The sequence below is a fragment of the Echiichthys vipera genome (genome assembly GCF_963691815.1).
Source record: "Echiichthys vipera genome assembly, chromosome: 13".
NCBI classification, from domain to species: Eukaryota; Metazoa; Chordata; class Actinopteri; order Perciformes; family Trachinidae; genus Echiichthys; species Echiichthys vipera.
The window spans coordinates 22,382,733-22,454,821 of record NC_139838.1 but is presented as its reverse complement, the minus strand read 5'-3'; the positions used below and the strand labels follow the sequence as shown (position 1 = coordinate 22,454,821).

At 41.5% G+C, this 72,089-nt stretch overlaps 3 protein-coding genes across 3 annotated transcripts in view; all 3 read left to right on the top strand.

Annotated features, from left to right (window-relative positions):
• Window positions 1-2,098, top strand: part of LOC310955722 (putative thiopurine S-methyltransferase) — a 2,823-nt gene extending 725 nt beyond the window's left edge. The window contains exons 2-9 of the mRNA XM_083925714.1: window positions 100-225; window positions 499-591; window positions 741-873; window positions 981-1,033; window positions 1,135-1,209; window positions 1,472-1,557; window positions 1,718-1,762; window positions 1,905-2,098. Of these exons, the coding sequence (XP_083781840.1) occupies window positions 128-225; window positions 499-591; window positions 741-873; window positions 981-1,033; window positions 1,135-1,209; window positions 1,472-1,557; window positions 1,718-1,762; window positions 1,905-2,023 (702 nt within the window). The 5' untranslated portion in view covers window positions 100-127 and the 3' untranslated portion in view covers window positions 2,024-2,098. The remainder of the gene's footprint in view (window positions 1-99; window positions 226-498; window positions 592-740; window positions 874-980; window positions 1,034-1,134; window positions 1,210-1,471; window positions 1,558-1,717; window positions 1,763-1,904) is intronic.
• Window positions 2,099-3,491: 1,393 nt separating this feature from the next.
• Window positions 3,492-11,297, top strand: ppp1r36 (protein phosphatase 1 regulatory subunit 36; the record flags this gene model as incomplete). Its single annotated transcript, XM_083925204.1, is given in 12 exon segments — window positions 3,492-3,583; window positions 3,820-3,884; window positions 4,447-4,530; window positions 5,091-5,226; window positions 5,229-5,231; window positions 5,585-5,652; window positions 5,756-5,854; window positions 6,086-6,226; window positions 7,078-7,120; window positions 8,184-8,413; window positions 10,009-10,209; window positions 11,135-11,297. Coding segments are annotated over 12 exon segments (1,263 nt in total). The 5' UTR covers window positions 3,492-3,553.
• Window positions 11,298-15,680: 4,383 nt separating this feature from the next.
• sdc2 (syndecan 2) lies at window positions 15,681-60,454 on the top strand. Its single transcript, XM_083925141.1, has 5 exons — window positions 15,681-16,356; window positions 51,066-51,180; window positions 51,905-52,077; window positions 54,238-54,367; window positions 57,958-60,454. The coding sequence occupies exons 1-5, from the start codon at window positions 16,297-16,299 to the stop codon at window positions 58,119-58,121; spliced, it is 642 nt and encodes a 213-aa protein (XP_083781267.1). The 5' UTR covers window positions 15,681-16,296; the 3' UTR covers window positions 58,122-60,454.
• The last annotated feature ends 11,635 nt before the right edge of the window (window positions 60,455-72,089 follow it).

The following is a 72,089-nucleotide window of genomic DNA, read 5'->3' as shown; positions in this document are numbered from 1 at the left end:
TATCATGTGCACTCACCCCCGTCTCCAGCCACATATGAACGCTGTCCTCTCCATTCTTTGCTTTCTCCCATGTCTCCTCTGCTCCGTGTCATCCCCCAGAAGTTGGGGCCAGGCAAACATAACCAGCATGCTGGCACCACAGGCGGATCGGGTCATGGCACTCGGAGAATGGGAAGAACGCTGGCAGGAGGACAGAATTGGTTTCCATCAGCCTCATGTACACAGGTAAAGGCTCCACTTGTATCTGTCTATCTGGCAGGATGAGGGGGAACAAAAGTCTTCTAAATGTTGATTTAACAAGATTACAATAACTGTAAATGCTCATTACCACGTTGGTGATCCCGTAGAGATGTCTATAGGTGTATGATTGTGCTGAGTGCCCTTCATAGAGTTACATTATGACTCTCTTCTTAACTCTTAAGTATTAAAACTACCTATGCAGGAATGACTGGTGTTCTGCTGTTAATGGTTGTTTTGGTGGGGTTTTTATTCCAACAGAATGCTGGAGAACAATATTGATAAAGTTCTTGCCGGACGGACAGGAGTTCGCTTCTTCTTCCCTCTCTGTGGAAAAGCTATAGATATGAAGTGGTATGAAAAAGCACACTTCATCCAACAAGGAAGATCACATTTGGTGTCGACATTTTCAGTTGTCATTTCTGCTAAAAGAAATGTACACACCCTATGATTAAACCTTTGATAAGCACGCTCCTATATTCCTTCTCTTGTGTGAATCCTAGGCTAGCAGACATGGGCCATTCAGTGGTTGGAGTGGAGATCTCTGAAAAGGCTATAAAACAGTTCTTTGAGGAGAGCAACATGACCTACAGCGAGGAGCCCGTCCCTGCCATACCTGGAGCAAAGGTCTTCAAGGTAGGAGCTCGATTAAATACATCAAATTGGAAGAGTAGCTGGAAAAACATGCTGTATTTACATGAATGTGGACAAAAGTGTTAATCCACATGGTCTTTGCTCCACAGAGCTCAGGGAAAAATATCTCCCTATATCAATGTGACCTGTACAACTTCTCCAGGTAAGTCACACGTGTATGTTTTGACCGCTTTTATTTCAAAAATGTCACATTAGTTGCGCAGGTACATTTTTAACGCAAACTCTGTTTTTTCCATTTCACAGTTCCATTGAGGGTCAGTTTGGGGCCATTTGGGACAGGGGGTCTTTAGTGGCCATCAACCCAAGAGACAGAGAGAAGTAAGATGAGGCTGAATCCTCCAATAAGATCTGATATTCTTTTTTTAATGTTCAACATACTATAGCACGCAAGTTTTATTTGAAAACGTTATGTTCAGCATTTGAAAAATAGGACACCTGGCCTTCCTCAACCTCTTGAATCTAAACTTAAAGCGTAATTTGTATAATTGTACGACATTTACATCAGGCAATGTATTAACCTTCTTTAATAAAACATAGTCTCCATGTTTTCTTATTACATTTTCTCTCACAAATACGACAGGTACGCTGCTCTCATCATTTCTCTGATGGCCAAAGACTGCAGATACCTTTTGGACACTTTCTTGTACAATCCTGAATTACATAAAGGTAACAGTCCGTTTTGTGTCTGAAGCATCACCATATAGAGACATACACATCCCTGTTTGTTTCCACTTATTTTGATTTATTAAATGTCTGCATGGGGTCACTTAGTTTGTATGGGTTTGTTGAAAAATAAAATATATTTGTGACTGCATTTGTCCATCAGGTCCTCCTTTTTTTGTGCCAGTGGAGCAAGTCAACAGCCTGTTCGGTGAGTGCTGTCACATCTGAGTGTGTTTCTGTACTATCGTAAAACTATAAATTAACCACAAAATATTGATACTGATACATGTTAGGACCATGGAGGCTAAGGTTAATTTGTGTTTTTTTAATACTGCATTTATTTTCCTTAGGAAACAGCTGTGATCTGGAACTGCTGCAGTCGCTGGATGCAATGACAGATAGACAGAAAGTATGGGGGTTGGACTACTTTACTGAAAATGTACACCTCATAACTCCAAAGAGCACTTAAAAACTGGCTCGCAAGTTTAGAGAATGTAGAAAAGCTGATAATGGGCATTTTTTTTTATTTCTTAGACACCATTTTAGTGGGAAATTAAGGTGCATGGAGATAAAATCTCAACAATTTTAAAGGTTTGTTTAAGTTTTGAATGACTGACAAAATAAAACTTATTTTGTAACAAGATGTACCTGGCCTTATTGAAAACAGTTCGGTAGCTGCTGCTGTACACTACTGATATGATTAACAATTGAAAGTAAGCATACAAGTAGGTACAAGTACAATAAAGACGCACAGGGTGTAAGCTGTACAATACAGACATCAAAGCAAGGGTAGGAAATGATGCTATGATTCTCATGGGTTGTACTCCAGTCTCAGCCTGGTTGGATGATACATGAACTGATGAAGCCTCTTGGATGAGAGGTGAAACATCTTCCTAGACAAATAACCAAGTTCAATTGCTTTTGACTGAAATTGCGTTGAGGATCACCATGACCTGGATGAATGAGAACATTCACAGGCCTACTCATAAATTGCTTTTTCCACATAGGCCTACTTATACAGTTTTTAGTGTCAGGGTTTTACTAAATGTGACAATTAAATCCACAAAAGTCTTCTGTGTTTTGGAGAGATGTAGAGAAGTTTAGCGATGCCACTTGTGCCAAAGGATATGGACTCTGGATTTGGATGTAGAAACAAATCTTTAAGTCACATGACAAATGTTATACTTGCATTTGGTCAATTTCATATTCACAAAGCAAAAGTCTCTAAATCCTTCACAAACATTGTTCTTATAGTTCAGGGGTCTGCAACCCGCGGCTCTTGGGCTGCATGCGGCTCTTCAGCCCCTTTTCTTTTGTCTTTTGTAAAGATGTAGAGAAGTTTGTTCAGAACTGGAGTGGTACCGATATGCCAATTGTGCCAAAGGATATGGACTCTGGATTTGGATGTCGAAACAAATCTTTAAGTCACATGGCAAATGTTATACTTGCATTTAGAAAATTTCCTATTCACAAAGCAAAATTCTCTAAATCCCTCCCAAACATTGGTGTTCATTCATTCATTCATCTTCAACCGCTTGTCCCTGTCGGGGTCGCGGGGGGCTGGAGCCGATCCCAGCTGACATCTGGCGTGAGGCGGGGTACACCCTGGACAGGACGCCAGTCTATCACAGGGCACATAGAGACGAACAGAGACAGACAACCATTCACACCTACGGGTGATTTTAGACTACATTGGTGTTCTCATAGGTGAATTGAACGTGTACATGGATTCATTGGCCTTTGTAAATGGACATTTTTAATTCATAGTTTTGTTTGACCTACTGTGACTATAGCTGTGGTTTTTGTATGTTTTATTATTTCCACAATGGTCTTTTTTGTATGAATATCTGCAGTATTTTTGCTGTTTGTCTGTTTGTTCTGTTTGAAATAAAGATTTCTAAATTGAAAAAAAAAAGCTGCCCGTTGCCTGGATACAGTGTTAGCAAACTGTAAGGAGGGAGGAGCGCGAGCTATCCTGTAGAAAGTTTTGTCCACAAAAATGCCGAAATATCCCGAGGAGCAGAGAAACGTGAGTTGCCACACTGAAACGGACAAACTTCAAACGTTTTGCAAACCTGCGACAAAAACGAAACGCTAAAAACGTTAGCTAACTTTTAACCTAGCTAACCGGTGTTTGTGCTGTACAACTTCAATGACGTTAGCAGTTAAAAGTGCACAACCCGTTTCTTATCAGTAGTAATGGTTGATATTTACAATTCGGTAAACATTTAAAGGTGTGGCTGACATTAAAGTACTACCTTTCAGGCGAGTGTACCGCCTCCAGGCCGCTGGGTGTGGAGTGATGAAACCCGGACAGTGGAGTTTGACAGGTGAGGGCAGCTCGGCCAAATTAGCGGACGTGCAACGTGCTAGCAGTCACGAGCAGTCGTCAGGGTTGCTGGTCATTTTTTGTAATGCATAAGCAAAGATTCTTAGGTTCTCAACCCTTATTTCCTTTTTTAAGTGGCATTTATGTCACTTCCCACATTTAAGCCAGGCAGCAGATGTATGTACTGTTTAAAGAATGTATTTGATTCCTTCTTGAAGTCATATTGGTTAATTTACTTTACCCATGCATTCTTACCCCTGATGTGGTGTGATTTACTGTTTATCCTAGTATGTGTGTCTTGTGTATATTTACTTTGTGATTTAATCTGTTCTCTGAAATTGTATTGTTTAACTATGATTGTAATTTTTAAAGAACTTAAGAAAAACATGCTGATAAAATATGAAAATGGCTGCAAGATTGTCTTCACTCACTTGCCCAAAAACAATGGTAATCCAGGCTGGTAGATATTGGGACCCACTAGCAACAGTTGCAGGTGGACAAAAAAAAGTGAATTGCCAACCCTGCGTTTAACTATTATAGTAAATATCGTCCCTCTCTTTTAGTTCTAGTCACACAGAGGAGGATGTTGCGAGGAAAATGAGGCAAACCAATGCCAATTTCAACGATCTTCAGCAGCGATCAGAGTGGTAGGTCTGGCTCAATAAAATGCTTTTCAGAATCTTTAAGTAACATGTATCGTGACTATCAAAACCCAAATTAGTCACTGAGAAGGGAACACACACTTTATCCAAAGAGGAAACCAGGAGCCCTCACTGCAGTTTGTGGGTGTTTTATTTATCCTTTCAATTAAAAGTACGTTTTTAGTTTAAGTGGTCAACAGAAATATAAGCACCCTGCCTCTCCACTCTCTGCATCAAGCCAACAATTTCCCAGTGAGACACAGGTGGCATTCATCAGGCAATCAGTCCGCTCCAGTGACACACACACACACACACACACACACACACACACACACACACACACACACACACACACACACACACACACACACACACACACACACACACACACACACACACACACACACACACACACACACACACACACACACACACACACACACACCCTTGACTCTGCCCCCACATAGACACACATCTAGACATACATATTACCTCCTGGTGACAAGTAACACATCCTCAAATTCACAGACTAACCTGCAAATGTTCATCACTGCTTTATTCCTTAGGTTGGCTGAGATCTGCATGTTAAACCATAGAGGGCGCCAAAACATTAGGAAGAGCCTGAGCCCGGCTCATCTGAATGCTTACAGGTCCTCAGTGATGAAAAGGAGAGGGGACCACGTCACCATTCATGATGTTAAACGCAAGTGAACTCATATATACAATACGTAATCAGCTACTCCTCTCTGCCTCCTGTAAGAGCATTGGCAATCGCTTATCAGATGCAGATTTGCATTTGCGATTACTTGCTCCATTACCTCAGCACTTGCGCTGGTATCCCTAGAGTATCTCTGGAAAAGATTGAGGTTTTTCTAGATTTATTATCTTGACTTATCCATCTATACAATATGTACACACTTTTATAGTGACTGTTATGCCCAAATTACATTTGATCCATGAATTATCAACCTTTATGTATTCAAAATAAAACTAAACTTTTCTCTCCGGTAATGGTTACAGCATTTAGCTGACCTTTGACCCCGTTCTCTGTGTTGTAGAGGTGGCTGTCAGTTTACTACAGGATAATTACTCGCTTCCCATTCCATTCAGCTTCTTGGCTGTATTGAAGTAAGGAATATAAAGATGTCATTTTATACCTACAATTTCCAATGTTATGCATTGTGTGATAATATAAGTCATACACTGACACAAAAAGCTTGTCTGTGTCCAGGAGCAAAGAGCTTGATGGGGTTCTGACTGCCCTGCTCCTTTACCTGTCTTGTTTCTTTGAACACAAGTCTCTGGAGAATACACCAAAGTCTTTAATGGCGTAAGTATATCAAGAATAGAAAAGCGCTGTCTATTTTTGTATATATTTTCATCATAATGTTGTAGTATTTTCTTTTTTATCAAAGTTACTATCTGTGTTTCCTCCCCTTTCTTCGTCCGATGTCTTTGACCTCTACTTTTTTTAAAAATATTTTTCTTCTTCCAACCTCCTGAATTCTCTTCTCTGTGCTGTATTTCTACATCCCTACTCCCTTTCTAACTAACCTGACAGTGTAGACATCATCACAGAGCACAAGATGATGGCAAAGGCTTTGGCCAAAAGGGATATAGCACAAAAGAAGCTGGCTGTTTACTACTTCAGCCTTATCATGGGCCTGGAAATAGAACAGCATCAACACACAGCACATCACAAGTGAGTATTTGTTCAGCATCAGAACAGGTGGCAAACAAAGTACTTTTCCTTCTGCAATTCTTTCACTCAGGAAATTTTTTAGGATGGAAATCAAAAACATGGCAGGGTTTACATTAACTAGATTAGGTACTTAGATTATGATCTGAAGTGTTTTGACCATCTGAATGGGATAAGGAACAAAAGCCACAGCTTTCATTCTAGCCCTAAGTAAGATCTGCGAGGAACCATTGCATTTTACCTACCAGGAAAAGGTATATTTACTAATTGAACAAATATGCATAGTGCATCATTGCTTTCTATTTTGTAGAGGTCTGTGGACTTTCATAATAACAACAAAAGGTTAAACATATGATATTCAACATAATAGTTTCTTTTTAGAACCAAAATTTGGCTTCTGTGCTCCTCCAGAGAGTGTTTCTTGTTTTAATACAGTTGGACAATAAGAAAAAGAGAGACCTTAACCTTAAGACTCCGACACCTTTAGATACCCATATATAATCATTATCTGTGACTGGATTCAGGTACTACACACATAGCTGATTTCATTAGAATTCGACCTTTATTATCAAATGTTTTTTTACGACTCAATTCATTCTGTTATTTATTTTGTGTCTAGATTTTCTGACTCATATTTGTGGCCATGGTTTCTCGTACACTGGTTGTTCTCAGGTCTCTCTTGAAAAGGTTTTGCTCTCACTAAACTTATGTACTGCTAAAAATCTAGTCGTGCAGCAAACAGATTATTTACTAAAATGTTAGACCCAGTGCTAAAATGATCTTCTCATACAGGAATAGAAGTCAACTTATCACAGCTTGCCACAACATGCCAAACTCTTACGTGTTCTTTCCAGGGGCCGGATGTCGTCAAACAACACAGAATGGCGGCTGCATGCGGTAGGTGCGATAACAATCCCACATTGTGCTACAAATCACCTCAAACTTGCTATTTTCTTGACTCGTAATTGCCCTAAAATGTCTTCCCTTGCAAAACCAGCATGTTGAAACATCTGAAACTGTATTGCCTCATCTGCACAGAAAAAATGAAGCCTTCAGCTGGTCAGAGTGAAGGCTGGTTTAGCATCTGTGAATGCAGACTGCAGTAAGCGGAACAGAGCGACATTGAGTGCTGGTTATGCCTGGTGGCCTTAATGAATTAGTTAGTGGGAGGAGATGTTGACTCAACACAGGTGCTTTGCTTTGACAGGCTCTCCCCAGTATTTAGCCAGGTGGGTGCACAGGGAGAGAAATCTCACGCTAACTGCAGCAGCCATTTGCTTTCCCTGTGTGTGACCTTTTTTGGATTGAAATAGCAGCGACCTTTTCAAAAAACTGAAGAATAAGTGGCCGAAAGAAATAAAGGATGTTGAATATTCACTCAATGAATCCTTGAACAAAATGGACGACTATGGTTTTAGAGAAACAGTTTAAGTTTTTTTTAAATTAAATTTGGCAGACAAGTACACAAGAAAAAGCATTACAGCCGTACAATATGTCGCCTTTAAAGGGAAAAAGAACAGAGACAAAATAAAAACAACATGAATCCCGCCATCCCTCCAACTACCCATGTCAGACACGGTCACAATAACCAACCAAGCAACCACACAACATATAACATAAGTAGATAGGTAAAGTTAAAAAAATAAAATAAAACTAATAGCAAAAATAAATAAAGTAATTCAAGAATGAAGAAAACAAGAAAAAAGGGAAAGGCGGGGGGGTCTCTTTCCTTCCAAGCACTAGGAAGTGTCCTCGGCATCATCAGGAGTAACAGTAAGACTGATACTAATAAGAGCCAGCAGTGGGTCCCAGGTTTGGTGGAATGCTGTCAAAGATCCCCTCTGTGAAAACCTTCACTTCTCTAACCTTAAACATTGTAGTTTATTTAAGTTTAAAGAACCCCAGATGATGCTCTTTTCTCTTTTCTCCCCCTTTTTTCTCCCTCACCCTCTGTTTCTAGTGCTTGTACAGCTTCTTCTGTTATGTTGCCTGGGTGACGTTTGAAAGGAAGGACCTGAGGGACATCCAAGAAGAGGTGGGGCGTCTTTTGTACTCTGACACTTTTAACACGGCAGTTAGGAACATGACTGATGGAGACTCGGGCATTACCCTCACTCCTCTTAATGGTTCAGTGAAGACGGGAGAAGTTGACCCCAAGGAGGCGGAATGTAAAAGCACATTCAAGCACAGGTACGTTAAAGTGAAGTAACTGACACTTCACGTGTATTTTTAGACGAGAAGAAGTCACAGTTTTTTTACTCCTCTGTTTCGACTTATTTCACTACAATTTAGGTTCATATGTCTGTGGATTTATCCTATATGTTTTTTTATGCCCATAAGGATTTTTTCCCCTACAGGGCCAGTGGGCCAAACTACAATATACTGTATAATAGCCCTCTGGAATTGGTAAAGTTTCAGAATTGGAAACAGTCACGTTTTCCCTCTTGTTTACTGTCATGAACAACTAAACTCAGTGACAAAATTCAAGAATCTATTTCTGGCCTCTTGCAATTTTGCCTTGAGCTCCTGCATAGTCAGAGGTCGTGTTTGTTGGAATCTCGTGTTTGAAAAAGTGTTTAGCCAATACAAACACTGCTTTCTGATACACTGTGCCTTTCCATACTTTGTCATACCTGGTATATGCTTTGCTAGCAGTGTTTTAGCCTCTAAATGCTACATTGGTTTCATCAGCTAGCGGCTAACTTTGATCTTTGGTTCCAGACGGGCTGCATACATTGGGGTTTAGAGGATGTTTTGCTGAAAAAAAGCTGCCCGCTGCTGTCAATAACGTTGCTGACGAGAGCAGTAAAGTTGCAGGCCTGAAGACCAAGACAATAAACTAAACAAAGCTAATAAGTTTCGTAGAATTGAGGATAACTGCGCAGTCAGGTAATAATTCTCTGTGGGCTCATCACTACGAGTTATGACTTTCCTACAGAAGAAGTCATGTGATCATTGTTAATGTAAAGATATTGATATTAAAGGTTTTAACAAATATTATTTAATATCTAACCATCAATAAGTTTGACCTTGATTCAACATTTTTAAGTAAATAACTCAATAGCTGCGGCAGTGAAGTAGTCCTTGTTTGATGGATGTCATGCCAGACGCTAACTGGAGTATGATGATTGATGTAGACGGATTCATGGCTGTGTGCAATAGGAGGGACTGTCTGACAGCCTGTTTTATGTTTCTGTGCTGTGTTTTTTGACACAAGATTGGCAGTTGTGTAAGCTGTCAGGGGCCCAGTGCTCTTCCCTGCTGTCAGGTTGAGACCAAACAATCAAAATTTGGGCTTGAAGCTCGCTCTCCTCCTGAGGGTGGATGTACACTACACAACAGGATTTGGAGAAGCGCTATCACTGCTGAGTTTGTTCTGGAAAAGATCTTGAATGTTGAGAATGTGGCTGCTATAACAGCTTTCCTGATTAACTAGTTCTGGATAATTGTTCACCATGAGTACACTTCAGTAGGTATGTATGACACACTAGAATATGCGGGGAATGTTTCGATTTCATAATGCTTATATAGCTCTTGTCTGTGCGTGAATGAGCTACAATAGAGCCAGACCTTCAGTATTATAATAGTATTTGGTTTATGTACAGTAAGAGTTCCCAAGTTTGTTCTCTTCTCTTATACTACCAGTCAAGTAAGTAAAATGTGTTGGAGATTATGCATGAATACATTTCCTTCAATAGATCTGTTTTACATATCCATGTTTCCCTAGGGTGTTTAAGTATTATGAATGTTTTTAGCCCTGCTCTGTCATCTGAATTTCCCCCCAGAACGTCCCAGAGGCATCCAGCCCTCAGCAGTATAGTTAATCAGCGGTCCCCACTGATGGTATCTCTGCTGCCCTCGCCTAAAGAACAGTCACCCCATCTGTTCCTCAACATTCGGGCCAGGAGGCAGGGCCCACTTCAGGCCGAGCACTGTGACACCAAGGCCCTGACAGAGGAGCTCAACCAACAGCTGGCCAGTGTCAGGTAGTGTGTTGTTAAACATCACAGAAAATGTTACATACAGTATAAAACCCTAGAGAGAATATGATTTATTTTTTTATCAAGGGTATGTTGCATCTGTAACACACCACTGATGAAATATTAGCTTGTCAAGTGCTGTACTTCTGGCTATTTTGTTTGCAAATAGTTATCCACAGACACGAGTCATGTGATGATCTGATTGGTATTGTGTTTACGCATTTTTGTTCTAGTTTGGTCCAGCAACTACTAAAGAAAATCAGGGTTTTTACCTTAATAGATGCCTGTGCTTGAGATTTGATCTAGATGCTTGTCTTTCTTCACAAGCCCCTTGGTCTTAACTTGATTGCTGGAAAGGGCTGCCAACGGTTTTATTATATATGTAGGGAGTTGATAAGAGCCATAAGAATTTGCCACACATTCTACCATGTATTTGTGGCTGAAACACCAAAACCATACACTAAAAACTCCACAAAACGGCAGGCTTTAAACCAGTCACAATTGTTCTTGGGCAGTACTAAGTCGGATAGCCAAGATAGTACAAGAGAAGGGGAAATCCTGGCATCTGGAACTCTATGTGAGCATTCTGGTTCAGATGCTGGGATTTTGTCATCATGTTTCTATATATAAATACCACATATAAAATGGTAACTATGAAAAACCAAAACAGTCTCTAGTCTCCATGATTCTGTTATCAGTGTCTGTCACGGTTCATATTGTGTTCTAAAATGCTCCGTCTGCTTTGAACCAAATAATCTCAGATTTCATGTAATGGATAGGATGGAATGGACATTTAACCAGATCTTTAATCAACTGAAGAATGATTCAGAGACTAATACTTAGTAGAAATATTTTGTTTTCATTTCATGTGTGTTTTTGTGGAAAGTTTGCATAGAAACATGAGTCGTCTTGTCTTTCTTTCTTAAACCAGCTTTGGGATTCTTCGCAAGCCATTTAGCCAGTTCAGTCGCAATACCCTGATGCCCTATGGAGAGCAGAAAAACAACAGAGATGAGGATGACGACCATATACAAGAGAGTGGTGTTAATAACAACGGAGAAGATCATCCTTGCATCAATCCTTCATGGGACTGAGGTCTACAGGCCTGGCCAGATATGGCAGGAGCACCCGCATGAACACTAGAAACTCTGCAGCTACCGTGGAGGCAGTGACATTGAATGATGTGTATGTGTGAAAGTGGCATAATGTTTTGAGTGTGAGTGTGCATTTTGTTTGGCATGACACAGACAATGCATGTGCATACTGTAGTCTTCCAAATGCATTCCTCAGCACAGTCCGCAGGGTCGAAAACAGAGAGAGACTCCGGTAAGAGATGAGTTTTTTATATGTTTTGCTCGTGTGTGTCTCATTTTCAGAAGCACCTCCCTGGACTGCCATCTCTCTCTCTCACACACACACACACACACACACACACACACACACACACACACACACACACACACACACACACACACACACACACACACACACACACACACACACACACACACACACACCATATTTGTCAGGATTTGCTTCTGAATTTAAATCAGTGTCTTATTTGCCAGCTGGTGGTGCTGTTGAATAAAATATAGTGAACTCCATAACAACTTTGAAGGTCTGCACTTCTATAGTCTGTAGAATACTCAATTCACATATGAAAATGATGGAAGTCCAGCACATTGCATGCATAATTCATGTTGGATAATATGGTTTTGGCGAATCAAATTATACAGTCTAAACACAGAGTGTATTTGTCTTCCCGATCAGCGTTCACCTTTTTTCATTTAGACCATTGGAGGCTTCCCCTTTGACCACAGACTCGTTCTGTGTCCTTGTGCTGCTTCACAACCGGCTGACCGTTACAGGACACACAAACATACACACTCACACACCACTCTGGCTAGGCTTGGTAGCAGAAGGGGCTTTGCCTTCACCATAATTGGCTGAGTAATCTGGGACACCAGGAGAGAAGTTAAGTCCTCTGAGGAGGAGGAGGAGGAGGAGGAGGCCTGGGACTCTTGTGCATTAGGGTGAGGGATGGGTCATGAAAAATATATTCCAAATTAGTTTCAAATATTTGAAGTGCTCTTTAACACTGTTCCACACCCAAAATGGTTACGTCAAGCATATCCCTGTTCCTTCCAGGTCTTTCTGCTATCGCTTGGTTTTTCTGTTGTTTGTTTCCATGAAGAATGAACACTTTGGTGAGGACAAAGAGAATTCTCCAGGTCAAAGGGGACTAGTGACTTTCTCTCCTCTTCTTCGCCTGTCTTGTCTTAATCCCCTGATGGCTGCTTTCACATTCTCTTAAATGTTACTTAACAGGTCATTTTCACTGGCATGGCTGATCAATCATGACTGTGGAGCAGAGACTTCACTTGCAATCAATATAAATTACAACAAAAGGCTGGACATAATCTCAGCCACCGCCTTCAAGAAATAGTTCAATGTTTTTTCTCTTGCACAGAATGAGCAGTCTAGAATATAACTCATTCGCAAGAGAGCGAATAAGCATCTTTTCAAGAATGTTGAACCATCCCTTTAACCATAGATTTACCTATTGGATGCCTCTGTGTTTAAAATTGTGTGACCTTCTAGTTGAATCATCTCCAATTATCAGTGGTCTAAAGAGTTATCTCTCACAAACAAAATGCACTACTCTTCATCTGTAAATACATCAGGGTTTAATTCTAGTGACCTCCCAATAGTCCAGTCTTTTACCAGATGGTACCAACTGATTTTGTCCCTGAAACGCAAGTGCTGGATTTCAAAGCATTACAGGAAAGGAAGACGACCAGTGAATGTCATTATCCATTAATTGCATTCCCTCTTTGATGGGAAAATGACAATTCAACAAAGTACAATTCAAACGGAAGTTTTTGAACATGCCATTTAAATAGCGGGAATTATTTTGGTTCTACTTATTTAGTAGTTTTACCAATGGTGAATACCAGTGAGATCTCCACATAACTGCTGCAAAACGCTGATTCATTGCATGTTTAATGTACTTTTAATCAGTCAGAATCATTTAAATTGGCTTTCAAAATTACTGAAAGTTTTTATTCTTTCAAAATTAGAGATCCAGCAGGGGCATTACTCAGTAAAGCTTTCTAATGTGGCTGTGATTTTCATCTCATCCCATCATAGTGTTAAAGGTTATTGAGTTAAACCTTGTCAAGGGTGAGATATCATGTGATTAACCTCAGCAGTTCAGTCGAGCAGACGGCCTGTGTCACATACTGTACATCTACAGGTCTCTGGCCACTGTGTTAAAGGAAGTCACCTAGTCACATATATGTGGCTAAGATGCTGCCCAAGGAATTTAGTTTGGCAGTACTTGTGACCAGGGGAGCTCTGGGGTTTACTGTGCACAAAGGGCAGACTGTTACCGGGTGGGATTAGTGGTTTTCAAAAGGTTCTGGAAAAATGCTGTTTTCCACTGTTGTGAATGGATTTTAGTGATCTGGAAATGTAACTGTGAGGTGGAAGATTGTGTTGGCAAGTGTGCCGTCAGTAGACCATTGAAGGCTGCTGTAAGAAAATTCACACTTTTTCCCCCAAAAAATTGAATAATTCCAAAATTGCCTCTTAAACCGTGCATTAGTTGCACGTTTTAAATCTACTCCAAACAGTGACGCACAAAGGGGAATGGGTATGCCCGCTTCCTGGCCTTTTATAGATTTTGTACACAGAGCTTAATAAAAAGAGAGAGAGAAGGTGGGGCACTACACTTCTGACTAATTGGTTTCTTTAGAGCTGCTACAACAAGTAACATTAACAGCTAGCTGTGACGTAGGCGTGAGTAGTGAAAGTACAATAAAATTAACGATTTTTTACTTAGAAGCACTTCAACAATGAGCCTGTGATTCTGTATAAATGAATTAATAATAATCAAAAATAATTGATTAAAGATAGGCATGGAGAAACATCTAACTGAAGGCACATATTTGCAAAGCAGGGTAAAACTGAACTTGCATCTATAGTTTGCGGTTACAAATTTCAACTACGATTACAAATACTCAACTCTATTTCCAAGACTCACCCTTCCCGATAATGTAGGCCACTGTTCTGTAGATTACATGTGTGAGTTAAGTTACCTTATACCTTATTCAGTGGTGGAATGTAATCAAGTACATTTACTGAGGCACTTTTGCTTTACTTGAGTATTTCCTACTACTCCATCTCATTTCAGAGGTAAATGTTGTACTTTTGATTGTGCTGCGTTTGTCTGACAGCTTTAGTTACTTTTCAGATTACAGTAGTTCATCCTGTCCTGTCATGTCCAGTGTAAACCATATATCTCCAGATGTGTTGATTTTTTTAATGTTGTGTATGAACTGCACGATGAAGTCTTCTTTTACACGTTGAGAAAATTCTCCTACTTCTTGAGTTAAAAAAGTATCTCGGATCAGCTGGAAAATGCATCGTCACAAAGCTGAAAACCATTTTTCTGACACCATGAAATCCTTAATTTTATAGGATACATGGTTCTCACAGTACATATGTAGATTAAACTACACTACAACAGTGTACAAAGGGGTCAAAATTAGCCCAGCCTTAAACATATAGAGCAATAAAAGGCAACATGCACTTCACTGCAGCAGTAATATTAATCCATATACACAATATGTAAAACTGACAGGGAACATTTCACACAAGTACTTTTGCTTTGTACTTTCAGTGCATATTGCTAGTTTTAATATGCTGTAGCTCAGTCCATAGGTGACTTGGCTGGGTACCGGGGGGTCGCTGGTTCGAGTCCCTGTGTGGACCATGATGGAGCATGGACTGGTGGCCGGAGAGGTGCCAGGTCATCTCCTGGGCACTGGTCACTGGCAGCCCCCTCGCTCTAACATCTCTCCATTAATTGCATGCATACATACATACATTACATGTACATGTCTGAATGTGTGTGTATTTCGGGCCTGTGTGTGTGTGTGTAACATGAATAACAATAATAAAGGAATTCTTCTTCTTCTAGGATTTGTAGTGGAGCATTTTCCACAGTGTGGTATTAGTATTTCTACACAGCCTAAGTACAGGCTCTGAATAGCCTACTTCTTCCACTGTTTACTTTAGCTTTGTGCTTTAAGTGCATTGTGTTGGTTTTAATATACTGTAGGATTTTTACTTGTAGTGGAGTATTTTCCACAGTGTGGTATTGGTATTTCTACACAGCCCAAGTACAGGATCTTCTTCCACTGTTTACTCATCCCAGCAGGGGGAGACTTTGCCCGCAAATGACTGAAGACAGTGGGACCGGGGGGGCTTTCTGGTCCTAGTCCTAAAACTGATGTAACTCTTTTTAGAGTTTAACTCCATCTTTATTGTGTTTAGTAGAAGTCTAACTGCATGTTGCGTGCCTTTTGTTGATTCAAACACTGATTGCACTGATTTCACGACAAGCCGAGCCGGCGGCGGCAACGAACCACTAATCCGGTGTGTTCATAATTCCGCAGTTGCGTAACAAACACGAGACTCGATTGTAATTTAGTGCAGCGGCTGAGTAAAGTTGCGAAATCCTCCCGTAGCGTAATTGGTTTGCCGTGATTGCAGTGTGACGAGGTTCGCTTGTTTGCTTTTTCCGGTGACTTTGTCGCAAGTTCTCCCTCCGTCTCGCGGTGACATGGCCGAAAGAGCGCACGCACTCCCAACCCCAGCGTCAGCCGTGCTCGTGCTCTACAGCTTTGTCCTCGTTAGTTTCAAGTGAGCGCTGAGGGAGAGAGGAGAGCGAGCTAGGTGTCTCGTGCGGGATTTGTTTCACTGACGCAAGGCGCGCGGAGGACTTTGCGATTAAACCGCGCTCATTTTTTGCGTATGTATCTTTTTTTTTTTTCCCCCAGCTTTTTAAACTGAAAAAAAAAAAGAAGTGCCCGGAGAGAGGGGGGGAGGAATAACCAAAACGCAACACGTATCCGGTGGGATCCCACTCCTGAGAACAGCGGCAGGAGTTGGAGCGAAGGGTGCGAGGAAAGCGAGAGGGAGAAAGAAGAAGAAGAAGAAGAGAGAAGAAGAGAGAAGAAGAAGAAGAAGAAGAAGAGGGGACATTTTCGCTCGTAACACCGCGTTTTGAATTAACAAAGAGGAATAATGAGGAACGTGTGGATAATTTTGACCCTCGGACTGACCGTCTTCCTCCCCGGGGAAAGGGTAAGTTTTTTGGGACGCAAACTTAAAATGGGGTAGCCTCGTAGCTGTGTGTGTGTGTGTGTGTGTGTGTGTGTGTGTGTGTGTGTGTGTGTGTGTGTGTGTGTGTGTGTGTGTGTGTGTGTGTGTGTGTGTGTGTGTGTGTGTGTGTGTGTGTGTGTGTGTGTGTGTGTGTGTGTGTGAGAGAGAGAAAGGCAACTCGGTTCTACGCGCGGATATTGTTGTTTTGGAGAGCACCCTTTCTGATTCCCATGTGTGTTCCTCTCCGTGTTGTGCACAAACACCGCGATAATGTGATGGGATACGCTGCGAGGCACGGTTCATTTGTTCGCCTTTGACTCATTTAGTCCCACAACTAAGCAGAAGGGCCATTTGCTGCCACTTTGCACAAATGTTACACTTTAAAAAATGTCCCTTTGAATATCATTAGATACTGAAATATGCACGACGAGCTCATGCGGAGCCTGTGGAGGTCAGTGTGCTTCACCCGCTGCCTGCCTGTAGGTGTTAAAAATACGTTTGTAACGTGGAGCACACTTTAAAGGGACCTATGTAGATTCAACGACACTACGTATCCATTTTAGACCTCTTTCAAAGCTATGAAGTAACTATTACCATACATAATGGGAACATAGTCTATGAAGGACAGGAACACCATCACCACACTGACCATTAGTGAACGCAGAGCACCTCTACACTTACACAACAGTCGGTATTGCATTGATTTGTTATGGTGTTGATAACAGGTCCCTGCTTATTCTGCTTCTTCTTCCCTGCTTTACTCATTATTGAGTAGATATCATCATGTCATGTTACTGGACACACTTCTAACATTTGTTGGCACTCATCGAATGATTGTGACATTTGCATTCAACTTTTTATTCTCAGCGTCCCCTTTTTTATTTTCAGCCTAGAGCCATGGGGTGGGTTTGAAACCACCCATGGCTCTTCATCTCTGCTGTTTCCTTGATCCAGTTTGAGGTTAAAGGCAGTGCTATGCCTTCTAACCGAGTGTGCATCACTCTGCAAATTGGCCAGGCTTTTGGAATGGCAGATTTTGGCACTTCCATGTGCAGCCCCTGTCATTATTGTCCCCTCCTGTTGTTTCTCTGTGGGTTGTGACTTGTCGCTGGGCGCAGTGCCTTCTTCTCTGTCAGAGCCGCTGATTAGCTGATTCAGGCACTGTTTTAATGACTCATTGTTTTGCATAAGGACACCAGCTGAGTACATTTTTTTTGCATGTTTTTGGGGATTTTTTATTCACACCAGAGCTATTATTCTGTAAACAACAACAACAATTAAGTTCTTTATGGCACTTTAACATAAGCGTGTATATGCAATGGCCCAATGTACACAGTGACCATCAAAAGGGAAATGTAAGAGTACAGTACTTTTACGACACTGTGCACAACAATTAAAGTCTCACGATGTAGCACTTTTTTGTTTTTGTGTTCAAATAGAGTATAATATCCCAACCACCCTATTTGAGGTAATCCATTACAGAAATATGGCAGGTTTATGATGCTTGTCTACCAACGTCTAGATCACACACACACACACACACACACACACACACACACACACACACACACACACACACACACACACACACACACACACACACACACACACACACACACACACACACACACACACACACAAACTTTAACCTGATCAATATCTACCTCCCCTTGCTCTGTGTCCCCTTTCTCTGTGTCCCCTGAAGGCGTCACCGACTGGAACTTCACACGTGACATTGATTCTCAGTATTGGCACTAGTGTTGACAAGTGGTTGATGACATGCTTTAGGCACATCTGTCTGTGTTTTAATTACCCCATCACTTCAAAGGTGTACAGTATAATACTCTGCTGCTTTTTGAAAACAAAGCCAGGAGCAGAGAGATTTATCTAATTATTTCATGTCGCCTGCAATCTTATAAGGTCATACAAAACAGTTGTGCTTTTGTCTAGCGACCGTTTATGTTCCCTATTTTCCTGTTTTGTTGGCTTGCCTGCATACCAGCTTCCTTGGCAAGCAATGCTTTGACAGTAATGCAACATGTGAGGTCTCTGCACAAGCCAATAGTTGAAGGAAAATACTGTTTTTTTGGGATGCAAAGCACAGTGGAGCCAGGCTGGTGTGTGGTTATCATATCATTAGATGAGGTCAACGTTGTGCATGTCAAAATGCAAAGGTCTGCTCTCTCCTACAATTCTCCTCTCATTTTCCACTCCTTTCCTTTCAAGAACTTTTGTGAACGAAGAGGAAGAGCTCGCCAAAGCTAAGCCAGGCTGTATGCTCGGCCCACCCCGTCGTGTTTTGGTGCACGCCACTCACCAGATGTTGTGGTCTGTAATTTGTGTCATGTTTTGGTGGGAAGCGTGGGTGTTGTTCACCTCCCTATACTGTGATTTACTAGGGGGTTCTGAGTTCTGTCTCATACTCTGATGCTTGACTCATAAGAATCACTTCAGAGGAGGGCGGGATTGGTGTGAGACTGTCCTCTGAGGATGTCGGAAGAGAGGGGGGAAATGGTAGGATGGAGGAGAAACCGACTCCAAACGACACAGAAGGTCCCCGTCCAAATTCAGTTGATTCTGGAGGCAACCACAAGAAGATCTCGCATATATGTTGTTGTTTTTCTTTCTCCTGGGCATTTGTTATGGACTCATCTCATTCATGAAGATGATGCAGGGTGCACAGCCGTCTTAGTCCTTTATCAATAGGTCAAGTGAGGTTGGATCACTATGATAAACTACACTCAAATGGTCAAAAAGAAAAGACATTCTTAGCCAGAGAAAATCCCTTGCAGTATTTCAAGGGTGAAAAGGCCATGGCAGCAAATACAAGACTTCAACTTGAGTCCTTTGATGGCTTTTGGAGGGAGGAGGAAAAGTGCTGGCTGTGTATTGTGAAGGATGTATTATCTTGGTCCCACAGCAGTATTCCAGTTTCGTTTTTTAGCCTTGAATGGTAGTTTTCTGCAGATTTGGTGGTAAAATGAAATGAACAGCACAGATGCACATTCTGACCTTCCTTTCAACTTAAGGCTGTCTGGTGCATTTTCCCAGGCAAATACTCACACAAACAAATCTACGCACACCCTTCACTCCTAGATGCACTAGAACAGATAACCCACAGTGCCATTTTGTTTTGCGTAGATTGAGCTGAAGGCTATAGCATGTTATTTTCCTCTTAATGTTTTTTTTTAATCCTCCAGACACCACCTCCAAGGCTACTTAACTGAATGCAACCCATCACTGTTTGTTTCACAGCACACAACCCATAAAGCCTGAATGAGGTGTGTACATTGGGAATTTTCTCCTCATTCTCCAGTGATAAAAGCAATATGCCTTATCTAAAACACTTTATTTCCAATCTACTTCATGATGAATAAATAAAATACCTGTCTGCAGTGCAACATATTTACCATCTCCTCTGCCGTGGAATATAGAGGGAGAAGTACAGCAAGGAATAATGTGCAAGGTTAAAAATGACCGAATAGAGAGTGTAATAAAAGTTGAGGCATAAGAGTGTAATGACTGAGCAGAGAAATGAAAGGATGGTGTGCCACATAGAAGCAGAGGCCAGATGCTGTGACTGCTGCAGCTTCTCCTGCTGTATATTTAATGATGCTCTTTTATTTTGCATTAACCTAGAATTCCTCAAACTAGCTCCCCTGCATGCAATCGCCTCTGTTGTGTCTGACTGTGTAAAAACCACTGCTCTCTTTTTATTTTTGTAATAAATCCACCGCTGACACACATGGGAACACCAAATTTCTTGTGCTCCAACCTACTCTTCGCTGGTGTCCGACCCTTCAGGGGGCGCATTCACTTGGTCCCTGTCTGCCAAGCATTATGCAATAGCTAATGGACTCTACAGAAGGCAGGAGGCAGGGGCCGTTGGACCACTGAAAGCACAACAGCAACCACCACCGCCCCCCTTTTTTCCTTGAATCCATCTGTGTCCATGCATGAACTCCTGTTTTGTCACCATGCGGGCGCACACACAAGTAGATAAACACACATTCGCACACATGGTCTCTTGCCTCCCGCATGGTGTTTTTCTTTGTCCCTTTCTACATTGCGCCCCTCTTGCCACATTCTCTCTTGCCAGCATAGTCCAGAGCTGCCTGCCATTACCACAGCGAGTGAATAAGGCTGAGAGCAGTGGCATTATATTTCCCTCTCAGGCATCTGGAAGAAATATAGGGACAGAGTATATTTTTCTTTTTTTTCACACAAGATACATCCCATTTTCCCCCTTTTCCCTTCCCTTAAGATGTGAGTGTTTGCATTGAATTTGCCAACATCTGCAGATCGTATGTGTTTCTGAAAGGAGCTGCTTTCTCCTCCTCCTCCTCCTCCTCCTCCTCTCTCTTGTCGACAAGTCAGAGGAGGCTCTTACTTTGGCAGGGACTTATGCATACTAGTAAAGACTCACAAATAGTCAAACTCTGTTGACTGTGTGTGTGTCTGTGTGTGCATTTGTGCCTTTTTATGTCCCTGTGTGTGTGTGTGTGTGTACGGGTTTATAGCCACGTGTTTAAAATATACCATCATCCCAGCCACCAAAGCATAGTGAAAACACATTAGGGAGATGTGGCTGCAGCAAAAACCGGCAACAGCGCCACTGGTTTATGTTGGGCCACAGCCACCCTAGCTATAGCAGACTATCAGAGGCTGCAACATTGGACAATAAAAGCCTCTACATGTGCTTGTGGCAATCTTGATGAAAATATTTGGACATAGTAGACCTGGAACATTACTCTTCCTTTGTTCCCACCCTCTTTCTCCCCCGTTTTCTTCTACTTAATTAGCTTAGCAAATGGAAACTTCCTTGGCAGGACTGCAATTGAGGGGATTGTGGTTGTGACAATGAGAAATGGGGAAAACCCTGTGTCAGGATGTCTGTTTTCTTCCCCCTTTTTTTTTTACTGCCTGCTGCCTTCCAGTTTCAGTCGGTAGAAGGGAAAAGAAAGGGACATGAAGGAAAAGGAGTGGGGGTAGATGGTATACCCTGCCTCTCTTTAGGTGTTCGGGATTTCCCAAGACAGACAGCACCTGTCTGAAGCTTTGCTGTGTGAGGTGTGAAAAGTGTCTAACTTGGCGGGGGGTCGATGGCCGAGACAAACCCATGTTGTAAACAGAGTGCAACTAGGCGTATTTAGTATGCCACTCAAGTTTGTGAGAGTTTTTGGAATCCGTCCATACGATTAACTTTCCTATTACGACAAAAGATCATTTGTGCCACCACTTTTTTGATGTGATTTCAAAAGAAGTTGGGATTGTCCTGACCACTAGTCCAAAATCCAAAGTTATTAAGTTACTAATATATCCTATATAAGGTAGAGGAACGCAGCAAATCCTCACATTCGAGAATCAAATGCTAACATTGCTTGATAGTAGTGCCAAACAATAGTTCCAGCTCTGTTTTGTTGAATCTCACACCTTATTGAAATGCTGTGCGAAATGTATACTGTCCAGTGACGTTAATTCACATAAATATGATTGTTAGAATTATACATTGTCGGGTGAGTGGGATTTACTGTAGAGCTTAAGACATTAGAGAGCTTGCCATATTACTACAACTAAGAAAAAAAGCTGTCTTGAATATCATTAGCGTAGATTGTGGTCGGTTCAGGTTTTGTCGGTCGGCTCGTTAAAGGGTGAAGTGAAATCAAATGCTGCTTGTGAAACTTTCTTGGTCGACTTTGTTCTGCTGAGTAGACAGCGCTCTTGGGGCCAAATGTGTTCCATCTGTGTACCATCCCCAAAAAAATGGCAGACATTCGAAGCCATGACGTCAGTTAGGGTTTTCCATCCAAGATTGCTGTGGAAAACGGCATGGCACATTTAACACATCTGTGCTCACCCACATTTACGAGCACACTTTATCGTCTCTAAGGAAGCCAAATGGATATCTGCACTAGCGTTCCTTTCAAGCAGAAATGTACTTCTAATGCCTGGTGTTACCACCACCCCCCCCCCCCCCCACACCCCCCCATCTCAAATCAAAACAACACCAAATGAGCTAAAGCATGTAAATCATGCTTTCTATGCAGGATGTATCACCCACCGCAAATGATACTCCACGCAGTCACTTCATTTAGAGCTGTGTTCATGAGAAAACTCTGAGACTCCAGAGGATATTTGGGGAAGCAGATGATGTGGAGAGAGGAATTCATTAGTGAACTCCCCGCGTAGCACATAGCACTTTTGCCTCTAAATGCACGCTGGTGTGTAAACTCATCTTGTTTAGTGAAAAACAGTGACTTTAAAAGCTGCAATTGAGAGCTCATGAATATTCATCATCGAGAAGAGTTTGCATTGTAATGGGTCACAAAAAAAGAGGAAGTAGATGTGTTTCTATCCCCGTCTCCATGTGGGTAGTCTCCGGAGACTCCCGAATGCTTCCAGCTTTTAATAATTTCTTTATGAGCACATAACCTGTAATTTAATAATTTGCCAGTTTATTCCGTGCTAGGAAAATGTGCATCTGTCTCCAACACTCCATATTCTTGGCAAAAAAAAAACAAATATTTGAGTTTTAAGCAGTACTTTAATGGCCCAGTTTTTAGTCCTAATATCAAAAGCAATGGCGAGCGCTGACCTCGCTGAGGTTTGCTTCGTTTACTTATTTTGATCCGGAGGAACCATGATGTCAAGAAGACCCTAGATCTGTATCCAGATGTCCCTGTGTGCTGTTGTGGCAGACATCCGATGTTTTAAAAGTGTGACCACATACCAAACCGGTCCAGACAGTGACTCACACTGTTGGAGTGAATTACCCAACAGTGGTGAAAAGGGGGGCAAATATATAAAGGGACTTGGGAATAAATGAAAAGAAAATACTTGGAGTGCAGTTTAATTTGCTACTGAGGATTAAACTGAGGGCCCTCTCACACCATGTCTGAAACTAATTCATCTGTAATCTGAAAAAACAGGTGTGATTTTTATATACATGACCCCCCCCCCCCCCCCCCCTAATTTTTTTGCAGTGGGAAAAAACATAGCTCCACTTGTGCTCTATGAATATGTTTGTTTCTTTATTCCTTTTTACTGCTTTCTTCTGGGGTTTTTTGTCTTTTTTTTAATCAAAAAAGCTTTGTTTGTGTTGTTAAATGTTAATTGCACAATTAAGATGTGATTTCTTTGCTTGTTTTTTACGCAATAGGGTTTTCTAACAAAGAAATGAAAGTTAAAGTAGGTTTTTATTACTTTTGCGAGTGTACAATTACTGCCAGTTATTTTCTGGAGATGTTTTGAGTGAAAGTGAAAAATGCCCGTCACAATTTGCGAAAGCCTGAATTGACGTTATCAGATGTCTTGCTTGCTCGACGAACAGTCCAAAACACAAACATAATCAGCTTTCAATCATAAAGAAAACCAGCAAATATTCACTTTGTAGATGCTGGAAACATCAAATCTTTGACACTTTTGGGGGGGAAAAAACAGATAATCGTTAAAATAGATACATTTTATGTTGTTTCAGGAATGGAAAATAATATGCGTGACTTAATGGGTTAAACATGTAGAGATTTTATTATACCCCATTACTTTTCTGCACAGTTGGCATCTTTTCAGCATCTGGACTGCTGTTTTCGACGCTGTTGGATATTCTACATTCTATGACATTTTGATATTACCAATATTCTCAAAAAACTCATGTCTGGCAGTAAATTCGACACACAATTAACTGGGCAGCCCCAGGTCAAATTGCAGGCCTTATCATACCACAACGTGTCTCTCCGCTGTGGTTGTTAACATGATCAGAGGCACTAATGTGGCGACTCTACCAGGCGAGTTAATCTTTACTAATGCATTCTGTTAACAGCCATCTGTGATCTCAACTGCAACTGTAAATCCTTTGAGCGGAGCATGATGCTGCATTCAGCGCCCCAGCAGTCAGTCCTCCATTATGCCAGGGGATTGGGTTTATTATTCAGCCCAGAAAGGCTTTAGACCGGAGGAACCGTGTCAGATGGAATCCATTTTGATTTTTAAATGCAAATACCGCTGACACGCTCATTGCCGGTGCTCTCCATATGGGTGAGACCACACAGCCCTTCTTGATCGGTGGAACAGGGAGAGGCCTTTAAACAGAGGCTTCCAGTTTGAATGTGTCATGACTAGTTCAGGTACACGATTGACCCTTCGACCCTTTTTACTGGAAATCTATTTCCGGCTGGTTGACGGTGTTCAGGTCGCATGCTTTATTGTGCTTGGGGTTTGGAAATTTGAAACAGATTATCTCCCAACATTTTATAAAAAATACATTAGTTTCAAATAAAAAAACCGTGGACATTTCAAGACAAAGTTTCTACGCTGTCCTCATCGACTCTCTTTTTGGTTCCATCTGTCACGGCCTGCCTCTTGCTTTCGCCCTTCCTCTTCAACTATCTCCGTGTTACTTCCACCCCAGAAAAATATAAGCCCTTTTGACAGTGACATCCACCAAGGTCATAGCTTCGCTTATAATCCCTATAATTTCCATGCTATGCTTAAACCGGTTTTCATGGTGTAATGGAAGCAGGCAGGCAGGGTGCAGAGCTTGATTACTTTGATGATGATAATTTGTTTAATCAAGTGATTGGGTGGGTGAGTGGAATTGCTGCATGACCGCTATCCTCCAGACTCAGCAGGATATTCTTTCTGTCTGGGAGTCTCCTGGCTTTCCAACAGCGCTTCTGTAGGGCTTCTGATTCATCACAAAGAATTAAATAGTGGATATAAAGAGAATGAGGGTACTTCAGAAGCTTCGAGCAGCTTAAATCATCATAGGCTCATAACATATTGGCTAACTTAAATGATTGTCTCCTATATATAGTCGTGCTGCTCAATTAACCCTTGAAACGGCTTTTAAGGAGTAACTTTCCTAATTTTCATCGCTGAACTCCAAACTTAGAGGTGCACTGAAGTTTTTGACCACTTGTATGCAGACATTGTTTCATGTCCAGACCATGCCTGACCAGTCACGTGCAGACATTGTTTGAGGTTGCCCTTTAACACATGTAGCACACAACAGGAGATTGTCCGTGTCAAATGGTTCTCACTTACCAGAAATGTCTGATTTAGGCGAGGAGCGGTGCCCGAGGAGAGGGTGCAGGAGCGAGGACATGGCACAGATTACACCACAACCACAAAGCTTGTTTGTAGTTTGGTCATTAATATAGAATCTCCTGGGATTCCTTTGAATTTGTATGAAGATTTTGATGTTGGCCCTTTCCGACAGAATTTCCTGAATCTGATCATCATCTCTCTAGTTAACACTTTTGTTGGTGTCTTTGTGTAAATCGGCCTTCTTCTTTACCCTTGGATGTTTGTTTTCCTCTGGTTTCTCAAACTCAGAACATTGGCTCAGTTGGATGATACATGGACTTCTTACAAGGGAGTTGGCAGGGTAAAGTCAATTCAAATTTCAATTCATTTAGACATTTGCCTTCTCAGAAGTTCCACTGGATGTTTAGATATTTTCAGGTTTGCAGTGCATGTGTGAAAATGGCTTAAAACAGTTAGGGACATGGTTGTATAATGTCTGCTGTGGAGTAGCTTTGTGAAACAAACTAGATCATGGAGAACGATAGATTTGAGTTTACAAGACAGCAAAAGTTTTACCAAGTGATGCATTTGAGTTGCATTATGGGAAGGAATCCCAGAACATGTAGGCCTCAGCTGCTTAACGTGACAATTAATTTGTCCTTGTCTTATGAGTCCTCACACTTGGAAGTGGAATAATTAATTGTTGAATACACTGAATGTTATCTTCAAAAAGTCTCTCATACACCCCATGACCAAAGCTACTTTCTCCATATGATGAGAACAATCCACACAACTTGCTGAAATTACTCGTAGTAACAGTGGTTACGTCAGCTCTCTCTAGCTTCAAAGACTCCAGTGACATTGTGGCGTCCCACTTTTTTACGTGTGCGACTAATGCACTCCCCTGACCTCACCACATCTGAGTGTGGTAGACTGAGCTGCCTACACATTCGCTGCATCGACACACAGCTCTGAAGAGTCTTTTTAAGATGGCTTTTTGAAGATGATTGCTTACTGTCTCAGCCTCTGCTTTTGTTTAGTGTGGTTATTCTTCGCTATGTGTGACTTGGTGACCGCAAGAGGCTTTATGACACGTTTTGTTAGACCTGCAGTGCAAAATCTGCTGCAAACATCTGCTGCCTGGTGGGTTCTTGATAGTGGCTTCTCTTTAGTGTGGGATGTTCCACCACAACCTCTGCCCCCTCCAGCTTTCACAGCATATCTTTGTCTGTTTTTACTTGAGTGATAAGTCTTCAAAGTTTTATGTACATACCATTGAGTAGAGCCCAGTGCTTCATCCCTCTTATTGTTTTAAAAAAAATGCTGTCTCTTAACATGCCTTTTGATTTTTTTTATTACAACCACTCATGATGGCTCTCTTGAGACCCCGGCATGCTCAGCCCATCAGTCAGGAGGTGGTAAAGTAAAACTTGAAGCATAGGGTGGAGCGCCAGTCGGCCAGCATCTTATGTTGTTTCAGGACCTTTCAGGAAAGCCAGACTACAGTTTTCAGAAACCACACATTCTTGTAGAATTACAGCACAGGGAAAGAATTGGAAAAGGCTATGCAGTGAGCAAGGGAGCAGGGAGTTTGGCAGACACATTAAAAGCCATTTTTAGCTGCAGAAGTTTTGTTAGTGATATCTTTCCTGCATCTAATGCAGGAAGTGCAGAAAAAAACGCTCTCACTTTTGTGAAAGACCGGGCTCTTGGTAATTGTGTGTTTTCTCAGTTGAAAGTGTGTCTTGATAAATTGGCACTCTTTCAAAGTCCCAGCTTATTCTTCCATAAAGTCATTAAAGATTGAAAATGCAGCCTAGCTGTGGTTTGAGCACTGAGCCTATTTTGGTTGCCAGAATTCAATTATTTACATTGGATGGAACATGAATAAGAATTTCGCCCCATCATTTCTAAGTATGAGCCAGAGGCAAGAACACTTCTTAATAAAAAGTCACACGAAATATTCCCCAGTAACTAAGACACAGTAGTTTTTTTTTTTTGCGACATTAGGGATGCACACCTCGTCCTTAAAAGTGGGAGAGTGTGAACTCATTTTTAAATTTTAACAGAATATAAAAAGCCATCAGCCCTAAGAAGAGTTTTTCCAGTTAGAGGCTAATCGAAGCTAAACTGCAACGTTTAAACGCACCCTGGAAGAAATCGCCCAGACTGATGGGAGCCGTTTACCCATGTTTTTGAGCTCATTTGTGGACTCGGTTGTTTGGTTGATAAGAGAAGAATGCATTCGGCATCAAGCAGCTGGCTGACATATGTAAAGCATGGAAGCGTTTTTCTTTTTGTTTCAACAACTACAGGAACTGAGCGGACGGAGCTGGGTTGTTTCTGTCCAACATCCCTCATACACAGAGACATTGATTGGTGTTTGATCTCTAAAGTGGGCCGTATTCTCCAAACAAAATCCCATTTGTTATTTCACACCGTTAAAATGGCGGTTTACAAGCTCATGCTTTTCTCATTCAATGTTCCTACATATAACTACGAAAAGTAATGTACTGTAATTTGTGTGTAATCCACATATTTCTGGCTGTAGAAATTATGTCTGGAGCAAAGATGGAAATCAGGTGACGTAGTATAACAAATGGTGAACTCAGCGTAGGGAGGCAGGTGTGGGTGTTCGTGTCAAACCACAGCATTTTTTCTAATCCTAACCAAGTCGTTTGGATGCCTAACCCATTATCTTTTGTTGCTTAAACTTAAACCAATCACGTAACGGTAGTTTTGGTGCCTAGACCGAACTGTTGTGGTCCACTTCACGTCATATTTCGTAAAGTATCATACAAATCCGTTCCCTTCATATTTAATAATATATCATGGAGTTCAACTCTCTGTAAGAGAACATACAAACCTGTTGATATAACGTTGAACTTCTTGTTTACCAACAACAGTATGCACCCTAATCGTTAATATTTGTTCTACTTTAGTAGTTTTGTTTTTTCTACTTCTTTGTTTGAAAAATGTGAAATGTGGGCTGCAAACAGCGATTTATTTGGTTAATCTGCTTATTGTTACGTTTCTCCAAGAGTCCAAGGTTACATCTTCAGATTTCTTTATATTTCCAATGTTCATGAAATATGACTGAGGATGTTTCAAGAGCAATGTCTCAAACAATTAACCAATGATCAAATTGTTCCAAATATTTTTTTCTGTAGAATGATTAATCGATTACTCACCTAATCGTTCCAGCTCTACCTGCAAGATGCTCCAAAAAAAAGTTAAAATGGTATTAACATCATTGAATGAACAGACCTTATGTTGCAGTGAATATTTGCACGCCAAGTTTAATTTGGACTACTCTGCTGATCTAAATCTGAAGCGCTCTCCACAGCTGGCTAATCTTGAGGATCTGCCAGCTAAACCTCAGGTGACTCTTCAGCACTGTTAATCCACACAGGTAACAGTGTTGCAGTGGAAAAGTGTGGAACAGTTTGTTGCTCTATGCTTCTCGAAACCTGAAGTTCTTCTCTGTACATGGCGTGACTATACTATTATACTTTAGCTAAAAACGAAGTGGCGTTGACTATATTGTTTGAGCTAATCATAATTCTACAAGTTTATCTTATGTATGGGTGGGCGCACATTATTACTGAAATGATCAACTTCAGTAAATGGCTTTTGGGTCTTTGTTGGTGGGCCTTACAGTACTCAAAACTCACTGCAGGAATTAAAACCTGCAATCCATTTATTCTGCCAAGAACATAGAAAAAAAATCCTTCTGTCTGCATACGAAGATCTTTTACGGTTGAAGTTTTCATATTGATCGACACCAGAGAACCTGTGTGGTTGTGGACCCTACACTGAGTCTAGCACACAGCTCAGCTCAGGCACCCATAATAAGACACCCTTAATGTGCAATTACATGAGTCATCCTTTGCCCACGTTGTATCTAGTCACTGTTCTCACACTGGAGTCCACTAAGGGGTGCCCTGTTTTGTAGCCTCACTTTGAAAAGAGACTTTCTACAATGGATGCGCTCATTATATGCCCCCATGCTCTGACTTTAAAACTATCAGAGGCTACATTTCTAAAGGCTATTTCTAAACTATCTTGGGGCCAGAACACCATTTAGCACCTCTAGCATGTGTTTACACATAACAGCACTGCTTCTATTCAGTGTCAGAGCGTCACCCCACAGGAGTATTAAAAGCCGTTTTTTTAACACCTCTGCGCTGGGAGTTGTGACAAAGAATAACGGGTTGATGGCACATTTTGTCTTTGGTTTGAATAACGGGGGATTACAGTGTCTTTGGCCAGACTTTTTTCCCCCTGAGGATTAACATCTCAGCATGACACGAATACTGACCTGCACATCTACATCTGTAACTGCAGTCATCTGACATTATCATGTGACATGGTGGCCCAGACTGGATTAGAGCCAGTAGATGAAACCCTCTTCAAACATGACAATGCACTGACGGCAGGAGTTCTCATTTGGTCATTAAATCAATAATACACACATTAGGCGTTTTTGAAACTCCCTGAGAGGAACTGCCCACTAGGAGGAGGAGGGGGGGCTACACACCTTCAAGATATTTTTTTCTGTTTGCATTTGCACGGCTAATAGGGTCGCTGAAGTGATGGTCTGTACAACAAGAATATTTTTACATTTTGCTTTGAACACTTAAAATCAAAGTCCCCGATCGCAGTCATACTCAGTAAAGCCTGGACTTCACTACTGGTCCATTTATCTGTGTTTGTCTTCCAAATTGCTTTTGTCTGTTTTTTGTTGCACGGCTAAGAGGTTTTCAAAAATGGCGGTTGCCGCTGCTGCATTGGCTCAACGTGCACACGTACACACTGCAGAGGGAGTACCTACCTAGCACTATCCTGGCTAGCCTGTATGTTCTGTTACTCAATGCATCAATGCACATTCAGCATCAGTTAAAAAACAAATACTTTGTTAGCATACAAAGACCTACAACTTCCATGAAAATTTACCAGTGTGGCAACGTATTGCCCATATGTGCAATATCCACCAATACTCTCCCCGAATGTAATTTTCCTAACTTTTTAGCTGCGATCTCTGCCTTCTAAAAACACTCAATTCGCCCATGGGCTTGCCTCTGTCGTTGAACTGTCTGGGGCTTATGGGAAATTGTGTGTTAAAGACAACTACAATACAGAAATACGGTTAGTATTAAAGATATAGGATTGTAAAGGAAAGGTCTGCTTTCGCTTGTGGTCATAGTGTAACGGAAAATCTAGAATTAATATAGAATTCAGTTGAGTTATTTAGACTATAATTCGGCGTTATTATCCATATAAACAACAATGCAACAGCTCATATTTCCCCAGTGCGTTTATGAATCAGACTCTGTACGTTTTGTTACACAAACACATTGTGCCCCAGACATACTGGCTAGCTGACTATTAATACACCCTGTGCATACTGTACCGAAGGTGATGGCACACTGGACTCTTACAGAGGGCTGCCAACTTTCACTCACTCTCAACTCACCCACTGCTGTTTCTCAAAAGTTTACACCCCAGTTTTATTATTTTGCGGACTGAAGCCAAGCCGTTCTTCGTTTCATCTGACGAGCAGCGAGCTGTCAGAAGTCTGTTGCATTGTCAGTGTGGGTGAGATGGAGAGCAGACAGACACAAGAAAAAAGTAGCAAGAAATAACAAATAGCTTGTTAAGACCTAATAAAAAAATGCAAGCTGTACAAAAACAAATGCCAAACTTTTGTCAAGATTCACAGTATTGGTAGAACTAAATCACTAATTTGTCTCACTATGACTATGGCTACAGTGAAGGGTATACCAATCCTTGCATGTGTGGTATTTGTAACCTTAATAAACCCTTTCCCCATTTGAACAGATCCCACCCTCATTTTTTCCTCAAATCACAGGTTGACTGACAGACTTGATACATCATTGAGTGTGACGCCAACAACAAAGACACACATGTACACGACCACACATGCAAACACGCTCACTGCTGGTCAGGATTAGCCCTGGATAATGGGATCAGAGATCACCACCTGCCGCTCCTCTCCCATCATCTCCACCTTCCAATGCCTCTCTATTCCTTCTGTTTATCGCTTTCTTAAAACGTTACGGTCCCCTTTCTCTTTCATGGTCCATCTCTCTCTGACAGTTAAAATGTGTGTGACTTCTTTCATTAACCTTTCTCGCCATCGCTGCTGCCTTCCTGTCTTTAAATAGCTAACACATTATCCCTGCTAGAAGTGATAACACGTTTTTTTGGTCGACTGAGAACAGGATTTATCCTTTTAACATCTTGGTTCTTATTTATTTTTCTGCAATTTTTTCCCAATCTGGCTCTTTCTTTCTTCCTGCACCCATGCCTTTCTCCTCCATCACTCCCACCATCCCATCACGGGTTGCTCTCCTCACACTGTAGTTCTTTGGCCTGCTGACTCCCTTGAGTCCAAATCCTCTTAAGGAATAGGGTTGGATTGGAATTCAATCGCTGCACCACAAGGATTGAACCAGATCAGCCAACAAAGCAGCAAAATCGCTCTCCTCCCTCTTCCCCCCCCTCCTCGCATGCCTCTGCCCCATCTGCTTCTCTCTCTCTATCCCGCCTCTAGCTTTCATCTCAGGTGATAAAGGCCTATTTGTCAGAGCTGGCAGCAGTGAGAGATTGGCGTCCTGGATGGAGGAATGTAGCACATCATCATTTCTTTTTTCTGCACGGTGATAAGTGCATAAATAGCCACATGTATTAACAGGCATGGAAATATGGTTTGGTTATCTGGATTTCCTCTCCTCTAGTTATACGTTTATAATCCAAACATCTATTCATGTCATCGAAATGCACGAGGTAAACGGATAAAACCTGATTCTAATTGGAAACAGACAAACAATTTCAAGGGTTTTTTTGTTAAATGAAATAAACTGGAACAAATGTATTTGACTTCAAACTCCCAGCTTGTCCCTCCACATTCTTTCCTCTTGTGGTTTCCCGGAGGGCAACATAGTGTAACGTAGGAAAAAAAACATGCAAATAGACAAAACGCAAGCAAAACAGAGGAAAACATTTTTATCAGGTTGACAACATATGCACATAATTAAGATGAGAAACGCCACAATGTGAGAAAACACTTCCACAGAGCTGCTGCTAGTTACTGCAGATTTGTCGTTTCTTTCTCTTCTAAATGTGTGCTGTCACTTTGGCAGAGGTGCTTTCCTTATTTGCTAGCCTTTTGTCTGTTCGCATGTTTTCTAAAGCTGCATTGAGCATTCAGAGCCACCGTACCTTCTCCTCCTTCTCCAATCCATCCTCTATATCTGTTGTATTTGATGTGGTGAGGTAGCTATAGCAAACCTTGACTCTTTCAGTCCCCCAGAGAGCTTTTATGTTGCGGTGTTAATGATCTGGCAGTCTATAGCGCAGGATTTTGCTTTTCTTTATTCTTTTTTTGGCAACAGATGAGTTAGAGACACACAACATATCAAGAGATGCTAAAATGTGGAAAAGGCTGGACTAAATCAAATTTGAAACATCATGCACACACACTTTTATGAACACACAGTATGTGAGCTTATATGCAGACACATGATGCAGAACACATGATCACAAACACACACACAGCTTGCCCTGGGGGGTTTATAACAGCAGTGAAACACAAGCTTTTAAAGGCACAGTTGATGGAAACCATGCCCTTTCATTGACAAAGTGACAGAGAAAACCAGACTGTGTGAGGTGTGAGAGACTTGTTTTGTGACACCAAGCACTGGAGGACCATTAACAACAGAAGCCGCTGATGACAATCCATAAAAGGTTATCTTTGACATTGAACTGGGAAAATTAAAGTTTGGCATACTCAGTTTCCTGACAAGTGATTGTCTAATTGGCCTCTCGTGTATGGAATGAACTGTCCGGATCTGTAAAGGTAAACAAACACTTATAAATAACACTGAACCTGAAATGTTCCACATACAGGAGCCAGGATTCCAGCCTTTTTACCTTCCACATTTAGCTTAAAATTTACACTCATTTGACTGAGCTGAAAATAGATTGACCCTGCACCTTGATTGGTTATAAGACAAGTTGATTAGCTTAGCTTAGTCAGGAGCACATGATCGGTGATTAATGACTTTGACCCCCTCCTGAGCCTTAAACTATGTGCATGCCATTGTTTCAGAGATTAAGGGCAGAGAGTTTAAAACACTTAGCAGTGCCCCTTTATGTTAGACATTATGTGCATGCCAGAGGCAGAACAGCTAATGGGAGACTGAGGTCACAATGTTTGAAGTCCCACGGCGTATTTTGTTCCATCAAATTGAATTCGAGAGCACCAAGACGTTAGGTGTGTGCGATCTTCAGCATGTAATTAACAAGACCGGCATTTGGCGATCCTCGAACAACTGTTCAGTTCAAGAACAAAGAGTGCAAGTACAAAGCATCCACCGGCATCATGGAACAAATGGACGCACATACACAAAGCCTAATTATAGTGATAGGGTTCAAACAAAACACATTCCAGTAGCGCGTGTGTGCTTTGTTGACAAAAGTTCAATCAGCGAGGCCAAACACAGGACTCCAACTCAGCCCATGTGCCTCAGGTGATTATGATGCTTATGTATGTATCTATGATGTTAGCATAGAGAGATTATCAAGCACACGCACATTCATCTTCTATATCTGCATGTGTACAGAAATATTTATTTCAATTGACTTGTCCAGTAGCAGCAGCACCTGTGTTAGTGCAGGAATGGTTGATATTGCAGGCCTGCTGCGGCTTGAAAGACTGCATTCATCCCTTTCCAGAGCACTGACTGACAAACTGGCGTGCATGTGTGCATGCATGCGTGCGTGTGTGTGTGTGATGAAGACGGGTCAATGGACAGGTCAAAGCAGCCCGTTCTACAGTTTGTGTTCATGAACATGTGGCAGCTCATGTGTAAATGTGTACATGTATATCTTGTGTGTGAGTGTGTTTATGTACTCAAGGCACTGTAATGTGTGTTTGCCTGTGGCACAGGTGTATGTATGCACAGCAGTGGTTTACATAACACACAGCGTGATCGATCTCAGGTGGGATCCCCGAGAAGCTTTTGAAGATTTAGGAATGTTTTCTATGGCACATAAAATATAACTCGCCGAACGTGTCATTCAATACGATGTGTGGATCTGTAAAGGTAAACAAATACTTATTAATAACACTGAACTTGAAATGTTTCACATACAGGAGCCAGGATTTTTGCCTTTTTACCAACCGCATTTAGCTAAAAACAGTTCATGAAACAGCCATTTTGGATATTTACATGGATATAAATCACCCAGTCAGTGCTTTATTTGCAAAAGTCTCAAGTGGTAAGAAGTCAGACCACATATCCAAAAAAGAAACAGCACTGAGTGGGAAATAAGGTCGAGGCATCATGCATCTTATTTGGTGTTCATGGTTCTGGTGTGACCATTAAGAGGGCCTTTTGGTCGTATGTTCCAGCAGTCAATGCTGTCAGGTTAGACAGGTGACCATTTCCATAAAATGAAGAGGAAGTTGTCAAATACCAAAGTCAAATCCCAAGAAGTGCGGAAGTGCACCAGTGAAGCATCAGTGTCACCAGTGGGGGTCAGAACACACGAGCGTCTGGCGTCTATAATTGGAGACTTCTCCATAAGCGACAGACGCAGATTTCAGAGTCACTAAAGCAGTGTGTTCTTCCTATCACACACGTTCCATAGGCTATTTATCATTTACATGCAGCCTGTCTGAAAAACAAAATCACTGTATAGGCCTGGATATTTGTTTTGAAGAATGCTGTGAAATGTAAAATGTGATATATGGGGTTATTTATTCATGTAGTCCCACAGTCACAAGTGTTTGTATACATGGCTCAAAATTACTGTAGAATTGTGCACATTCACTTGTCAACTCTTTAGATACATCCCAATTTTTACGGGGGAACTTTTTTGTGTAAACCCTAACATCTACCCTCACATTTACTACAGGTTTTTGCAAGATTTTTATAAAAATACTCATCTCAGTATCTGTTAACATTATCCACCAATATAAAGCTAATGATTATTTTCATTCTTGATGCATGTGTCAATTCTTTTTTGATTAATGGACCCAATATACTCAAAATCAAAACTTCATGTGACCGGCCAGAAAACCGCCCAAAACAGAAAGGTGTTCATTCAATTTACAATGACATAAAACAGCGAAAGCAGCAAATCTTCACATTTAAGAAGATGAATCCAGCAAATGTTTGCTTGATAAATGCCTTTATTGATCACTCAATTGTTAAAATGGCTGGCACATAATTATCTATCAACTCAAGGTATACAGTAAACTGTACCATAAACACGAGGTTAAGCTCCTACAAATAATTGTTGAAATATTTTCCATCCATCCCACCCCCTGTCCTCTTAGCAGGCCGTTCCAAGGACATGAGATAAAGAGAGACCTGTTTTCTCTCTCACACTCCCTTACAGATGGTCTTGGCACCCTCTCTAAGTATTCCTCCTTCTCGGCTTTTAAACCAGGAGAGTCTGTCTGCCGGCTGCTGACAGACAGCAGCTGAGCACAGCAGAGCTTCAGTTCTACTCCTGGGCCACATGCTACTCAACCAAACCCTGTCGGCTTGCATCAAGGGAGCAGGCAGCCTGTTGGCGCAAAGAGGTAGATAAGTCACACATGCATTTAAATAAGGGGTAGATGTATATGCACATATTCCAGCCCACTGAACTGAATTACATAGAAGGCCTGAGAGATGAAATGTCTTGTACAGGCAGCGATGGGGGATGTAATACAGTATTTTATTCTACTTTCTCCAGTGTATACTGCAGCTCCTTGGAGAATACCCGCTAAGTTAGTGGCATAACTATTAATTTCCTGCTCTTGCATAGACGAAAGGATAGGGTGTTGTATAATGTGCACCTGTGGGCTTCAAGTCAAGCTAAGTGAGTATTAATGTCGTGCAGGTGAAGGGCTGAAAATCTGCTGTCTGTCTTGGGGCCAAGTAAGAAATGAGAATGCTGCACCAATAGAGGGCCAGATGCCCACTTAGTTTCATTTTATATTAGGAGTGAGTGAATGGACGAGGGTACCGGGACTTTTTTGACAACTTGTTTTGTCACCATGCTAAGGTTCTCCCCAGGTTAGGTGTGCACTGCAGGCTTTGTCATTTGTCAGCCTGATTCAGTGAGATATATGAGAGAAAGAAACAGAGGACCTCTTTAGTCCAGCTAAAGGTTGCCATGGGAGCCAAAGGTGGCTATTAATTAAAAGAGGAAATTGATGGTGTCCACAAAATGTTAGTGTCAGTGTGTTTCAGTATTTCTGTTTGTATGGGCTGTAATTGGCTCTACCTGGGGCTTTCAAACGCCTGCTCTTTTTGTTATTACTTTGCTTTTCTTCATCCCTCATTCTGAGCTTCTTTGGAGAATGGCATACAAACACATGTTCCCTTGGGCCCTCAAAGTCATTGTAAGCGTAAATGAACAGTAATGAAATGTAGTTATTAGAGCTAAAGCAATTTTCCACAAAAACAAATGGCTAATATTTTGTGAATGGATTAAGTCATTTTTACTAGTTATAGCTTTTATTCGTGTTACATGAAAGTAACCTGAATTAGAGCTGAAACGCTGAATTATTTGATCAATCCATTCGTTTTGAGTCACTTTGTAAGCAAAAAGAGCTAAAAAGCTAAATATAATCGGGTCCAAGCTTCTCAAAAGTGAATATCTGCTGTTTTTCTTTCCTTTGTATCATTGTAACATAATATATTTGGGTATTTTGGACACATACATCTGTTATTGCAGGTTTAAAGAGCCCAAGGCCTACAGATGTGGCTCGATAACAACACAACAGTTTTTCTAAAAACACAATGTCAGAAAAGACTAATACCTTGTAGGGTGATTATATCTATGCTTCGTGAATAACCCAGAATGTGAAGGAGGCATGGTTTAAACATTTAAAAAGGCAACCTATTTTTTAATTTGGTGAATTAAAGGGTCATTTTACCAATAAGACGAAGTCTAAGTCTAGAACAGAAGAAGGGACATTTGAGATTAAACTAGTGATCAGTTTGTGATCTTCTCTACGTCCAACAGAGGGTTTGTACAACTTCTTTCTGTTCATTAGCTCTTGTTTAACAAGTTCTGTTTCTTATTCATACAGCTGCTCACATATGTGTGTGTACATCATCCAACTCCATTTAAGTCCCTACGAGTGGTATCCGCCTCTGATATGTAGTATTCATGATACGGGCTGTGCTATCACTTCCAGCTAAATGGAGAAACTTCAGATTGTTCCCATGCTGCGCCTTAGTGCTCTCAGGTTATTGAAGTCTTTGAGATACGGAATATGAAACCTGTTTTATGTAACCCACTTTAATCTCACTCTCTCTTACCGCATTCTGCTCTTCTCTTCTATACACTGCTCGACTCGAGCTATTCTCTTAAACTTCATATTTCTCTGTCTGGAGAGACGAAAGCTGCCATGCTGCAGCAAATCCCCTCCCCCAAGCACCAGAGATGACTGGAAGGTGAAGGCCATTTCCCAGTGTCTAGAGTTTCACAGCTGACAAAGAATCTAGGCTTTCCCGTGCGTATCGGAGGCTGTTTAACGGAGCTGAGGAATGTTCCTAATTCCCGACCGGTGGACAGTCAAGCAGGGAGGCGTACAGGAGGAAGGCAATGAGGGAGGGATTCATCCAAGGGAGCTGCAGAGATCGCTAGGCCTGGGAATCTGCAGAGGTCCTTGTGCAGAAGGCAGAAAGAAAGCCAGTTACGGTCCATGAGTCTGGATACCACAGCACTGAGGTATTCTCAAAATGGGGCCATGTTGAAGCCACATGAGCTCCACATTGTTCCCTCTTTATGAGTTCTGGCAGTGCTGAGGGGAGAATTTTCACAGTGAGAAGGTTTACATTAACTTTACATTAAATCTGATCAGGGCCTCCAGAGAGCCACTTGACAGAATCAGACAGCCTTTAATTAGAGTGGTGAAATATTTAGTGGTCTGAGATGAAGTTAATCAGCTGTAATGCGTTGCAGCATGAGAAACCCATTCAGAGAAACGTAAATATAAAAGCTGCTATGTGATAAGATTGTTCCGCTGCTTTCTACTCAATTTTATCAGTGCTTTTGGTAGAGGCATATTGTATCGTTGCCCACATTGGCTTCTAAACACAACGGGAAAGGTAGGGGTGAGAGTGAGGCGAGAACCATTGTTCCCGCCCGTCAGTGGTCTGTCAGCATGCGTCTGTTTTTCTTGGAAACTATTAAATTGACTTCCATCCTGTTGGGAAGCAATACTGCATGGGAGGAAACCATAGCCACCCGATGTTGTGTCTCACCGATCTGTGGGAAGGAAGAAACTGCGGAGCATGTGGTGCTGGTTCAAAAGCAGCACGCTATGGGAGGCAGGGTTACCATTTTCCCCATGTGCAGTATTTACATGGTATAAGTTAGAGAAATATACAACCAGAAATTATGTAGTGAGCCCCGCTCCCATCAGCCTCTCTGTTTTTTTACCCATTTGTGAGCTTTGAAGTAGCAATTAAATTCCCGGTCCACTCCTACAGTCAGAAAGAGTTCACCACACATATGGATCCCGTTTTAATTGTCAAACTGGATTTAAGACTGGAAAGAAGCAAAAAAAAAAAAAAAACTAGAGCCAGTGGATCTGTGAAACTGACACTTTAATTATGCTGATGCTCTGCGGGTCGTGTAGTCATTATTCTAGAGTTAGCTAATTAGCAGGAATTTGGACATTTTTGATCTGTTGATGGTATTCTATGTAAAATTAAAGGATCATCAAAGCGATTACAATTAATCCTGAGGGGGACGTGAGTGTCTGTACGAAACTTCATGATGTCAACCTCATGTTGCGTCCCCCCTGCTCCAACACAGCTGATTTCAATGATGTGCTCGTTATATAGCAGCATCAGGGATTATAACGAGTTGATCATTTGAATCAGCCGTCTCGGAGCAGGAAGAGGTCTGTCGTATATTTTCAGGACGTCGGTCTATTAGCTCAGCAGTGACAGGCTCAGCCAGTCAGGCGACACGTCTGTTGAGCAGCAGCACTCACAGAATGAAGGTCTACTGCATTTGATCGTCCTGCACTCAATCTTTATGAGGACATAAAGTTGTGCTAATGCACGCATTAAACGGCCGGTCTCATCCTTTTAATAATAGTGTGCAGGGCAGCGTCAAAGGAATTATAGAGTAACTCATTTTTTCACCTTTCACCCCCTTAAAAATCTCTCTATGATAATTGAGACATTAAAAAAGAGCATTTTGTTGGTGAGAACTTCCATTGTACGTAGTTTAATCGATTGATTATTAGAAATAATTGATGCTAATTTAGGTATATGCATTCACGACAGCTGTCACCGCCTGTGATACAAAACTGCAGCTTACAGCATGCAAGCTGACTGTATGCAACCTGCTCGGTGCAAAACAGGAGACCAAGTAACTTAGTAACTGGTGAAGACATTCAAATATCTAGCAAGACTTTAAACAAGCAAGCCGGAGACTCAAATGTTTCTCCTCAGGAGCTGGCAGACCCAACTAAGTTATTATTGGACTTGCATTTGACAGGAAGTAAATAGGATTCGTACAGGAAGCCCCCTTTGCTCTGTATCTGATGGATGTCAGAGTGACACTGATCGAGTGTTTTGGAACATTTTAGTCAAAATAAGTAAATAAGTTGATCTATTACTTTGTGACTTTTTTTTCTTACCAATGTGTTAGTTTGTTTCTCAAGACTTTCTGACTTCCCCTCGCCTTTCCTTAAAGAGCTAGGCGCTGTACTCTGAGCAAACATTTCAGGAGTAAAACTTGTTTTTGTTGGGGACTATTTTCAGCTGGGGATAAATACACATTTGGTGTGCATGTGAGCACTTATGGCAGCAGGGTGGTGAATGTGGGATTGACTCAAAATAAACTACAGAGCCTATGTTTATTGTAATGTGTGGTTCATTGGTGTGTGTATAGGGCTGGGCGATAATTCGTTATGAAATACAGAGATATGGTGATACTCATATCTCCAAAGATCTGATGTGAAACATTTTGACTCTATATTTCACACTAAAGTTCTTTAGTGATTGAGAAAATACCCAGTACTTTTCATTTGTCAAGTATTTACCCAGACGTATACAAAAATGCACTTTATCACCTGGTTATTTCGTATATTTATTTATTGATTAACCAGAGAACATACAGTGTCACGATTTTCTTATCCAGTTATGAAATGACCTTTATCAGAATAGAAGATTTTGGCCATATCGTCCAGCCCTAAATGTGTTTGTAATGGTTTTTTGTTCAACAATGGAGGAGGAACCGGCTAAATCAGGCTTTGGCTACACAGACGTGTTGTGTTAGTAAGATCAATTCACTGTTGGTTTTGGTCTTTACATGGGATTTGCTGACAATAACATAACCATAGATCATCACTAAACTTGTCTTTTAATTCACATCAGTTTTAGGAGGGCTTTAAGTTGCACACAGCACAGTATGGGGCAGACTCCCCTGGAAGTTTAGGCTGGAAACCCTCCGGCTCCTGTAAACCCCCTTATGGAGCGCCCTGAGCCCTGTGGAATGCGGCGAATGCCTTTCTATGTCAGACGGCCGTTTGTTTTGGAACAGGAGACGATATGAATCTGAGCTGAATCCACCCACACGCTCAGCTGGGGAGGGGGTTGGGCTCTTACCTACAGAGGCAATGTGATCTAATCCTTTAGGAGAAGGGAGAAAATTAAAAGAGTCTGAAGGAGGTGGGATGAAATTACCATCACATACCGTACAGTGTTGAGCCTCTGAAAAGAACATCTCTCACAGACATCTTCATCGTCCAAATTTATGTTAAGCTGTTGTTTTATGTCGATACGATGGATATTATTTTGGATTTTTGTAAATCTTGGATTTTAAAGGAGTAACTGCCGGCGATATATAGGTTTAACTGTAAGATGGGCGGGATGTTTGCATGTCTCGTACAGCTGAAATGCACTGTTTGAACCTTGTTGAGTTATTAGGTCAAAAGCCGAAACTCATGTGGTTAAGTGAGGAGGCGACAGCCAGAGAAGTAGGTGTGTAAACCGTAAATGTCAACTCCAGACTACGGCTCTCTCTTTATCTCAGTTGCGCTTTCTTTCGCACTTCCTCTCTGCTCTCTGTCTGTGTCTCTCTCTCCCACCCACACACAAAAACACACACACACACATACACACACACACACACATACACTCACTCAATAGTGCACACAGCGACTGTTACCCAACACAACTCAGCTGGAGTAGCTCCAGACCTTAAGGGCTCAGAGAGAGTTTGATTTGTGTTGACTTCCTGCAGGAACTCCCCCTCTCTTAAGCCCACGGCTCAAAGACTATCAATTAGTTCCTTATTATGATCCCTGGGAGCGCAATAAAAGTTAGAGTAGGTTCAAAGAGCACAAAGGCAGACACACACACACTCCCTCACACACACTAACCTTTTTGGCCTCTTGGAGTTACAGTTTGGAAAACCACTCCTATAGTATGTAGGTGGTTGTTACTGTCTGCTCTGCTGTTATTTACATTTTCCAAACAATACTCACCACCCACAAACATGACTCACAGAGACCTTTTTTTCTATCCTGCCACCAGTTTCTTCAGTCATTAGCAGGTGATTTAATGTTTGGATGTCGCTTCTGTCCTCCTGTTGTCTTGTTTTTTTTCTGTCACTAATAACACCATCATGTTTCCAGCTGTTATTTATACTTCTTCCATGGAGGCAGCAGCTGTCTGCTGAGTTGATGGCCGATGCTGCATGAATTCAGGAAAACCAATTTGTCGCCCTGTACAGCCACCAAACTGCGTTGGATTTGTCTTGCCACAAGAAATCTGAACACTTTTCCCAGGCTGAAATATCGGTTGGCCATATATTGTATCAGTGTACATGTTTTCCAATATATAGAACATATAATACAGAAAATGATGCTTGGGGGGAACTATTTCTTTTTATTTATTTATATTATAGGCAGTTGACTGATACTGAACATACAGTACTGTTTAGATATTTAATTTATTTTTAATCTAGTCTTTGTTTAAATGGTCAGCATGTGACTGATTGATACTGCGCATGATATTTGTTAAGCTTTATTTTATTGTCATGTATTCTTTCTTTTCTCAAAATTCATTTCTAGAATTGGTTGACAGTGTAGTACGTTGTACGCAGCCTTCTGAGTACCTTTGCATAGTCAAATCAGTGCAAAATCAGTGCACAATCCACATAGACAAGGTATTTTTTTTTCATTCCAATTCAAAAATTGACTACATTGGCCAGCTTAACAACCAGTGAGTATTTCCCCTCATAAAAAGTGGAAATTTTCTTTTTCGTGTCTCTCCAGCTGGAGTAGAAGGACATCCCCTATGCTCCTGTCAGTCCATATCACATTTTCTTTTCTAAACTTTCTGAGTGTCAAGTGCAGTGATACAACCCAGGTTTGTCGACAGCAGAGGGAAACTGTGCAGAACAGCGTTTCTGCCCGCTAGACTGTGTTGCTTTATTGACCTTGTGTATGGATCGGTGGCAGGCCAAGTAGAACGGATAAAGCAAAAGACAGCAGGCCAATCTGCCACCTTTACTTTGTTAATGAGGGATTAACTGACTCTGTCTCCCTCTCTAACGCACGCACGCACCCCAGCCCCTTCACACATTATTGAGTTCTCTCACAGATGCAGGTATTTGGTGACCTGGTTGTTATAATGAAAACTGATTTATTTCACAGGACAGAACAAAACAGACAATACAGTCCACTTCAGAGACTATGAAGAACTGGTATATTGTGAATGTACAATTAGAATTAACAAGTAGAGAGGCAATAGCCCCATTTACACTGCAGTATGCCTCCGTCCATCTCTCTACTGACAGTTGTGCTACTATAATGTAAAAAGTTGGTGGTCTGTGAACCAGGTTCCCTTCAAGCTGCTAATTAGCGCTGCGGATCGGTTCACACACACTAGACGCCGGTCTGTGTGAATGACCAAAGAGCTGGCGTTCCTACATTGCGGTGCTGTTAAGGAATCTCTGTGTGAAAATGGCTAAGAGCCTATAGCGTGCAACTACACAGTAAAGGACTTGCAAACTAAGGCAGGGATAATAATTTCAAATTTCTTATTTTGTCTAATAAACAGTCCGGAACCTAAGATATTAATCTTACAGTGATATAAAACCGAGACAAACACACTTAGTTGGACATTCTGGAAGAAACACATATTGGCAAAGAAAGTCTGCCACATAACCCGTCAAAAAACTGTGACTTTTTACACTTTCTTTTCTTTAATACATCTCCTTAAATGACCAGCATCCAGAGAATAGTTGGAATTTAAGTCAAATGATAAGTAATTGTTGTAGAGTTACTGTCTTTGATTAATCCCATCAATTAGTGGAGTGGAAGTGTGTTTGATTAAAGGGGGCGTGTCTCCAAGTGGTTGAATAATGTTGGTGCATTTACTGTAGGTATATAAATATATATATATATATATATATATATATATATATATATATATATAGAATAAGGGACAGCGGTGGTCGTGAAACGCAATGCCTTATTTACAGAGAAGGGTGTTGATCCTCTCTGTTGTGGTCTTCTTAAGCTCCTTGCAGTTCTTAAGTAGACTTAAGGAAATAGTTAGGAAAGCAGACCAATGAAGGGGGATCTGAGCCGCTGTCTGTCTGCCAGCCCTCGTGCACTTATTCTCCCCTTTTTCTTCTCTCTGATGTTGGTGTTATGATGTCTGTGTATTCCTCTCACGCCTTTGAGATGTGAGAGCTGGATAAGTGTGTGTGTGTGTGTGTGTGTGTGTCGTGGGTGATTCATGGACACGCAGATGTTCAAGAGTGTGTGTGTGTGTCTGCATTCCTTTGAGAAACACCATTTCCTCTGGCCTGACTTGGAGTTGAGCTAATATTTGTTGTGTTAGAAGTGCGAGCAGTATGTCAACAGGAGGAAGTCAGGAGCCCGGGGTTAGTTCAGATGACTCCATTTTACTCCATATGTATCCCCCTCCCTCCGCATCTCTATCCAACTCGGAAGTAAGGGAGAGATGCAAATACCACGCTGACACACACACACTGTAAGCACATACAGACCCAGTGCCTTTCAAGCCCCGCTAGGCGTGGACATGGTGATTTTGACAGGCTTTTAGCAGAGCAACCTCCAGGCTACAGGATTGTCTGCAGCAGTGGGTTATTCCCCCCCTCCTTCCCTCTCTCTTTTCTCATCCTCTCTCCCTCTTTGTTCAACCCCACTCTCTCTTTTATCTCAAAACCTCCTCTCGTGAATCCTTCTCTGCCCACTACTCTGTCATCTGTGTTTTGTCCAATCTGGGTCTGCAGCTCTTCACCGGGTCCACAGGTCAAACAGAGAGACAGACAGACAGTGTGGAAGCCACCCTCCTGCTGGCTTATTAGTTCATTAGCAGGCAGACTTGCCAGTAACAGCAGCTCTTCTCACAGCTAATAGAGGGTATACATTGGTAGCTACTAGCTCGTTATGGCAGCTCGCCCTCCTTCTTGCTGGCTTTCACTTGCTCTCTCCTTGTCTGTCTCTAAGCTTCGTCAATCTGTGTAGGGTTTGCTTGTTAAGGTGTTCAAATGAAGCCGTCTTTGTGTGTGTGTGCAAACACCCATACGTATCCTTGAGTGTGACTGTGCATGGAAGTTATTTACCCTAATGAGAGTCTCACATTGCCAGACCATATTCTAGGACTGGAGTATGGTCTGGCAATGCCAAACACCAGGCAATCATTCTGGGATAGGGACAAAAAACTCTGGCTTGTTTGTATTTCTTAAACCCACTCACAATCGTCAAAGCCAACTATATCTCTTGAAAAAACATTTAAAAATAAAAAAAGAGCTGTGGTATCTGAAATTTGTTACGTTGATGTAAAAGAAAGTGAGATGTCTTTTGTTTTTTTATCATAAAGCATGTTAGGGTGCTATATAAATACTGTGAAATGCTCAGTCCACAGAGAAAGGTATATTACGACAGACAGTGTGTGTTTTCAAACATCAAAGCATGTAAACGTGTTCTAATAGAAACCCAAATTACAAGTATGAATCTGAAAATGAGCATATGTCCCCAATAGAGATTTCACTTCCTGATTGAAGTAAGGGTTTTATTTCTTATGAATTACTTAACATTCGTACGAGGAAGACTGGAGTATTTAATCATTTCAAATGTAACATCGTCTTCTAAAGATCAATGAAACGGCTGTTTTACTGGGCTTTCAGACCGGGGAGCCCCATTAGTCCAGGCAGGCTGTTTCAGGTCCTGGTGATGACACGATGAAATACTATGAAGAGAGTCCCGATAGAATCGTTGATCCATGAGTTTGACTGATCATCAGACACCAAAAACACTCTGAAAAAGGATTTTACGAGTGTGGGAAGTAATCACAATGATAATCATTTATATAAAATTTCATTTTGGTAATTGCTGGGTAAAAGTAGAAACTCTGCCGTTCTCATTACAAAGTGATCTAACCTGTTTGCTTGGCCAACGCAGCGCCTCGACGTTTGATGTTACATTGCGTTGTGGCAAACGCTCAGGCAGTGGCCTCTTTCAACTGAAATGCTGAATGCTGCGTTTTTGAACGTGGCCCAAGAAATCAAGACACACAGGAGAGTACCTGGAGAAGATTTAGATTTTCATATAAAGCTATTCAATAACTCTGTGCGTGTGTTTGTGTGTAGGTTTGTATGTGATGAAGAGTATCTGTGTGCTGGGCTACTCTTTTCTATGTGTGTTGCTGCACACAAAGGCGACACGTTGCATTGAGAATGTGTGCCTTTGTGTATGAATGCCATAGTGCGCACACAGTTACTCAGGAGCATTGATGTTTTTGTCTCCTCCTCCCTCTGCTACAGTGCTCCAAGGCCTCTTCTCTCTGAAGCGTGGTCTTTCTCTAAGACCCAGGGTCAATTTTTTACACACTGCGAGGTGTACAGCTCGAGCTCAAGCCGAGGTGATTTAACATAAAGGGAAACCAGTGAAACTCAAACAGCGGATTACTGATTTCTGCATGCTTGTTTCACCTATACATTTGGATTTATATGCGAGCAAACAGAGACCCACGTGATTATAACATACTGTGCATACAACAATGTTTGAACTATCCACACAGTAACTCAGTAAGCCTTCAAAGAGCTTTCTTATGGATCCCTTCACTATTATAATCATAGTACATTGATTGTTGCTATAAAAACGGTTTATTACTTTAAACTCAATATCAAGTTACTGCAAGTCTGAAAGTTTTTATTTTTACTGGTCCACAAAACTTTAATATCACATTAGTTAGATTATGAAATTGTTCTCCGTCATGGGAAATCTAATATTTACCCCCCACCCCCAAAATAAGAAGCTGCTAAATTAGATATTTCCAATGGGATCTATTTTACAAGATTAATCTCTTCTACAAGTAACACTGCTACTTAGACTAGAGCAGCCATGCCACAGAGCAGCAAACTTGGGTCTTCTGCGTGGCTGCGTCAGCTAACTGGTTTCCGGTGTCCACTCTGCTTTAGTTGTTGTCGGTGGATGGATGTCTGGTTCAGCTCACACTCTGCGATAAGGGCTGAAAGCAGAGACTACCTGTAAATGTCACTGGATTGATAAGGAGAGAAAAGTCTATCAGCATTTCTGCGTTTGTGTACATGTGCGCGTGTAAAGAGAAAGTTAACTTTATCAAGTTTAAATTGTGTTCATGCTTGCTACTTTGTGTCCATGTGTGTCAGATAAAGTCGACAGACGGGGCATTTCCTGATCTCAGATCTGCACAGATTTGGTGTTGCGGTGTAGCTCGTACAGTTGAACCTCTCTAATACAAACGCTTTGTTCAAAGTGTTCAAACTTGAGGATTACAGAGGAGTCGGTGCTCTGTACCTGCAAGTGTGAAATAAACAAGGCCTCTTGACACTTTTGTACCTCAGTGCCCTCCTGAGAGGTAAATGTAAGGAGTCGGTTAGGTTATCTTAACTTAGCATGGTGACTGAAAACAGGTGGACACCACTTACCTCCCTTTCCAAGGGCAAAGTTTTGACTTGTACACTTTATTTTTTGTATTGATTAAACATTAGATATGTGTTTATTAGTGGGCCTTAGAGGTGCGGTTAGGTCGATTTGTACAAAATGTTTCCGGTCTTCCACTGTAATGTATAATAGTAAACTGGATATCTTTGAGTTTTGAACTATAAGATAAGATAACATAACACATTTCACCATGGTTTCTGGGAGCTTGTGATGGGCATGTTACAATACTTTCTACGATTTAAAACACCCCGTGATTAACTGATTAACTCTTCATTGTATCTTCAGGGATTCCTGGTTAAAGAATGCAACAATTAAACTATAATTGTGCATCACCAGTGTGCACAATACAATACATTTAATAAGTTAACAAGTCAACAAGTCAGTTGAATGTGTTTTCGATATATTGTCTTTGAAATCTACGTTTAATAAGCCCTAGGTGGTTTAAAGCTTCATTAATACTCTCTTTATGCGTTCCTTCACACGCCTCCATGCATGTGAGTGGCGTCGTGTTATATCTTCTCAATTGCGCTCTCTAATGTATGCATTATCAATGAATCAGCGAATGCTCGCAGACATTTGTGAAACACGTCCACTCATGCATGCGTGTGTGTGTGGCCTCTATCTCATTAGCACTCTTTGTCACCATTTGATCTGTGGCCCGCCACCTTTTCGGTCCATTGTGCTCGTATCATCAATGCATAAAGACCTGTGGACCGCATGGACCGATGAATTAGTTTGGAGGAGAAGAAGGCTAGAAAGGTTAAGATAAAGTTGCTTTGAACAAATTCTCTCTTTGATCAGGCGGCTCAGCGGTGAAAGGCCTTTCTTCCAGAAGTCAAAGCCAGTTGAGAGGGGAGAGATGGAGATGCGTATTGTTCCGTTTCATCTCGCCTCTGTCTTTCTCTCTGTTGTTAGCTGTGTGTACTCCCTGCCTCTTTGTTATGGAGAGTGCCAGGCCTCTCTTTCATTACTCCACTCAAACACACGCATGCACATACAATGACTTTAAAGCATTACTTAACACACTCACATTAGAAAGCAGAGTGTAATTGGAAATGCTGAGATGCAGCAGAAGGTTGAACCGAAAGAAGACATTTTTCTGTTATTTCCTGTTCTTGCTTTTGAGTTCTAAAAATGATTTGTTGCATCGTGGAGTTATTGAACAGAAACCTAATCTGCAGCAACTCGTGTAATCAATTCATTATTGACGTCATTTATCAAGCAAAATTGCCCAAAACTTTCTTGTTCTAGCTTCTTAAAGATCAGGACTTGCTGCTGTAATGTTTTACAACTCTATAAATTGAATATATTTGGGTTTTTACTGCTGGGTAGGCAAAATAAGAAATCTGAAGATACTGCATTGATCTGTGGGGAATTTGGGTGGGTATATCTTTACCAGGCTTTCTGACTTTAAAAAAAAAACTTTTTAAATTGTAGCCACAGGAAACAGGAATGCTTAAAACACTCAGTTTACATCATTTACAGACATTTAAAGGATTGTCAGACTGTTTGAGTCACTACTGCTTTTTCCCCCCTGTCTGAACAAAGAATGTCAAAAACTTGATTTTAAAATAGTTTTCTCACAGCATGCCTATTAACGCCATTAATTTCCTGTCAAGCCAATTGATTTTTCCTCCAGTCTAACTTCATTCAGCCCCAGGTTTATCAGCACAACATCCTCACAGCAGTCCTGGAAACTGTAGCAACCGGCTTGATGGGCGACACACACACACACACACACACACACACACACACACACACACACACACACACACACACACACACACACACACACACACAGGGGTGATATATTGTGGGGTCTCTCTTTTGTACTCTTTTTTTCTAAAGCAGCACTATCAGTATAGAAGGAGCAGTGCAGCCGACCACTGATTGGTGAATAGGAGTTGAATAGATGTTGCCATGGATGCGTTGAAAGTTATTCCATTCACACACACTCAACACAACACATGAACACTTGCATGTACCATGGACACACACTTTGTATAACAGCTGTAATATTGATTATGTCCCACATCCATCTGGCTCTGCAACTCACTTAGAGCGAAAAATGCATTTTCTTATCTTACTTCTCGTTAAAATCTCAACTTGCACACCGTGAGAGGAGGTGCTTTTTGAAAAAAACAGGCACTGTTAAACTCTGGTCCTTTCAGCCAATCACTCCATTAAGCCGGAACACAAACATTCCTACCACTCAGGCTTGTTGTTAAGACGACGATGCTGTGGGAGGGGCTGCACGCTGTTATTGGACAGTCACCTGTGCGTCATTTAAGTCATAAAAGACACTTTTAGCCCCTCTAGCGATGTGGCTCTGGTGGTGACAAAGTTTATCTTTCGGCCTGCTCACAGCTTTGATTCAGACTGAAATATCTCAGCAACCATTGGATGCATTGCCATGAGATTTCATACAGTTATTCATGTTCCCCAGAGGATAAAAAATTCACCTGACTATTTGTTGTGCGCCACCAGCAGGTTGACATTTGTGGTTTTACATGAAACATCTCAATAACTACATATGGCAGAAACAGACATTCCTCCCTTCGAGATGTATTGTAATAACTTTGGTAGTACCTGTTGTAGGGTCGTCATCAGGTCGAAAATTGTTCGACTCGTTGTTTATGGTCCAATACCTGCAAAGCTTACCATCAGCCTTCCCTGTACTTTAGTTTATTGCTAATAAGCAAACAAAGTAGTGTGAACATGGTGAGCATTATTCTTGCTAAACATCAGCATGGTATTGTTGTTGTGAGCGGTTAGCATGCTAAAGTGCAGAGCCGGCAGCAAGGCTTTTGAATGTACACTCAGTGATCTGTTGATACTAGTAGCCACCTCTTAAGCATTCACTCATCTGAACATTTCTTTCTACAAAAATTTGCACCAATGCTGACTTTATAGCAGATACAAGGGACAGATTGTGACTGGTTCTCATTTGTTTTTGTAACAAGGTATACTATTTATAAAAAGTAGTATTCCCAAGGCACACCTTTGCATATGATTTAATGTAAATCACCATAAATAAGACTAGTTTCAAAAGGCACACCTTTGTATATGATTTAATGTAAATCACCATAAATAAGACTAGTTTCAAAAGGCACACCTTTGCATATGATTTAATGTAAATCACCATAAATAAGACTAGTTTCAAAAGGCACACCTTTGTATATGATTTAATGTAAATCATCATTAATAAGATTAGTTTCAAAGGCAGACCTGGCCAGCTCCCAAGGCACACCATTGTGCCAATTCACTGTTTGATAACCACACATAGCGATCTGCAAGGTTTCAGAATGGCAAATTTAGCTAACATTTGTGCTAATTGAAATGTACTAATGATACGAGCTTTGGATTGCTACCATAAAATTAGTTTATATTTGCCAGTTAAAGAAATAACCATCAAGTGCTTGTCTCAAAGCAAAGCGGTTAATGATTTAAATGCCCAAAATAAAAACTAAGCCACTTGACCTTTGTTGAGCATTAGGCGGTAGAATACTGAAAAGCTGTGGTGTGTGGATAGAGTCAAGGTCTCCACTTTGTGTGTGTGTGGTGTGTGATGTGCTCATGGACTTCTATAAATAGAGATGTGTAGTGAAACCAACACGTCCTCAAACCTTGTTATCTTGCTGTTTTGCAGATAGCAGACGCAGCCAAGACTTCCTCTCAGGCGGATGACTTGTACCTGGATGACACAGGCTCAGGAGGTTACTACCCTGAAGATGATGATGACTTTAACTCAGGATCTGGATCAGGTTAGACACATATACACACACACACACACACACACACACGCATATGCACGTACAGACACACACATATTTGCAAGCTCAGCAGGCAGTTACCCAGAGGCGTGATGACATTAATTCTCGAGTCTGGTGCAGGTACATTTTTCAGTCTTTCACCAGCAGACTACAGGTGCGCCACCCTCCCTTCTCTTCTTCTCTTTGTCTATTATTTCCTTCACAGCCTCTCCCTTTCTCTCACTCGATTTGAATTGAGATTGCCTTGTCACCCAGACTGCTGTGGGCAAGTGTGCAAATTTTACATGTCGTTTTTTATTAGCTCCTGTGCTCTACTTGCTGTAAGCACCTTTACAACCCTCATCCATTGGTCAAAAGTAACTCTTCTTTCTCCGAGAGTTGTATAACTGCAGCGAGGGAAGGTCGTGCTAGGTAAAAGGAGACGGGACTGTGATCAATAGCCCTTCCAATACTTTAGATACACCCTATTACTCTGCCACTCTGTATTCTATAGGAGATTCAAAATAATGCATTAAAATACACAGAGCATGACGTTAAGTAAGACAAACTATGACCGTAGGTATGAAATATTAATAACATGCAAACCCACATTTGGCCTATTTGCACATACACACAAATTTACATCTTAAAGTAGTATTGTTACACATGTGCTGTGTGACATTGTTTTGCATTTTAAAGGAGAGACATTATTTGCTTGTCATCCTCTTTCTACCAGGTGGAGGGGAAGAAGTGGTGGAGGAAGCAGTGACTGTCAGTATGGTTTATATTGAGCCCAATGCAGCAGAACCCACCCAGGACTCCACCAAAGATTTCACCCCCAGGGTGGAAACAGCCACCGTCAGAGAAAAGGACAGGGACAGCACACCCAGGAAACCATTCAGAACAGAGGTAAGAAGTACAACCTGACTGATACGGGATTTTGGAGTAAATTAATTTAAAAAAAATCTGATAATGACACATTGGTTAGAGCCTGTTAGCGGACCGGAGCTGTGTGGATTTACGCTCCACGTGCATAGAGCTGTTTGTTCCCAGTGATGAGTCCACTCAATATCACTCCGTGCTTCAACACGCTCCGCGCTCACCTTTCGTTCCAGAAGATATTTTAAACAATTGTGACCGAGAAATGTACTGCTGAGAAAAATAAAATGTCACCTCTCCAGTGGATAAACTACATAATAGTGACTGCTTTTAAACATATCTTCGGCATTTTTGTACATATATGCCAATACTAATGTATCTGCAAGGAGCTGATATCAGCCGTTTTATCGGTCGGCTATAAAACTATATGATACCAAAGTTTGTCTTTTTAACCAGCCTGGGTGATAGATGACTGAAGATTTGTACAGAAGTAAGTCGGACAAGAGACTGCTTGAAATCAAAGCGATGGATTGACCTTTTGAAATATATACTAATTCACTTTCTTACTTAGAGTTAGACGAGAAGATCAACACCACTCTCTCATCACTTTTACATATAAATCTAGCAGCTGAGAATAAAAGCGTTCAGTCTTTGTGTTAAGCTGTGCTTCACATCTCTTAGCTGTAGTTTTATATTTAGCATATCAGAGTTCGGTCATTTTCCAACTCTCTGCAAAAAAGCAAAGAAGCATATTTCCTGAAATGTTAAACTGCTTCTTCAAGTAACCATTCTGTATTTGACAACTTATGTAGTACTGCTGATGCCCACATATATGTTTGCTCCACCTCCAGCTCTCTGAGCAACTTAAGTCCACAATCAAAGTTATTAATATTCACCTACTAAAAATATGAAACTATTACGTTATCACCTCCAGAACTATTTTAGCTTTTGCCATAAAGTAATTCAGAATCATGCTGGCTCATTTGTAACTATCCTGACTCACCAGAGAGCGACACAGTACCTCAGTATGTCTGTAGCTGACCCAGTATGACATCAAATCCCCTGTAATACCAGGAGCCGTAAGGTTGCTTTCAGGATAAAGATCAAGTGATCACGTACGTTCTCAATGTTTTCGCTCCATTGCAAATTATGGAAGATTACATATCTCTCGGACATAATCACATATTCTGGAACCATCCTAGATCTCACTGCAGTGGGATGCGCTCTTACTGTACTGTAGTGGATACTACATCTGTTTGGGATTAGTCATCAAGGTCTCAACCAAGCCTACCTGGACCAGTTCCATTTTTCCCCCTCTTGCCTCTGACACTACTCCCCTAGCCAAATGCACTGGCCCAGTTCCATTTTGGTCCTTTGCACCTCTCTCTACTGTTATTGGAAAAAGCGTGGGATACATGGGCCCAGATCCATTCCAAACTCTTTGCTTCTTTTCCTAGACTCCCAGTAAAACCTCAGGTCCACTGCACTAATCTTTCTGGGCAATCAGGACTTGTTCCTTTTTTTTCTCTGGCCAGCCTCTATAGGTTTGCAGGTTGGCCAGGTTCCATTTTGGTCTCTATTCTCATCCTTTGATTAGACCTTCATGCTAAGTGGACTAGTGAAACCCTCACTTTTTCCCTAAAGGAATGGTTAAACATTTTAGAAATACACTTATTTGCTTTCTTTCCAGGAGTAAGATTAGAAGATTGATTGTTTAGAATAAAGATTGGAAGTGGGGGAACAGTTAGCCTGGTTCTGTTAAAGGTTCACAAAATCCACCTACCAGAACTTTTAAAGCTCACTAATGAACACATATCTTGGTTGTTTAGATCTTGTTCGCCGGGGGACTATTTCTTGGTTGGGTGCAGTGAAATAGGCATAACACACAAATGCACATAACCCCCTGTAAATCCACAAATTGTCGTTTTTAAACATCAGTTTTTGTACAGATTAATCAAACAAGACATTATGTGTTAATAAGTGAGTTTTAGAGATGCTGGGAGGTGGGCATCTTTTGTTTCCTTCGGAGAGAACTAGCTGTTTCCCTTTTTCCACTCTTAATGCTATGCTAAGCGAACTAGCTGCTGGCTCTAAGTTCCCACTAAACTGACAGATATGCGAGTGGTATTAGTCTTCTCATCAATGAAGAAGCCTAACTCCTGTCTAACTGATTTTCTCCTCCTCATTCAGGCACCAGTGCCAGTTACGGAGGACATGCAGAGGAACCAGATGACTAGTACAACTAGTGCTCCCGGCTCACCACAGGAGGCCATTGAGGTCCGCACTGAAAACCTTTTCCAGAGGACAGAAGTGTTGGCAGGTATGTGTCACAATAAGCTGCAACAGACATCAAAACGTCTCTTCTTTTGAAAAGTATAAAAAATACAGGTAAAAACAGAGATTTTTCGGTGAGCTCAGATATGTGGAGGAGTATCTTAAAGGAACACTTCCACACTTTGGTTTATGTACAGGTAAAACAACCAAAGTATAACATAACACATATAACGAAGAAGCCTTGCTCGATGGATTTTTTTTTGGACAATATCCTGGCTAGCTGTTTCCTCCTGTTTTTAGCCTTTATGCTAAGATAAGCTAACCTTCATTGTCCAGAGATTGGTATCAATCTTATCACCTACCTCTTAACAAGTAAGTGTATTTCCCAAAATGTCAAACTACTCCTTTAATATTTCTACCTGTATTATAGCCTTTCAGATTGATGCTCCACCAAAAAATTCTTTGATGCATATTTTAACAAGCTGCATCTGTGTCCTTCTGTGGGACCGTGTAGAGTTCCCAGCATTGTGAGTGTCTTGTATGTGTGAATGTCACTTTGAAAACATGAAAGAGGGGGAAAAGGAAATTATCTGACTTGAAATCATTCAAGTTTTCTCTGATGCTGTCGTACATGTCTGAGGCAAACATTAATTGGCATCTCGCTTTTATTTTGTTGTGATATCCCAGTAGTGTTGTGTTAGCATTATGCAGAAACAGGGACAAATCAGGGGAGCATCAGTTAGACAAGAACTCACAGCTCTCTGCTTTTGTCTCTTTTTTATTTATTCTTATTTCCTCTTTTACATATAGCTCCAGTAAAAAGTCTTTGGATAAGGCCTGTAAATATATTATACCTGGCTCATATCTCCCTCCTCTACCTCGCTCTCCTTACCCTTCTTTCTGAATTATAACCCCTTACTCTTTCTTTCCCGTATGACTTCTATAAAAATAATTGCCCATAATCTAATTTTCATGTATCCGCCCTGCATTGCGTTACTGCTTCTTCAGTTCAGCAGCTGGTTGTGTGCCAGGATCATTACCCATGGGACCATGGGGCCAGTCAACATGTGGAAACCTAAAGTGGAGCAGAGGGTAGATTGTAACACCGGGAGAGACCCTAAACAGATTATGAAGCTATAAAGAACCTCATACAGGCATAATTGGGAGGGAGGGTGAAATGTGCCCATGCGGCGAGTTAGGAGCATTAGTGAGGAGATCCAGGGTCAAAGCTGGAGGAAGGGGGCGCTTCTGAATACAGCCGGAGTAGATTTTATTCAAATTTTTTTCACACCACTCTTGGCCTATTGGTTTACAGTGTGTCCTTTACAGAGAGTTTAGACAAACGGGTATCCAAAAAACGTGCTGAATCAAAACAACAAACTACAGGAAAAGACTTGAACACTGCACTGATAGAGCCAAACGTTGCTCTGTTAAATTAAATTTGCTGGGGGCTAACGGAGACTTTCGTCATGCATTGTCAAATAACTGTCACAAAGCAGAACAAATTGATACAAGAGTCCAAAACAACAAATCAAACAGCTCACCCATTCATGCTTGTCATGGCACACAACAGTTTGCTCCTCTGGTGTCCCCCAGGTGTGTTGCATCAATGACTAATAACAAGTCACACCTGTCCCCTCCTGTGAGACATCAGCTGCCCCTCCAGTCTCCTCCTACACACACTTGAATTTACCAAACTAAAAAACATATAACATTATACTTCAAAACCAAGTTAATTTACCAACAGATGGTGACTTGACTGATGACTGATGAGAAAGGATGTGAAACCTAAAAGATTAATTTAGAAACATGATGACAAATCACATCCAACAAGCGATTAATGTACAAAGTTTCTTGAAAAACAATGTTACCGAATTACAAATTAAAGGGGTGCTCCACAAATTTTCCTCATGAACAACAGATAACTAGTCATGGTTAGTAATACTTAGCATGTGATAATATAACCCTGATGTCTTCAGTGTAGTTTTTTAAGTGTAGGATCCGGTGTTTTTTTTAGCTTGGGGCATTGAAGGGTACTTCAGGATATGTTGAGTACCATAGGCTGTATATAACAGATGGACATAGCTACCGTGACGTCACCCATTGGTTGGGGGATTCCTGTTTTGATGCCAGAACATTGGCATTTTAGCCATCACCATCTTGGTCTTTTATAACGTCAAGAGGGGGGGAGCTGAGGAGGAACACTAAGCATCTTCAGGTTGTGCTCTGCTGTTGTTTGAATGGCGCTGTGCTAAGCTAAGGTCTAAAAGAGGGAAACAGACGATTTTCAACCGGCTCATATTTGGCACTGCTACTATACAAAGTTGTCAAGAAAAAGGTTATTAGAATGTACTGTTTATTTCTTATTTCTATTGCAGTGGTGAAATATTTTCCAGATCAAAATATATCTTCTTACATATACCATTACTATGCGTCTCTTGTTGCAAACTCTACAAATACAATCTGCTACAGACCTGATTCTATTCCTAAAGGCTTTAAAGTTATCCAACCAGAAGAACCCATCAGAAATGAAGGATCTTTGTGTTTACTGTCAATATTTTAGTCTAGTGATGAGATGCATCAGCCAGTTCAAGAGCAGAAATAAGATTTAGTTCCAAGCGAGGCTGGACTGATTGTTTGTTTGTCCCCAATGGATTTATTTGCCTGACTGTCAGGCAATGTAAGCAATGCCATTAGCTTCTTCATCTTAAGCCCCAGTCGGCAGTCACTGATTGGAATATAGACCATGTTGAATCACCCACCATTGGGAGTATACGGCTCTGTGTATCAATCGAGGATCGGAGACTTAATATCCCCTAAATGGAACACCAACATTTAAACTCACTAATAGGACACACATTAGGAGAAGTGAAATGAACCACAGAAAAGGGTTGACTTTGTATCTGTTGAGACAAAAATGAGGGTGTTCCCATTGATATGAAGTAACTGCATTTATTTCAACATTTAGCTGGGATAGTTGGCACTTGGTTTCACCACATTTACGCCCTCAAGTTGGATAATTTGCTGGGGAATTACATGAGCATTGAGATTTGTTGCAACTATAAATGATAGTTGCTTAAATGAACTGTGTCTTGTATTGCATAAGACAGTACATATCAAACTATAAGGAGGCGGCTCAGGTCTTGAGAAGTGTTTTTTTAAAGACAAATTTAAGGGTCCCATAACGTAAAAGGTGGGATTTCCATGTTTTTTCTGCTTATAGAGCAGTTCAAAGTGCTATGTACATACTGGGAAACCCACACACCTGTGGTCAGCTTTTTTAGGGGGGGATCCTTAAGAAACAGGCACTAAAACCGAGCGTTTTAGACAGAGGGTGAATACAGGTATATGCAGACAGTCAGGATCTCATCTCATCTTCAGCCTCTTATCCGGGGTCGGGTCGCGGGGGCAGCAGCTCTAGCAGGGGACCCCAAACTTCCCTTTCCCGGGCAACATGTTTTTTTTATAAACTTTAAAGCACGTAAACATGTTCTAGTAGAAACCCAATATACAAGTATGAACCTGAAAATGAGCACAATATATCCCCTCGAAGGCCTCATTCAACATACAGAAGACATTGATTTGACTTTCTGAACAACGACATTTACCTTCCCTCTCTGTCTCTGCCTCCCTCAGCTGTTATTGCAGGCGGCGTGATCGGCTTCCTGTTCGCCATCTTCCTCATCCTCCTCCTGGTCTACCGCATGAGGAAGAAGGATGAGGGCAGCTACGACCTGGGAGAGAGGAAACCCTCCGGCGCAGCCTATCAGAAGGCCCCAACCAAGGAGTTTTACGCATAAAACCCCGCCCCGATCATCAGATCAGTAAATTGCGAGTGATTGTCAAAAGCAAAGTCCAACGACAAACCTATTCGAAAAACACAAGAAACAACAACTAAACGTTACAAGTTGATTAAGGAAAAATAGCATAAAGGAAAGCTTTTGCATAGATTATTGTAATTAAGACCTTTTCTTTCTTCTTTTTTAAAAAAAAAAACAAATGAAAACCAAGCATTTCTCATTTTATGGCAAATCTCAGTGTATTTAAGCATTTTGTGTATTATTTGAAAAGGCTGAAAAAATAAAAAACAGGATCTGTAAAGGCGAGGAAACTAATCGCATATGTCTTCTGTCAAATGAGCTGTTTCTAGTCGCTGACTACTTTTAACTGTAGCAGTATGTTAATTGTAAAGAAAAAAAAAATTTGCAAGAGGAAATTGAATATAATTATTCTGTATCAATCCTACTTTCATTTTTTTTTCTTTTTCTTTTGTCCTAGCATGTCTGTCGTTGATCTCTAAAGGTGTATTACATTAATTTATCTTTTCTCTGATGTTAAAAAAAAAAAATGCCTTTGTAGTTTTGATGAAGCTCTTTGGTCTTCATATTAACGCTGTTAACGGTCAATGTAAATGTTCTCCCTTCAGGTTACAGTGTTTATTATTTGCTCTCACATCCGTTTTTTTAGTCATACGTGAGCATTTCATTATGTCTTGTTTATTTGTTTGTTCTCATCTCAGTGTAGCCTTTTTTTTTGTTTCTTCTACAGCAGCATTTTATTTACATACCAGGAACAGATCTTTAAAAGATTAAAAAAAAAAGCGTCAGGGCTCGAGAAGAAACGCAAAATCTTGTGTCTGTTTTATGTTTTGCTGAACTTCGTTTCTATTTAAATGCATTTTCTCTCACATTGCACATTCACTGCTTTTGCTCGCCACTGCTTTCGTGCAGCTTTTGTATGTGGAGTGTTTCGGGGTGAAGTCTCTTCTCCGTGGCTTGTGGTGTTTTTGGTCCACAGCTACCTCCCCTCCCCAATGTGTCCCCTGAGTTTAGTGACTGCACCCAAACTCTGCTAGCACCCTTTCACCCTAACCTCTCCTCCCCCCTCTCTCTGTTTAACCTAACTCTCTTACCCCCACCTTCTTTTTAATCAGACTGGAGCATGGCCAGTTGAGTTGTCCCCCAACCCCCACCCCCTTTCACTCTCTCTCTTTTTCTGCTACATAGAGCCACCCGTGTAGCCTGGTGTTATTGTCCCTGTTCCAGTGTTGATGTTTAAGGCCCAAAGATCTGCTCATTGAGGCCTGCTACTGCTTGGATTAAAACACCCCTGCCCAGGGCCCAATCCCCACATGCAGAGCACATACCTCTGCAGCCAACAACACCCGAAACCCCCGTCTAAAAACCTAGTTTCTCTCAGAAGAATTGATAAATGAGGTTGCACAGAAAACGTAAGACTGAATAGTCTTTGACAGGACACTCGTGTTTTTTCAGTGGTCAGTGCAGGCATTTCAAAAGAGCTCCTGTTGAGAGATTAGGTTGTTTACCAGGTTTTAAAACCTGGGTATAACCAAAACAAAGGTCACAAAATGGCTGCTGCGTAAAGCCACGTAGCGACAGCAAATGGAAAAAAAAATAGTTACATGAACTTGCTCCGAAGAGACGCGTGATTCGTCGGTCAGGTTTGTGAAGTTGCCTTTTTCAGCTGTACAGTAATGTGAAGTAGATCCGGTAGATGTATGCTGTCGCACCGTCTAAAGTCCTAACACCACCCACATGAAGCTGTTCATCCCTCCGCGTCTCCATCCCTCGTCTTATCTTCTTTTAATCTGTATGTGATCCTTTTCGTTGTCCACTACCATACTTATCTCCCCATCTATGTTGTCCGCTCTTGTCATCACACCTAAGGTACTGAACTATACTGAAAAACCCAAAGACTCACAGTATTTCTACTCCCATCATCCTCTCAGACCCCTCCACCATGGCCACATCATGTTGTTTCCTCATTCTTTTTTTTCTTCACTCTTTTAGTTTTGTTTTCTTCTTCTCTCTATTAGATACCTGACCTTTGAGTCCAATTGCTTATTAGTATATGAAAAGATATATAAATATATATAAATGTATATTCACAAATGTTTTAAACCTTCAAAGTGCCTACCATTCGGAAATGTACTTGCTCAAGGTGAGCATGTGGCAGAAGTGTACACAAAGGAGGGGTGTAAACGACTTGACTGGCATTCTGTGAGCATGGATGACTGTAATGGTAACTTTTTTTTAGTCTTACAAAAGCTGACAGTATTGTACCTATAAGTTGAAACAACACTACTGAATAAACATTGTGGCCTAATATCCAACTGCTTGTGCCGTCTTATTTTAAAAATCACACTTGTTTTTTTTCCTCCCTGATCTGGTGTCAATGTTTTAATCGATTGAATATGTTTGTAAATCAACACTTGCAGAAGTTGAAGCATGTGACACCATGTTGGGAATTCACCTCTCATCAGGTGTCGATGTAAAAGTCCCACTGTGACTCTAGGGGTCCGGGTGACAATCGTATCGTCAATAGTTTGTACAATGGATCTATCAAGCAAAAATGCAACATTGCTTCATAGCAGTTTGTTAAATGTGAGAATATATTTGGAGTTGCAACTGTTTTGTCAGACAAAACAAGTATTTTTGGGCTAACAAGCTGTAAAGAGCGAGCTTGGGTCCGTTTAAAGTTTTAAAAAAAATGTTAATTTGTGAAATTTCACGGTGCTGGTAGGCAGTATTGAGTGCGAGTGCTGCAGCCTGGCTGCCGTGAACTGGGTAGCAATGCGTTCAAATGGACCACCTACATTATAAGTGTCTGACTACAATGTGAAAAGCTGGAGAAGTTGCTGTTATCCCGCCTTGAAGGATGCATAGCGACTGATGTAGGTCAACATAGTACCTTTAGCTAATAGCTTTGGCTAACATGGTCAAGGTTAAAAAAAAAAACACTGAAAATCCCCATTAACAGTCAGACATGAGTCAGTCTTTTTTTTAATTATATCTGTTTTTGTTCATTTTAGCAAAGTAGGGTTTTAGTTTATATATTTTCTGTTTTCTTATAAACACCTTTGAGAAAAGGACCTATACACATGCAACTAATGGAGAGATGTTAGAGCGAGGGGGCTGCCAGTGACCGGCACCCTGAGCAGTTGGGGGTTCAGTGCCTTGCTCAACAGCACCTCAGCAGTGCCAAGGAGATGAACTGGCACACAGGGACACGAACCAGTGACCCTCCAGTTCCCAGCCAAGTCACCTATGGACTGAGCTACTGACGCCCAATATTCATGGGACCTGTTGGCAAGTTTGTTAAAACTTTAGAGAAGACTCTGCTTCCTCCGTGGTTCATTAAAAATGTTTACTTTTTTGTTTGTGTTCAGGTAAGACAAACAAGAAACAACATGGTAATTAAGCTTCAGAGGTGCTGGTGGGCAGATTTTTTTGATTTTTTTTAAACTTTGGACAGCTGGTTCTCTCACCTGCTTCACATTCGGACGCTGAACTAAGCTAATTACCTTCCGGCTCCAGACAGACATGAGTCGTATCGTCCTAAATCTGTAAGAAGGAGCACATTATCAATTAGTGTGTCCGTCATGCTGTATGCAGGAGTTTTGGGGCTTTAAAAATTGTTTTTTATTTCATAATAATTACATTTGAGCATGGGTTCTGTTTTAGTGTTTTTGTTTAAAAAGTTGAAAGCAGACAGCTAGCTTTGCAGCTCATTAACTACTTAAAAAAGTCCCCAACATTTGGTTAATTATTCATAGGTTAGCCTTTCTTGGTTACCCTAAAGCCAAAAACACCCCACAGCAACGCTGCCCTACAAAAAAGGGTATCTCTCTGTCTATAAATAGAAGACAGGACGTTTAAAATGTAGGGCTGCCTTTAATACTCTGCGGCACATTCGCTCTCTTGACATTACTTGAAGTCTAAGGGGATTATCAGTGTGCAGATGAGTAATCTTTATGTGGTTATGTGCTCCACCAAATCATTTTAGTGCCCTAATCTCACCCCGTTACAGAGGGAGATTAGAGTAACGGTGGGGATTAATCTCACACAGGATTGCACATCTTGAGTGGAAAGAGAAACCATTGAGGCTGACATGAAGCTCTCACAAAACTCTCGAGGGGGGGGGGGCTTTATTCTCATTAACAGGTTTGTTTATTTATTTAGAGTAGAAACAAGTTAAGTTCCCAGTACCCGAATGTAAAATCATGTGTTTATGGCTTTCGGGAGTAGTGGCGCTGCTTGTTAATAAAAGGTAACGCATACAATATCTGCTCTTTTGGACATTTGAGCCCTGCTGACTGATGATTATACTGCACTTAATCACAATAGAGTTATTCATACTTAAAAAAAACAACCTGAAAGACATTCATAGGTGTAAAAACCACCTTGGGATGTTCTTTTTGATGAGAAAGGAGGAGAGGTACTGAACATCCATGCATTGGTTCATATTTCTAGTGTGTGTGTGTGTGTGTGTGTGTGTGTGTGTGTGTGTGTGTGTGTGTGTGTGTGTGTGTCAGCGGCAGTGTGTTAGCATGTCAAAATGACTGTGTCCATCTCTTCTTGTATCTAACCTGAGGGGAGGCTGATAAAGATACCTCTGGTTCCATATGTTGTTTTAAGTGAATACTCCTCTTTCTAGTCCTTTTCTAAGGAATCGGGTCACTATGTTCGAATATGGTATGTGATATTTGCCCAGAGGCAGTTTGCACAAGCCGTCCCACCAGGATAGGACCCATTCAGGGGGGTGGTGCAGCAGGGAACCAATAGGAGAAGTTATTTATATTGAAGCTGATGCAGTAGCCAGCGTTTCCCAATCTGTCTGTTCCACTCTGTGCAGCTACATCGAATGTGTTTTCCCTTTTAGTCTCACACTTGTGTCAAAGTGCAACCACGATTTATATGTTGTTTGCATTTTGTTGGGTTAATGTAAGGGGTCCGTATGTGTTTATGTTAGGAGAGAGAAAGAGAGAGAGAGAGTAAGTGTAAACCACATTTGGTCAGAGATTAAGGTGGACAGCTTTTGTACTACTTTATAACCTTTTTCTTTCTTTCTTTTACTCTTGTGCTCATTTTCTATCTTTCCTTTGTCTCTTTTTTTCTTCTCTCTCGTTGTAGCTGCAGAGTTAATTCAATAAAGCTGTCGGCCATCAACTGGTAGTCCGTGCCAAACCATGCAGAAACGTCAAGGAAATGGTGTCCAAGGTAAACAGGCTGTCAGGCCTCATAAGATCTCATGGCTGGAGACTAAGCCTTGGCCTGACTAGGGTGGACACGTTGCACCTCGCTGACCCAGAGTACAACAGCCCAGCAAGCAGACACAACACTGGCCAATGCACAAATACACAAGCCCGACCCTGGCAAACATAACTGTGATAATTATAGCATGATGAAGTTCAAGTCTTCGTCCAAGCTCTAACCTCAAGTCTATATTCTTTCCTGGCGTTCGGTCATAGTTGTCATTGCCACAAGCCTCAATTCTACCATCTGCATCTGCACGTTGCTTTACAGCTTCAAACAACGCAACTGCTCTGACTCCTAATGCGCTAACTGAAGTGCGTTCACCTGGAAGTAAGGTGTCTAAAGGTATCAAAACAGACAACAGGCTGACAAGACACAAGCAAGGTCACGTTAAACAAGATTTAACCTCCGACAAGATGTATGGTATGCTATATGTATCCATGTCTGGTGGTGGAGAGGGAAAGAATCATGTGCTTTGACTTTATTGTCACTTCTTAGCATACTGAGAAAGAAAATAATAAAGACATACTCCAAGAGAAACAAATAAAGAAGCAATTCTAAGTACAACAACACTAAGAGCCTCTACGGCCAAGCTAGCAACTCTTGGAGGCTGTACTTGCTAAATGCTCACATGCTAACATGCTCACACTAAAAATGCTAACATGCTGATGTGTAGCATGTGCAATGTTTACCATGTTCACCGTCATGGTTTGGTGTGTTAGCATGCTAGCATTTACCATTAAGCATGAAACAAAAAGCAAAGGTGATGGGAATGAGATACGCAGGTATTTGGTCATAAAGTATTGGACAGATTTAATTTTTGACCAGATGGCGATGATCACCAAAGTTGTTATAATTTATCCTGAGCAGAACATGAATGACTGTACCAAATATTTTGCCGAACATTCAGTAGTTTTGGAGGTATTTCACTCTGGATCTGACGGCGTCCTCCAAGGGGCACTGAACAATAACTTGAACAACTGATTCCACTTTGATCAGTATAAGGTATGGTGGTGCAGTTATCATTTCAAAGCTGACAAATGGAGGTAAAACTCAACACAACACAGGTTGTTTGGATGGAACATGGAAAATAAATACTCGGGACCGATGGAGAAAGTAAGAAGTTATCCACATGGGATTGGAAAAGAGAGAGAGAGTGGGATAGAAAGAAATAATCTGATAAAACTAGATTGGTTATATATCATTGAACTGATGTAAAGACACTTGGTGTTGGCAACACCTGTCTCTGTCCTGTCAAACTGACCTTTCTGCTGTTGAATGCTCATTACTGGATAAGCAGTATTTCCTCGACCTTTCTTAAAAGCAAAGCTGTCGCACAGCTGTGTAGTTCACCCCTGTCAGGGAGGTAAGCTCGGCTGAGTACCTTAGGATCAGAGGTGTTAGTGCTCAGAGATGCTAAGGAGGTAAATCATGTCTAAATGTTGAAAAAAAAAAAACTCCTTCAGTGTGTTGAATTTGTACCAATATGATGTGGGCTTAATCTCCCTCTCCTCTATTATCATCCCACACTTTAAAAGCTCTGACTCATATAAAGGTAATTTAGGGCTTGAGGTTTAAAGCTTAATGATGCTTTTTACATTAGGCAGGGAAGCATCAACTAATTATGCAACACTCTTGCTAAGTTGGAAAGATCTGCTGGGGAATATGAACAATTTTTAATACCTTGGTTCAAGGTACAAACAGAGCCGGTCCAGGTAAGGAGAGCATCGCCTGGCTGCTATTATAAGTTGGTTAAGTTTGTTTCAAACATTAAGCAATTAAGTCATCACTGCTCGCATAGAGAACAACACATTTCAGGTGATGAGGAAAGAGATTTTGCAGCAAAACTTAATCCGACATGATGCAGAAATCAATCAAAAGGCGTTAAACAACAACACCTATGAGACCCCATCGCTCTGAAACAACGATTCTGCATATGTGGTGATGCATTCTACACCAATCAAGCCTTTTTGTCTGTTACAGTGTTATTTACTATTTTAAGACAGACTAATAATAGTTTGTTTCCCTTCCTTTGTAATAGAACACAGACAACATGATCTTTTTTAATAAGGACAGTTTTCAAGGAGTAGAATTACGTCTTGATGCAGTTTCATCCCATTTGAGGTCCACTTTCATGAAGGTCAAGGTAATTTAACGGGCGAGATGAAGGATTGAAGGAGCAAGATGATGTTGTGAACTCGCAAGATTGGCCTCATGTCCTCTTCTTATGTTGTATTTGAGTTTTTTGAGCCTATTCTGTACAAATAAAACTGATTTCACCCACGTCACATTACAGTAAATTTCCTGACTGCACGGATTTATTTTAACAACCTCATATTGTTTTGACTCAAGTCACTAAATCAGCCTTTTTATAAGCAGTAATGGAATCATTAAGATTAATTTATCAAGATAAACATAGTTTTCCTGCGTGTGCGCAAAAACGCATACTGTGAGACCCTGATGACCGCTCCCTGGCTCTAACAAGACATGTTCCACTTGGTTATTCAAACAAACAAATGAAACGTTCAAAAAAAATGTTCTTAGAATTGAGAGCTTATAAAATATAAATATTCTCTCCAAAACCTCCAGCTGTCCCACTTTTCCTGTAATGAATTAGAGTTACTGGCATGAGTCAGAGACGACAACACAGGCTGCGTAGATGAATGTGGAACACTCCCAAAAAATACTCAGCTCTTGTACCATTTATCATAAACTAGCAGAACGTACAAATGAGGGCATTTTAAACCTCTAATCATCTCTCAAATATCGAATTCTGGAACTCATGTACAGCCACGCGAGAAGCTTTGTGAGACTGCATTTAGACACAGTGTTAGTTAAATACTAATGTCAGCACAAAAATGGTATTCACTATCTCCGTTTCGTGTGGTAGCATTAAGGCCGATGCCAGTACCCTTAAAATGATACAGCAAAAGTACTTAATTCAAAGGGATAGTTTGTTTTATTTTGGTTGTATGAGATATCGACCCAAACAGCTTGTCTGCAGTGTAATACAGTCTGCGGTACTATAGCGCTTCTATATAGGAATACATCCAGAAGGTAAAGTCCAGTGGGGTGGGCCTGCAGACCCCATCCACAGCTGTGTCCATCTTCCTGTTTGCTTATCCAAACTAGCAGACCTCATTCAACCACACTTCAAAAAAGCCGAACTATCCCTTTTAATATTATATATTTACCTCTTTTTTCCCCCACTTCATGCGATGCCCAAAGTAGCGGCCCAACTAACAGACCAACTCAGAAAAAGTACTGTCATAAACCACCAGAGATGAAAAGGCGATTGCTATGAGAGTGTATCCTCAAAGCAATTTCAGTCAAAAGCAACTGGACTTGGTTGTTTGTCTAGGAAGACATTTCACCTCTCATCCAAGAGGCTTCATCAGTTCATGTACGCATCTGACCAGGCTGGGACTGGTGCCAACGACCGTTGTTAGAGTGGCCACTCTAGCGACGGTCGTTGGCACTTGGAGCACAAAGGGTTTCAGTGACATCATCGGCCTTGTGAGAGGTTAAATACCTGGATCTCCACACCAGTTAGTTGGACCAGTCCCAGCCTGGTCAGATGCGTACATGAACTGATGAAGCCTCGTGGATGAGAGGTGAAACGTCTTCCTAGACAAATAACCAAGTCCAGTTGCTTTTGACTGAAATTGCTTTGAGGATAACGATGACCTGGACGAATGAGAACATTCACAGGCCTATGAAAGTGTAGATTTGCTGCGGGGATATTGCATGTTACAAAACTCTGACTGGTACAGTTTAAAAATTGCTCGTATAACCTTCCACACACACGACAAACTCAATTCAGAGAAACGACAAGCTGTTCACTTTGCCACTTAATCACAGAGTTTCTTGATTAAACGCTGACTGATAATGAATGCCAATGCGCCACCTTGCCTCCTCTTGATAGGATTTGGAAATAACATCATTCCCCCAACACCCACATATGAATACACAGACACACACACACACACACACACACATATACACACACACACACACACACACACACACACACACAGACTACTCATCTTTCCCAGCTGTAGCCTGTAACGTGATATTACCATTGTTTTATTTAAGTGTAGCCTGCTCATTGGAGGTCCACTGAGGGAAAATGGAAGTTTTGTTTTTGATTAGAGTGGCCGTGATGGGACCGTTTATAACCATTATATACTAATTAGATCTGAAGCTATGGGGAGGAAAAGTCATATGGATTTGTGCTCGGAGCCCATGGGAACGCTCCAATTTCTGGGGGTGGAATACTTACTTTGGTGATGGTTTGAATTATGGTTTTTAGGCCATGTAACACAGATCTGCGCTAATCCACTTCTCACTACATTGAGTATTCAGTGTGGTCAAGTAAATTCAATACAGTGACTGAATGATTTCAGACACATCCAGACGGTTCCCGCGAAGATCAAAGCGGAAGGGGAAAAAGTTGAGTTGTGATGTTTGAACGCATGATAAACTTCGTGATAAACCACACATACATCTCAGTGAGCAAGTTCAGTAAAGTCACAACATGCTGAGCCCATCTTATTTTATCTTTTTCAATTGTTTGATTATATATTCATCCCAGAAAGCAGATACTTTTCAGTCGCTGAACTCCGGCAGACCTTTTCAGAGACCTGGCTTTGCACTGCTGCCTTTGTTCTCATAATTATTTCAGCGCCGCATGATGAAAGCCTCATATCTCCACATAAATCATCTTTCCACAATGTTAAAACCAGGGGGCATGGAAGGGGATGTGCCTTTGAAGTCAAAGTGGGGGATGATGTACACTAGTGTAGTAGCCCAACTAAATATTTGTGAGCGTTTAAATTACGATGTTAATTACTTATTTGTAATGATGTGAAGAACCCGTCCTGATGACAGCAGTTGGTGGCAGCTGGGCTCCGGAGGAGTCCTGTCACATTAATCTGCTGGTGATGGATGTGGGGATGCGTGTCCGACACTGTATGCCATGACTGCGAGGAAAGGATGTTTTTTTGGTGGGAACAGACCGCACAGATCATTAACAGTGAGGGGGGGGAGCCCCGGCTGTTAATGATCCGTCAAGTCCTCCCTGTGGTTAAACGCTGCAGAGAACCTGTGGAGCTGCTGGGCCTCAGAGGTTCTGTGCTCTCCAAAAAGGTCTTCCGTGTCTACAGCATTCAAAACACCTTGGCTGATGTCATGTCCAGGTACGGACTCCCACCTGACGAGCATCTGCATCCAGGTGTAATGAGCCAGAGTTGGGGTTTTGTACCTAGAGATGCTATGGCTTTAAAAGTTGCTTTTTTTGCACTTGCAAATCGGTTATTACTTCTGTTAAGGAGGTCATGTTTTCTGTGCGGTTTGCCTGGTTGTTGATTTGTTTGTTTGTTTGTTTGTCAGCAGGATTACGGACAAATTAAGGAAGGGGTTTTAATTGGATAGGATCCGAATCACTGAATTCATTTACGTTGCAAGAAAGGGCATTTGTGCTGCGTTCACATGCCGTCAGAATAATGGGGAAAATGAGTAACCAACTGGAAAAATTCACACTGCATCAACATTGTTGCATTACTCACTTTGGTGATCCTCAAGCTTTTACTGTAGTGCCACCATTCTTTTCATTTCAGTGTCATCAAGAAGCCTTTTGGGTTGGCAGTGCAACTTTAATTTCATATAAACCTTTAAACGAAGTGGAGGGAGTTAAATGTGCTTATAGCAGCAATGATGCTGTGATCAGCATTGAAATATATAGAACGATCACTTTCATATGGACTACCTAATGTGAGAGAAAGGTCAAAGTCATATTAGATGGTAAACAAACATGTACATAACTATAAAACAACTTCTGTCTGCCTGAACTACTGAAAAGCTCCAATGAATAATCTCTGTTGATAACTAGCTTTGATGCCAGCGTTTCTGTACTTCTGATTAGTGTAGCCAACAATAAGCACTTAGATCATTTTTCCCAAAATACTACTGATGTGACAGGAGGGCCTGAGCAAACATTCAAGCGGCGCTGCAAAAATTGTTTTCCTGGCAATACAGCTATCCCATTCTTTTATTAGGTTTGTTTAACGCTTTTACATCTCTCTGTCAGTGCTTCCATCATGGCTACTGATGCATTTTCATCAACTGCGACAGACAGGGTCTCTGCCTGCGAAGGACGCTTGTTTTTGTGTTATTCTGCCTGACAGATGTCCACGCTAGCATGTCCAATCATAGCAAAAAGACACTCTCTTTTTCCTTTGATTCACTATCTGAAGACTGACGTGTGAGTTCTCAGGAGGGTCGCGCCGTTTGTGTAGTCTGTTCATCCTGGTGATGATTACTTGTGCTGCTCCTGGAATTTTCCCCAGAATGGTCACTCTCACTCTCACTCACTCATCTTCAACCACTTATCCGGGGTCGGGTCGCGGGGGCACATTAACCAGCTCTAACTGGGGGATCCCGAGGCGTTCCCAGGCCAGTTTGGAGATATAATCTCTCCACCTGGTCCTGGGTCTTCCCCGAGGCCTCCTCCCAGCTGGACGTGCCTGGGACACCTCCCTAGGGAGGCGCCCAGGGGGCATCCTTACTAGATGACCGAACCAACTCAACTGGCTCCTTTCAACGCAAAGGAGCAGTGGCTCTACTCCGAGTTCCTCACCGATGGCTGAACTTCTCACCCCATCTCTAAGGGAGACTCCAGCCACCCTCCTGAGAAAACCCATTTCCGCCGCTTGCACCCGCGACCTCGTTCTTTCGGTCATGACCCAGCTTTCATGACCATAAGTGAGGGTAGGAACGAAGATTGGTGTACAGTATATTTGGTCAGGATATTGGTTGACCCTAGTGTGTTAAATGCACGTATGAAAGCAGTGATTACACATATCATAACATACGTATCAATATATATGTCAAGCTGGTGATCTATGCAAAAAAATAAAATCAAGATCAAAAACAGAATATTAACAGACAGCCCAGTCAGAGGATTGTAAACATGGGTGTTATCATTTCATGCAGCATTTTCCTGGCATTTTCACATTTCTTATGTCCCTAGATTGACTTTTTGGGAACACCGCCTCTTCAAGTGACAGCTGATAAGTTATGTGACACATCTCCCTGCCACGGCGGGCTTCAAACGCTGTGAAGCATTCGCCTCTGTTTCTATTCTGATTCTTCACTCAAGCCTGTGCACACCTTTTCATCCGTCTCTGACTCAACCATTCAAGCCGTAAAAGAAGAAGAGCAAGACAACATTGCTGATTGAGCTTGAGCAACAACAAAAGAAGACAGATTCTAAGAAAAGACATTGCCCATTCGACTCTGTTGCCTGCATGGCTGATCTTTCTCCCTTTGTGTGCTTTTGTCTCTTCCCCGCTCTTCTTCTCTTTCACTCGCTTCTCTACCTGCTGTTTTCAATGGCTGGAGTGGAGGCAAGGGGAGAGAGAGAGAGTGAGTGAGACAGACAGTGAAGAAAAGAAGGATGAGTGGGATGAGGATGGAGGGGAGAAAGGAGGAGAGGGGAGGGGGAAGGGGGGGGGGGGCTCCCGTCTCCAGGCAAGGCTTTAATGAAGAGCCTTTGAAGTTTGCTGTGATTGAGCAGCGCCCGTGTCCTCTTCAAAAGAGACCAACATCTCTCCGAAGACATGCCGCCGTTTCCTCTCCCTTCCCGTCTTCAATCTCTCCCTCTTGATTTCCTTTCTTTTGTCTCCGTCGATTCCACGTGAGACCTTCAACTCCTCTTTCTTCTTTCTCCTGCAACTGCTTCCTTTCACCACCACCACCACCATCACGCCTCACCTCCCCTTTCACCAACCCCCTTCACCTCCTGTCCTCCTCTGTGATCAGGACATGGATCATGTCTCTACTTAACTAACTGTGGTGGTCCCATCCCGTTAGCTTCAGGACTTTGAAGCCTGTGACTGCAGGATTGGATGTATGGAAAGAAAATAAATGAGTGTGGGAGGTGTCTTTGCTGCTCGCATGAAAGTTTAGCCATGGTTGCCTAGGTACATGTATCTGTATCATAGACAGACATCCAGAAACACACATGTATGCCCCCAGCATTCAGGAAGAGATAGTGATTCAAAACCCATCATCCCCTAGCACTGATAGTACTCTGTTATCTCAACAAAGTGGCTCCGTGGGCGCTTTCGCCGCTGTCCACCCATCAATCCAACCCTCCCACACATTTTCCTCCTCTTATTCCTGCAGGTCATCCTCATCTCTTGCTTTCTCCTTTACAGAGCCCCTCCATTTACCCCTCCCCCAGCTAATTGATCTATATTCCACTGTGGTGGGCTTCTGCCTGAAGCAATCTATTAAGGCCATGTGTTATCAAAAAGAATATATATACTGTGCTGCACATGGTTTGCATTTGAACTGAGGGTAAGTGAACTTCGGATTGCAATACTTTCAGAGTGTGATGTTAACTATTTTTCTATGATGTCACACACTATTCCACTGACTGAGAGCTAGTGGCAGTAATATTTCAAGACACGTTGAAGAAAGAGAAGAAGAAATTAAGTCTACACAGGAAACATAACAGCTTTGCAACTGCTTTGTTGAGAAAAACTGGGTCTGCATCATTACCTCAGCCAGCGCAAATGCTAGATGTCCCACTCAGTTCAAGCGGCAATAGCGGCATGTACGCCTACCTCGACCTTTTGCTGATATAAATGCAGCAGAGCAATTAACACTGAATGAGCGAAAACATAAAAATAAACTTAACACACAGCA

Excerpts from the sequence above, each read along its gene's own strand:
- sdc2 (XM_083925141.1), top strand. The coding sequence starts at position 16,297 with ATGAGGAACGTGTGGATAATTTTGACCCTCGGACTGACCGTCTTCCTC. Across the intron at positions 16,357-51,065 it reads TCTTCCTCCCCGGGGAAAGG|ATAGCAGACGCAGCCAAGAC; the intron begins GTAAGTTTTTTG and ends GCTGTTTTGCAG. Across the intron at positions 54,368-57,957 it reads GAGGACAGAAGTGTTGGCAG|CTGTTATTGCAGGCGGCGTG; the intron begins GTATGTGTCACA and ends TGCCTCCCTCAG.